The 72,089-nt window shown below is 33.9% G+C and overlaps 2 protein-coding genes across 5 annotated transcripts in view; one reads left to right on the forward strand and one right to left on the reverse strand.

The window, feature by feature from the left end:
• Positions 1-2,674, forward strand: part of LOC141390243 (very long chain fatty acid elongase 7-like) — a 22,269-nt gene extending 19,595 nt beyond the window's left edge. For 2 of the 3 annotated variants that reach the window (XM_073963049.1, XM_073963050.1), the window contains exons 2-6: positions 1,030-1,159; positions 1,225-1,415; positions 1,484-1,558; positions 1,622-1,921; positions 1,983-2,674. In XM_073963049.1, the coding sequence (XP_073819150.1) occupies positions 1,099-1,159; positions 1,225-1,415; positions 1,484-1,558; positions 1,622-1,921; positions 1,983-2,243 (888 nt within the window). In that variant the 5' untranslated portion in view covers positions 1,030-1,098 and the 3' untranslated portion in view covers positions 2,244-2,674. Of the gene's footprint in view, positions 1-1,027; positions 1,160-1,224; positions 1,416-1,483; positions 1,559-1,621; positions 1,922-1,982 lie in introns of all 3 variants that reach the window. The other variant, XM_073963048.1, reaches the window with a different exon arrangement.
• A 19,908-nt stretch (positions 2,675-22,582) lies between these two features.
• LOC141390244 (very long chain fatty acid elongase 7-like) lies at positions 22,583-43,202 on the reverse strand. Of its 2 annotated transcripts, none has more exons than XM_073963051.1 (5): positions 42,983-43,202; positions 24,109-24,173; positions 23,847-24,037; positions 23,542-23,785; positions 22,583-23,476 (listed from the first exon to the last, which is right to left on the reverse strand). In XM_073963051.1, the coding sequence occupies exons 2-5, from the start codon at positions 24,164-24,166 to the stop codon at positions 23,046-23,048; spliced, it is 924 nt and encodes a 307-aa protein (XP_073819152.1). In that variant the 5' UTR covers positions 24,167-24,173; positions 42,983-43,202; the 3' UTR covers positions 22,583-23,045. The 2 variants fall into 2 exon arrangements, with proteins under 2 accessions (XP_073819152.1, XP_073819153.1); XM_073963052.1 differs by having other exon boundaries at positions 42,891-43,102.
• Positions 43,203-72,089: the final 28,887 nt, after the last annotated feature.

The raw sequence follows: 72,089 nt of genomic DNA on the forward strand, positions 1-72,089 counted from the left end.
TATGTGTAATTTGACTCTTAGATCGCAATGTCTTATAAACCATGTCTCATAAACGATTGTTCTAGACAATTTTTTAGTCTACAACTTTTTCTTTAGCTGGTAACCTTATAAAAATCAGAATAAGGAATCCAAAAATGACCTTTGGCCTCGAAAAATTTCTTTCACACATGGGATCGATGGGCATTTTTAGGACATTGCTTCTTATATCAAACCTTAGCACCACAATTCACAAGCTTTGTGGTAATTTTTTCTATTTCCGCCTTCATACACATGCCTATTTTGAACAGATTATAAAACGCCAACTGTGTTTACTCTTGCAAAGTTTAAAGTTTTTCGGACATAGATAATTTTAAGTGAAGCACATCTTGATGGGGTTGCTTAACCTTTGCAAATTGCAATGTTAGCCAGTCTGAACAATTATTTTACCAGACTCATTCGTCAACCTAAATATATGTATGTATGTTGATGTCATATTTTTGTGGCATGGGATGACAGACAATGTGTTGCTTTGTTTTTCTTATATCTTCTCTTTCATGGTCACATTGACAATTATTTTACTTAGATTAGCGGGTGCGACTTACGACCGTCCTCTGTCACATGAATGTACATACATACATATGTGTGTATATGTGTGCAATTCAAATAAATTACGGTTACAATTATGAAAACCAAATTGTCAAATTTAATAGTCGAATGTCTGAACAGCTTCCAATCATGTTGTAATTTCTAAAAAGGTACAAAATTCAAGGCCGTGTTAGCAGCAAATAATTATTAACATGATTTGGGAAATACGGTCAAGCCGACCGGTTTACAAATTTTCGAGCACTACTTAGCACCCAAATACTTCGCTAAATATTTATGTAATTATGGTTGGGATTCTAAGTAATTTTCTTTGATGTCTGTTGAAGGAGAATAACTTCCATTTGTTAGAACTAGTGCATTTTCCATCTTGTTACCAATAAACTGATATTTGCATTCATATACATTGTAACGATAACTCAATCTATAACCAATTTCCTTTGTTTTTAGATTTTATATCGCTTCAAGTAAACTATAATTGTTTAGACACAGAAACCAAAGACACCTTCAACCAGAACAATGGAAACTATGAACGCCACTAAAACAGACTACTGGAACTTTCTGTTTGTGGAGTTAGCAGGTAAGCACACCACTGGACACTAATTGAGATCAAAAATAAAATTTTTTTCACCTCCACGACTGCAGACGAACGAACCAATGACTGGTTTTTGGTAAAATCGCCTGTACCCCTCTTCAGCCTGATTGGATTGTATTTGTACTTTGTTCTGTCTTGGGGTCCCAAATACATGAGAGATCGTAAACCTTTCAAGTTAGAGAAAACATTAATGATTTACAACTTATTCCAAGTGGCTCTAAGTGTATGGATGGTCTATGATGTAAGTTTGGGGGAATTTTTAGTGGACGCAACACGAAACCAAATAACATATCTTGTTGTGCATTCTAGGGTGTTATGGTTTGGAAGGATTACAACTGGAGATGCCAACCTGTGAACCGATCCCGAACTCCGATGGCATATAGGGTATATACCAAGCAACATCGACACTTATCCTTAGAGATTTCTAATTGTTTTGTTTGATTGTAGGAAGCCCGAGGTGTATACGTTTACTTTATTGCCAAAATCACTGAGCTGTTGGACACCATATTCTTTGTTTTGCGTAAGAACGAGCGTCAGGTGACATTCTTGCACGTCTATCACCACTCTGTGATGCCACTTATTTCCTGGGGTGCTACCAAGTACTTCCCTGGTGGCCACGGTACTTTTGTTGGTTGCATTAATTCCTTCGTCCACATCATTATGTACACCTATTACTTCTTATCGGCCTTTGGTCCTCAAATGCAAAAATACTTGTGGTGGAAGAAATACATTACCAACTTGCAAATGGTAAGGAAGATTACGGCTGCCTGTAAATGGTATCAGATCTTATTGTTATTTTTCTTTTTAGATTCAATTCTGCCTTATTTTCATTCACCAAACTCAATTATTGTACACCGAATGCAACTACCCACGCTGGTCCGTTTGTTTTACGTTGCCAAATGCCGTATTCTTCTTCTTCCTCTTCAAAGACTTCTATCAAAAGTCATACCAAAAGAAGCAAGCCGCAGCTGCAGAAAGCAAGCGGAAAGCCGAGGAGCTTGTTGCCGCTAAAAACAACAACAATAATATCAGTGGATACGTCCCAGCAGAACCAAAGAAAGTACTCTAAGTTGGCAACATCAATGGTACGAATACATGGAACGTCGTACTCATTATGTGAGCCAAGAACTGTATGTACCTCGAATATTGCGCATAATATTAGAGAATATTTCTCAATCTCCCTCTTCACTCGCCATCGTTTCGATTTCGGTTATCGTTCGAATAGCAGCTGTCACTGTCTGTCTGTGCGTTCAGAGCATCTTGCTGTGTTAAATATTCCATTGTATCTTTCGGTATTTTAATATTAAGTTGTAGACCTTTCAGAAAGGAACTCTTGTTACCATAGTCTTAAGTCATTGTCTCTGTAAATATTCCCTAGGGTTCTCCAGTAGCATTAAATGTTATTAACCTAAGATTCAAGTACCGGTATTTAGTTGATAAGTTTTAACTTTGTTTTCGAAAATAAAGATATAAAATTATTTTGTAAAAAAAGACAAAAAATATTTTGCAGTTTTAAAAACCTTTTTAATTCTACTACTTATCGCTCATTTACTCATAGAGGGGCATAATTCAAAAATGCGTTTTTTGACTTAGCAGTTTCTATTTTCTTTACGTCAAAATGTCATGCTGATATTACTAAAACTAATCGAGTTACAGCTTATTTACTTCGTATTTGGCATTATTCAACAAACAAGTCCATATTTATATTAGGCAATATTCCATTCGGCAATTGCCAGTTGGAAGGAGAGAGAGGTGAGGCATATTATGCCGCTCAACACCCTCTCTCACCGACAATCTGACAATTGCTGCTAGGAAAATTGCCTAATGTAAATATGGACCAAGTTTCTTTCAAAGTATAGACAGAGAAATTAGGCCTGTTCGATAACACAAAAATTTGTACAGATTTGTACAAACTTTTAAAAATGCTGTTCGATAACAAACTTGTTCAATAAAATAGAAATAAGAAGTAGTTGCAAGCAAAGACATAAATACAACAAGATAAGACATTTTGTTTGCTATCATTCTTCAGTGAATGGCTTTTAAATTTAACATAATGTTATATCACGATATGGTGATATAACATTTTTTTCTTTTATACATTTTTACGTATTTAACCGAATTTACCGATCCAATTGACATAGAATTATTCTTGAATAGATCCTTGAATTCATAAATTTCGTTTCTGATGCCATTACATGAAATGTTCCTCCTTGGTTGCGATTTTGAATTAACTGCAACCTGTTAAGGGTAATGTTTCTATACAAAGTTTCGTAAACATTTTGTTGTTGCATGCATTTTGTCTAGTCTTAGTTGTATTTATGTCTTTGTTGCAAGTACTTAAACAAGAACTTGTAAATACTTTTTACTTGCAAAGTTATCGAACAGACCTATTGTAATGTGCACAGTCTTTTTTCGAATAAAGCATTTTTCGAATAAAATTTTTGGATATAAATTGCAGGATTTTCTTGCATATTTTAATATCAGGATGTACATCCGGCCAATGACTACCTTCATATTGTCTCTAAAATTATGACTACTTGGGATTAGTTTTTGATGGGAACTATATTACTTACTTACTTAGCTGGCCCATTAAAGAACATTTGTTCCATAAACCGAACTAAGAAAAGATCTTAAACTCTCTCGGTACGTTTATCTATACTGATGTCGTTGTATAGCAGATACAGCTCGTGGTTCATACGACGTCGATATTCACCATCAACGCAGATTGGTCCATAGATCTTTCGAAGTATTTTTCTCTCAAACACACCAAGCCCTGCCTTGTCTTTTTGCGCAAGTACCCAGGCTTCTGAACCATATATCAGCACGGGTAGTATCAGTGTTTTGTAAAGCGTTATTTTTGTTTGACGATATGTGGCTTTATGCCTAAACTGCTTACTAAGCCCGAAGTAGCTTCTGCTGGCCAACACTATTCTTCTTCGTATTTCACAACTGATATTGTTGGCTGTGGTTACGGCGGTTCCGAGGTAGACGAAGTCCCTTACTACCTAAAAATTATAGGAACCAACGTAAATAGTTGGCCCGAACTCTTGCGCGACGACACCATTAACTTTGTCTTCTCGCCGTTTACCGCCAGACCCACTTTAGCAGATTCCCGTTCGACTTTTCCAAAGGTATCAGTTACTTCCTTTACCCATCGACCTGTGATGTCAATGTGATCGTTAGTAACATATAGCTGTTTGTATATACACTCCGGTTCATCTGAATAGAACCAACCAATATTTGTCTACAGATACCGTTATATCAGACGAAAGGAGAGGAATTGTAAATTATAATTTTGTGAACATGTAGAGTATATAGTAGCCGATATTTTCAATACCTAACATGTTTCACATATGCGTCATAACGGTACTTTTTACACGCTTTATTAAAAAATGTCAAAATATTAGCATTTTTTAATGGTTCACCAGGATAGAACCACCCTAAGAATTTGCACAAATCCTTTGTTAGATGTGGTAAACTTTAACAAAAAACTATTTATAATTATAAATAAATGCCGTGAGCGTTAATTGCTATCAAATATTGTGCAAAAAGTTGTATAAGGGTCTTGAAATTTGATGAAAATCGATGCATAGAGCACCAAAAAATATTTTTATGAAGAAATCGGTAGAAACAATTTATAAAGACAAAATTTTATACTGAATTATGTTCAACATTTTCTATACTACAATGAAATTACAAAAAAATCACATTTGATAGGTTTAAGAATCCGAAACAGAGTAAATATGGTAAAGATAACTCAAATTTCTACCTTTCCAATCCAAAATTTGATATTTTATCTCTGGAAAGTGAATGCAAATCAATGGGTTCCACCCAGTTGCGTTGGCTGTGGACATCTACAGGTCCAAAAAATAAAGAAAATTTCACCGCCGAACGCTCCATGTCAACATCAAGGGCTTTGATTTAGAAGATATCGCATGACATGGAAAGCACAGAAAGATAGGCGCTCTTTTTTGTATAATAACGGATCAGAAATATTTTTTCGGTACTTATACTATGAGGAAAAGATGTGTGAACATCATAACCATCAAAATTAAACCCTTTCCTTTCAAAAAAATAACGTCTGCCTTCCCCTATCGCTAAGCTGTTTCTTCACATCAAATGTCTTAGAACCTTTTGAAATTCCAAAGGTGACATGGAGCGTTCGGCGGTGGAAGTTTCTTTATTTTTTGGACCTGTAGATGTCCACAGCCAACGAAACTGGGTGGAACCCATCGATTTGCATTCACTGTCTTGAGATAAAATATCAAATTTTGGATTGGAAAGGTAGAAATTTGAGTTATCTTTACCATATTTCCTCTGTTTCGGATTCTTAAACCTATCAAATGTGATTTTTTTGTAATTTCATTGTAGTATAGAAAATTTTGAACATAATTCAGTATAACATTTTGTCTTTATAAATTGTTTCTACCGATTTCTTCATAAAAATATTTTTTGGAGCTCTTTGCATCGATTTTCATCAAATTTCAAGACCCTAATACAAATTTTTGCACAATATTTGATAGCAATTAACACTCACTGCATTTATTTATAATTATAAATAGTTTTTTTGTTAAAGTTTACCACATCTAACAAAGGATTTGTGTAAATTCTTAGGGTGGTTCTATCCTGGTGAACCATTAAAAAATGCTAATATTTTGACATTTTTTCATAAAGCGAGTAAAAAGTGCCGTTATGACGCATATGTGAAACATGTTAGGTATTGAAAATATCGGCCACTATATACTCTACATGTCCACAAAATTATAATTTACAATTCCTCTCCTTTCGTCAGATATAACAGTATTTGTAGACAAATATTGGCTGGTTCTATTCAGATGAACCGGAGTGTATTGTGCCACTTCTTTTCACCTTCGCATCTCGTATAACCTTTTCCAGCAGAATGTTGAGAATATCACACGAGAGGCCATCACCTTGTCTGAAACCTCTTTTGGTACCAAACTCTTCGGAGAGGTTCTTTCCTATTTTAACTGACGATCGAGTATCAGTTAATGTCATTCTACAAGGCCGGATGAGCTTTGCAGGGCTGCTTTCATTGACCATAGACTTTAGTCGTTCGCACATTATCCCTGACACTATATTGTAGGCACTTATGCCCCTATAGTTAGAGCATACCGTCTTATCTCCTTTCTTGTGGAAAGGGCACAGGTTCAGGTTCCAATCGTATAAATTTTGCTACTAATCCCTAAATTGTACGATAATACACATCCCAGCAAAATTTGACGGAAGGGGTTCTTTGCGATGACGTGATTTCATGTCATCTTTTGCATTGGTTCAAAGGATGTCGTGAAAGATCCGATCTTTTCATTAGGATTTGAACCAATGCAAAGGAAGTCGTGTAAGGTCCGATCTTTTCATCAGCATTTGTACCCATTCCATCGATCCAATAGAGATGATGTTTGTGTTTTTATTTACACACCTGTTTATTTTCATTTTGGTATGTTCCAGTACTGCAAAAATCTACTAATTTTTACTATTTTTTCCGATAACATAAAGGAAAAATTGTTATCGTAGTAAAAATAAGTAGATTTTTGCAGTTTCTGGAACAGACCAAAGTTGTTAGAACTGTCGTCGTGATGTTGTCTTACATTTCCTGCATATCAAACAACTAAAACTTCTAAACAATTGGTATTATATGAAGTCCCAACCATCGAGCTAAAAATAGAATCGGACTGCACACATTGCTATTTTAAAAGTTCCCTTGTCTGTTCTAAATCTGACATAGAATGAAATCAATCAAATCTCGCTTCTTGGAATTTGAAAAAATAAATCCGAAACGAAAAGGAACAAGAATCTGAAAATAAAGAAGAAACTACTTTTGGAAACAATTAAAAATAAATTAATTAAGCATAAATGGTATTTTCCATAAAAAGTCTCTCCTCCCCGTTCGTTACATTTTGTTCTTAGAGATCCCTAAAGCAAGCCGGGTTGTAGATCGCTACATATTTCCGTCACTAAACAAAAGAGTATAAATTACCAAAATGTTGTTATAAAATAACAAAATTATAAAATAAAAGTAATTTACGAAATAAAAATACTTAAAGGAGTGCATTTGGACTCCATGTCGAAATCTGAACTGGTGATGGGAAGATAATTGAAAAAACGTTTTGTAAGATGAAAGAATATCAGTTGCGGAGAACGGAGGAAGTAATCTTTTGCGTTGCAGCGGTGGTGATTACATTGCAATTTTGGATGTAAACTTTTGAAAAACTAAACTGATAAATTAATTGTAGTTATTTCATGAATTCGTTTGAATTAATAAAGAGTTTTGTTTTTCATGAAAACCATATTTCAATACAGCATTTCCATTTTCCAAACAATATGAAAATTTCATGACAAGGGGTTGGTGAAAATGACATGCCAAAGCATTGGTTAAAATGACATGCTTAGGATCCAGAAAAGAACGTCATCTTTTGGGGTCCACGCTCATATAAAATTCATCGATGAAGATGCTAAAAAGATGACATGCTAGATCACTTGCACCCATGATTGAATGTCATCTTTGGCATCGAACATTTTGCTGGGATATTTCCTTGGGGTGTATGTAAACTTTTGACCCTATCATTTTTTGGGTTTTGTAAAATTTACCGTTATTCGTATTATGGGATATACTTTTCTTATTTTAAATATTGTTTATTTATGAGAAGAAATAAAACTATATACCTACTTGGAAGTTGCGTCGTTGCTTAGTTAATACCTATTCTCAATATGCGTCGTTCGATTTTCGATGTTGCGTTGTTTTAAATTTGAGTGTCTAATTTGTTATACCCTCTACCATAGTATAGACGGTATATAAAGTTTGTTTTTCCGTTTGAAACACATTGAAATATTCATTTGCAATCATATAAGCTGATTTAGCCATTTTCGTCTTACCGTCCGTCCTTTTGTTGTAATCACGCCTTCTTCCGAATGATTTGAGAAAGATGGCTGAAATTTTGTACACATGTGTATTTGGTCTGAGCTTATATCAAGTTTGAAGATGGGCTACATCGGTACCGCCCGATTTCAGGTATGTTGACCATTTTAGCTATATCTTCAGCCCGAATGAGCTATAATTTGGTATTTAGTGTATGTGATGTAGAAACTTCTCCAACAAAAATGAAGAACGTAGGTAAACGTTTTGTTATATCCCTCATATAACGATACCGCCAGATTTCAATTATTTTGGTATAGCTACATTTTCTGGCCGAATTAGACCAAAATAGCTGTAATTTACCATTTAGGGTTCCTATTTGTTCAGGTAATTTCTATACCTAAAATTGTGGAAGAAGAAGAAAAGAGTGTTTTTCACCCTGGAACCTATCTCCGAACTTTACATGGCTTTCCATAGAAAATCTTAATTCGCTTTGCGTCGTTTCACTTTGAGTCGTGTTTTTTTAACGTATCTACGAAGCAGGTGTACTTACCCTAAAACCCGAGATTTATGCGGTGTATGTACACTTTTATCTCTCACTGTAGAACCCAATACAGTTAAAAAAATAACATGTTACAATAAATTACACTGGTCAACTAGCTGTTTCATCCGAGTTTTTTTGTGTTTCTAACTGAAATTGGTGAGTTATTTTTGAATCCGGAAGCATATTTTTTCCTTCAGCTATTGTTTTTAACATTTAACTCAGTAGTTGGATTCTCTAACGCATTTTTGGTTATCGACACAAAATCGACAAAAAAAAAGAAAAATAGTATGCCACAAATTTTAAGTCGATTGGAGCAAAATTGACTGAAATTTGTGTGTAGAGAGGTGCAACTTAAAACGAGTTTTTCTCGAAATTCCATTTTTGAAGTCGGTGGCAACGACAGATCGAAAACGAATGGACCGATATCTTTATAACTTGAATAACTTGAGTTTTATAAAAATAAATAAAAACTTACAAATCGGGTTTCACTCTAGCTCGAAAGCGAATATGCCGTTTACCATGTATTTTTTAGGTACATCAGAATCTTTTCCTTAAACGATGGATGTTTTTTTTGCCGTTTTATGCGTTGTATGCCCAAAAACGGACTGTTTCAATTTTAACAGTTAATTACACTGTGCTACAAAAGTGGACAAAATTTTTTTTCAGGGGTTCTGATGCATATATTCGGTATTGTGGGAATCCATGGAAAACGAAAATACCTTTGGTTTCTTTGGGCCACTTCGTTTTTTGATTTTATAACGGAAAATGTAGTGAAAAACGGGGTTTCTTGGATTTTCAATTTAAAACGGACGTAACTTCTTTTTTCCACAACGGACGTTTACAGCTTACTTTTTTTAAAAGGTTAGAATCGTGTCTTTCGAACAAGCCATAATTTTTATAAATCGGGTAACGAATGGTTAAGTTATAGTGATTTAAGTGTGACAAAAACGCATGCGTAGAAGACACCAAACTGCGTAATTATTTACTTTTATCAAGAAGGAAATTTAGTTAGCTTTACAAAATGGAGAAAATCAATGAAATTGGTTGAAAAATGCGTGAGTTATGCCATCTTTAGTGTTTTAACTTTTAAATAAAAAATAAGCTGTAAATTTACATTGTGGAAAAAATAAGTTATGTCCGTTTAAAGTTGAAAATCCAAGAAACCACGTTTTTCACTACATTTACAGTTATAAAATCAAAAAACGAAGTGACCCAAAGAAACCAAAGGAATTTTCGTCTTCCAAGGACTCCCACAATACCGAATTTATGCATCAGAACCCCTGCAAATTTTCACTGTAGCACAGTGTTATTTTCTTTAGCTGGATACTTTTTCGAATCCACTGTCTAATGACAAGACAATTACGTATTTAATGAGCTCTTGCAACAAAACTATGGAATATTTTTCAACAACAAAAACCCAAACAGAAAAAAATCATAAAAATTTAGTCCTACAACTGGGGTTAATCCCTTACAGAATCGAACTTTCTGAATAATAGTCCCGGTCCACACTAGAGTGATTTCATTGAAAAAATTGCATGAAATTATGCGTCTCTAGACCGACCTCCATGGTAGAGTAAAATCATAAAATTGCTGTAGTGGGGAATTCGATTTAAGAACGCCTAATTTCATGAATTTTTTTAATGAAATTCACGCTAGTGTGGACCGGGACATATTAAGAATACATCATACAATGAAGCCCGTGGATTCAATGAATCATTTGTTCGTAAAAAAACCTTAAAGCGATTTCAATAAAACAATTTCATGAAATTAGGCGTTCTTAGATCGATTTCCATACTAAAGTAATTTTATGAAATTGCTGTAGTGGAGAACGCGATCTAAAAGCGCCTAATTTCATGAAACTATTTCATTGAAATCGCTCTAGTGTGGACCGGGATTTAGCACATTTTCGCTGGATGGGCTCGGTTTGTAATAATGAAAATTTGTTAAGACAGTCTTCTGAAAATGCAAACAAATTGCACCTTGCGCCTTACCTAACTTTAAATTAAAAATGCTTACACCTGGGAAGTTTCTGTAGGTTCAGAAACTACAATATTTATAGATATGAAAAATAAATAAACAACAAATTGGAGGGGAGACTTTAAAATAAATCGAGGTCAAAAGTCACATTTTTAGGTTTTCAGGATTTTGCTTGAAAACGGCAAGTTCTATCGAAATAGGAATAGAATGTTGTAGCTGTGAAAATTCTCTACAAGATTATAGATAATATTTTGTAATTGAAGTCACACATAATTCATGAAAGAGCATCTCAATCCAATTTTGTTAAAATCGAATTGAAAAATTTTTTTTTGTGCAATTGTTTTTTGACCTTTTTTGGCGGAGAGAAACATATAGTTAGTTGTGTACATGTCCATAGGGATGTAATGTATCACAAAGTCGCTTCCGCCCGACTTTGAAACTTTTTTATTGGTTATAACAATAAAAATGGTCAATATCAACTGTTCGTCAAACACCGTTTTCAACAACCACTGTGATTGTACCTTAGAACATGACATAGATGAATTTTTGTTTCAATATCACCTTGGCCATGACTCCGTTTGAGTTCTAATAACAGACTGGCATCAATAACGGGTAACAATTTACTTTAAAAGCCCAACTTTTGTATAAAACTGACTTCTTCTTGCTCTTCATTCTAGTATCCGGAAGTATAATTGTACAAAGCTGAATGCTGCATCTTAATGGATTTTTCAAAGACGTTTCACAAATCTTCTAAACAGTAACGCAGCCCGCAGTCATATAAATTCTTCAAACGGGTTTTTTCATTTGCGTGTCTCTTTATTATTATTAGCATTGGAAAAAATATGAAACTGTGTATCGATGTATAGAGACGCGAGAGGTGCAGAGATAACTTCCATTCATATAGACTTCTATACAGTTACTGACAACTCACTTCTATGCGTATTAATAACAAATTTCTACACGGTTTTTTTTACATAGTAAAAATAAAAATAGAAGTAAAATGTTTTACAATTTCTGCTTATTTCATTACTGAGATGAGCATCTTACTCAACAAATTATTGTTATAACTTTTAATTAATGCTGTAGCGTATTGAACTCAACACTACCTATATGTAAAATCTTTTGCTTGGTAAGCTCGAGTCTACATCTCGCCACCCTTAAATTTGCGTTATTTCTGGCGTTGAAAATGTTTTGGTTAACAACAAAATTAGTTGTGTGATGTCCAAAATTATGTACATTTAAATACATAAATCAATAATTGGTATTTATAAATGTTGTATAGCGGTAGAACAGACGGAAACACTTGTTTGTAGAGTGAATTCGTTGGGAAGATTATCTACAGTCTTCAATGCTTTATTTTGTAAGCGTAAAATCGATTTAAATTCGACACTTTTTCTAAAGCCATACAATAAAGTCAGATAGGTTGCTGTGAATAAGCGCTTGATAAATCAAAAGTTTCTTTTCAACATTGAACTTATACTTAAATTTGTACAACAGACCTAATGCACTTGATGCCTTTGTCTTTACATGTTGTATATGGCTTTCCCAAGATGGGTTTCTCTGAAGTATCAAACCTAAGTATTTTACAGAGGTAACTTCACTAATCTGAAACCCATTGACGTTAATGCTGAATACATTATCGTCAATATGAGGGTTTAAACGTATTACCGCCGTTTTGTCTGCGTTTAAAAATAGTTTATTTATACGAACATATTCATTATTTAATCCAGCATCACGTTCCATATTAAGCTTGACAATAGATTCATGTTTATAAGGATAAACGAGACAAATGTCATCTGCATACAAAAACATTTTCCCTGCTAAACCCAATTTAGTTATATCATTGATATTTAATTTGAACAGTATCGGCCCAAGGATACTTCCTTGTGGTACCCCATGCACAACACACTCTTCAGAACTCTTCATCCCATTAATTTGTACAAATTGCCTTCGATTCTATAAATAGCTTTCCATTATTTGTAGCGAACTTCCTCTGAAGCCATAAAACTTAAGCTTTTCTAAGAGGATCCTATGATCACGAGATCAAACGCCTTAGAAAAGTCATAAAATATTGCCGCTACACCTTTGGCACCATCATCCAATCCATTACCAATTGTTCCACTCACATTTACACAAGCTTCTTCGGTTCCACAGCCTTTTCTAAACCCGAATTGGTACTCCTTGAGGATATGACATCCCGAACTTCATCGGTAAAAGTTACGATTACAATTTAACCAATTCAGACTCCTTATGTAGTTCCAATCATCGAGATCATTTTGGTCAGTGGACGCTTTCAAGTCATTTACTGATTTCAAAAAATATGTGTTTAAAATGTTAGCCTTTTGACAGTCGTCAGAGATCAGAATTCCGTCTTGATTCATAACATTGATAGGTCTATGTTTGTACTTCACCTTTACACTCATTTCACTTACCAACATCTGAAATTAAAGAACCGTATTTGACTCCCAATGGGGATTATAAAGGAGATTCGGACTTCTTTCATACAACGTAGAGTATTGAGTGCAAAATGATAGCATTAGGATGAATGTCAGAAATGTGCATACCCTAAAAGCAAAATAATAATTCACGTCTATCGGCTTTAACAAAATAAGAAGCTATGGAAAAATGTCATTACAGTTTTTTATATATTTTCAGAAGTAATTCGAATCATTTTAATTGTAATTCGAAAGTTACATTTGTAATTCGAATTATTCCATTAGCAATTCCAATTGTTCCATTTAAATTCGAAAAAAGAAATTACAAAATTGTGGAGTACATTGGCTTTATATTTGATTTTTCGAATTATAAATAAAATGTTTCGAATTACAAATTTAATAATTCGAATTTCAAATTGAACAATTCAAATTACCAATGGAATAATTCGAATTATAAATGGAAGTCTCGAATTACAAGTAAAATGGTACAAATTGACAAAGACGTATAGATATAAAGACTCGAACAAATGCATATTCCAAAAACATGTGATAATAGTTCCATATTTTGGTTACAGATGGCTACACAACTCACTGGAATTGATAACAGCAATGCCAATCGTTTTTGATTCCCATTTCTCGCGGCAGAAAACATTAACGTCGTGTTTTGTGGCTGAAATTTATTTCTTTTCTTTTTTTATTGTTCATTCTATGAAAAAATCAAAAGCTAATGCCGTCAAACTTGAGTTTTAATGTTTTTCTTGTCAATATTCCAATGAGTAACAGTTTTCGTTTTACAGAATGTTGCTATGATATCGTAGCAACAGAGGTTAACTCCCTCTACAGTTAATTTTTCACAATTGACTTTTCCTATCTTATAATATTGACATCTTTGAAATCTATATATATAAAAATGGTGTAAAAAATGTATAGTAATTCATAAAATGAGAACGGCTAGGCCGATTTCTGTAAAATTTTTTGTCAGTTATTCGTATTTTCGAGGAGAAGGTCTTTACGGAAGAAACTTTTGGAAAATCTCTCTGGAAAAGTCGGAAAATTGGAAAAATCGAAAATTGAGTTTTTGTATGAAATTTTATTCCTTAACAGCGAGACGAAGTTCGCCGGGTCCGCTAGTTGAATATAAAATAATTCGAATTTCTTCTGAAAATGGTATAGTTAGTACATAAAATAACACTGTGCAACTTTTTCAAGGCAACCGCAATGAAAGTAGGGACCCAAACGACGGTTTAGTGATGTCAGATCGAGTATAGTTGTGACCTCATCAAATCAATTCGATCTTATTTTAATATCTGAGGAAAGCTTGCAGATAAGAGCATGAAGAAGAAAAAATCAAATCGAAACACTGAATTTATTGCCTTAATATATTTAAAAAGTCCATAGTTTATATGTATATTAGAGTGGTTTTAAAAAATCGATGACGGATTTTTTATGCCGCACCCTTCTAAAATTGCCAAAGTTTGAGATTCAAGTTTGGTCAAATCGAACATACTCACTGAGAGGATTTCTTCGTCTATACTTTAATTAGTCTATGATACAACTCACTACTACTAGTAATAAAGCTGAAAACACATCCAACGTTTGAGTAAAGTTTTGTGTTGGGCGTTGAGAAAAAAACAACAACAACAGGGCGACGCCGACACCAAAGTCCAGCGTTGATCTGTTTGCCGGCATATATTTCAAATGAATTTGAATTTTTCGGCATCATGCCCAACAGTGTAAAAACGGCCAAAACGACACAAAACTTTACCAAAACGTTGGATGTGTTGTCAGCTTAAGCATTACTAGTCTACATAGGGATGCGAAGTTAGTGTTTTTCCCGCTACTTGTGATGATTTTTTACGTACAAAAACCACTTTTTAGGAGTTGTAGCGATTTTTTATTTTAAATCGCTACAGTAGCGATTTTGACTGTAGCTATTTTTACGCAACATTGTTTACTGTCAGCACTTTAAAGCAAACGAAAACGAAAAGGAAAGGATCAGAGTCGGGCGGGGCCGACTATGTAATACCCTACACCACTGTGTATATGTAAAATATAAATCGGAGCTATATCCAGATCTTAACCGATTTTGATATAATTTGGCACATTTATTTCCAGACCGAATTCAGTCACACATTCCAAATTTCATCGAAATCGGACTTATATATCGTGTTTGGAGCTGAAAATACACGAAATCGGCCGAAAATATATATGGGTGCTATATCCAAATCTGAACCGATTTCGATATAATTTGGCACATTTATTTCTAGACTGAATTCGGTCACACATTCCAAATTTCATCGAAATCGGAAATATATAGCGTGTTTGGTACAGAAAATACGTGAAATCGGCCGAAAATATATATGGGAGCTATATTCAAATCGGAACCGATTTCGATATAATTTGCCACACTTATTTCTAGACCGAATTCAGTCAAACATTCCAAATTTCATCAAAATCGGACGTATATAGCGTGTTTGGTGCAGCAAATACGTGAAGTCGGGCGAACATATATATGGGAGCTATATCCAAATCTGAACCGATTTCGATATAATTTCGCTCAATTTAAGTGGCGAAATTTCGTGGCCACTGGGAACCACATATGTAAAATTTCAGCTAGTTCAAGCAAAAAATGTGGCTAAGATCCCTAAAATACCTTAAATCGGGAGGTATCGTTATATGGGGACTATACCGAACCGTGGACCTATCTTGACAATTTTTAGTGGAGCAATTTCGCGGCCATTGAGAACCTCAAATGTAAAATTTCAGCTAGTTTGGGCAAAAAATGTGGCTAAGATCCATAAAATACCTTAAATCGGGAGGTATCGTTATATGGGGACTATACCGAACCGTGGACCTATCTTGACAATTTTTAGTGGAGCAATTTCGCGGCCATTGGGAACCTCAAATGTAAAATTTCAGCTAGTTTGGGCAACAAATGCGGCTAAGATCCTTAAAATACCTTAAATCGGGAGGTACCGTTATATGGGGGCTATACCAAAACTTGGACCGATATAGCCCATCTTCGAACTTGATCTTCCGACGGCTAAAAAAATGGTATTCCCCAATTTTCAGCGAAATCGGTCAACAAATGCGACCTGTATGTTGCGAACGGACGGACATGCATAAATCGACTCAGAAAGTGATTCTATGTATATCCCTAGAAGGAACTATGGGTCTATCTCGCTTCCTTTTGTATGTTACATACAAATGCACTAACACATAATACCCCTTACCACATAGTGGTGTAGGGTATAAATAGTATATTCTGCAGCGAGTGAAATATTCTTACGTTAAGAGGCCAGATAGTATTCAAAAATACAGAAAAGTATGGGAATTGAGATATTTTATTGAAGAAGTGGATAAAAACATGTTTCTGTGCTTTTTGGTCTTAGTCATTAGAGATTTGTGATGTTTTTAACACAACTTTTCTGTAGCGATTTTTGCCTCGGAACAGTTGGCATCCCTTGCTAATATGGCGTTAGCATTTTAAACTCTGTAATGCACAAATCTTCAGAACATGCAATTGTTGGAAAATGTCCCTTTCACGTTGTTTTCTGTATATTTTTCAACGACGATTTAATAAATATGACAATAATGTGGTGAAATCCGAAATGCGAGAAAAAAACTGTTGGTATGAACTGTGTTTGAAATACGAGTTGTAAAAGATATGGTGCAAAATATCGCTGAAACAATATGAAGTAAGCATTTTAGAGTTTCAAAATGTTCCGAAGAATTGCTGAGAACTTTATTTGGAAGGTTTATGCAAAGGGTTACTTGGTTCAACTCCCAATAGTTTAGCTGAAACTGACCAGATTTTCAGCAATTATATAAAATTGTCTATATTTTATCGATTTTGATGCCCTAGATGGAGTGGTTTTTATGTGGTATTTTCAAAAGACAAATTCTGCTAATTTAATTTAATTCTGCTAATTTATTGCCAATGACAACAAGGTCATATTCATATTCGTTTCTAAGACAAAGACCCGATAAATGCAAAACACTGTGGTTTTAGCCCGGTTTAGATGACCCCATAAAATCCCAACTGGATCTGACAGGGCAAAACCCTACTAGTGTTTTTGTAGTCTCAATATTTACTTTCAAATATGCATACTAGATGTTGTTTGCATTTGCAGTGTTGCATAGTGTAAGTATTTTAGAGTTTCAGAATATTCTGCAGAGTTGCTGGGCACATTAATTAGAAGATTTTTGCGAAAGATTGCTTGGTTCACTTCCCAATATTTTTGTTTGATCAAAAACAAAAATGAATCAAATATGTATTTTATATAACGGGTATTAAGCATCAGTGACCAAGCCAACAGTAGCCTTAACTCCAAATTTAAGGATTCCAGCTCTATCAGTTCAAGCAATGCCAAATTGTACCAAATTTAGTACGCTTTAGTACTCCTCGTACACATAAGTACGAATTTGCAAAACTACCTCAACGTACACTCCAACAGTAATATCAATTCCAAATCTCAGGATTCCAGCTCTATCCGTTCACTCAAATACAAATTGTACCAAATTTAGTACCATTTCATACTTATCGTGCGAATTTCCAGCTCCATCCGTTCTCCGAAACAAAATTGCACCAAATTTAGTACCATTTAGTACTTTTCGGACGCATAAGTACGAATTTCAAGAAGTACCTGAATCCTACATTCTAATTTCAAACTTCTATCGTGTTGGCGTCCATGGACAACGAAAATAACTTTGGTTCGGTTGGGTCACTTCGTTTTATTATTTTATAACGGTAAAAGTAGTAAACATCTGGGTTACTTACATTTTCAAATTTAAACGGGCATATCTTCTTTTTTCACCACGGATTTCTATTGATCCGTTTTCCTATTAAAGGGGTGAATAATATCTTCCGAATAAGCTATTATTTGTTCAAATCGGTTAATAAATGACTAAGTTATAGTGGTTGATTCATATCAATACATTTACTTAGTACTTTAACTGTTTTTTGTTTTGTTCAATATTAATTTTGAAAATTATGAGAAACTAGCGGACCCGGCGAACTTCGTCTCGCTATTAAGGAATAAAATTTCATACCAAAACTCAATTTTCGATTTTTCCAATTTCCCTACTTTTCCAGAGAGATTTTCCAAAATTTTCTTCCGTAAAGACCTTCTCCTCGAAAATACGAATAACTGACAAAAAATTTTACAGAAATCGGCCTAGCCGTTCTCATTTTATGAATTACTATACATTTTTTACACCATTTTTATATATATAGATTAGGTTTAAGTACAAAGTAATTGTATTGGTATGAATCAACCACTATAATTTAGCCATTTATTAACCGATTTGAACAAATAATAGCCTATTCGGAAGATATTATTCAACCCTTTAATAGGAAAAGGGACCAATAGAAATCCGTAGTGAAAAAAGAAGATATGCCTGTTTAAATTCGAAAATGTAAGAAACCCAGATTTTCACTACTTTTACCGTTATTTTTTTTTTTATTTACTTAAGTCTATAGATTAATACAATCCTTACAGACTATAATACATTATAAAATAATAAAACGAAGTGACCCAACCGAACCAAAGCTATTTTCGTTGTCCATGGACCCCAACACGATAAAATTTTGTAGCAGAACGCTTGAATATTTTTCTGGTCAACTTTTGTAGCACAATGTAATTTCTCGATATTTGCCGACAAATGTGCACTTTATCAAGACCAAAACTGCCTGAAGGAGCATTCCAATACTTTCGCGATGTACAAGAGAGTTCTTAATTATAGTGTTGGATACAATTTGGGCCTTTGTGTTGTATCGCAAATCTCAATGGCTTGCCTGTTATATGCCAAAATATCCAAAAAACGTCAATAAAAAACTTCAAGTCAAAATCGGGAGGCTCGATTTTCGCGGTAGACATATGGTCCAGAGGACTTTTTTGCTCATTTCAATCCCAGGAATCAGAAACGCGAAGGGCCCATTAAGGTTTTTTCCTTCCAGTCGCTAAGTTCTACCGATAGCAACAGTGATGTCAACTTTTATTTGAACTTTTCATTCAAAATTTTGCGTTTTAATTTGACCGATTTTTGTCGGTAACCAAAAAATGCCCTAGAGAATCCCACTACAGGTGGGCTTAGTGTCCAACTGTATAAACTGTGGTTATTGCCATTTTAAAAATTAAGTACATATTAAACATTAAAATTGAGTACATATCAAACAACTCACTAACTACTAGTACTAAGTATTTCCACTTATTTTGTTGGGATTGCATTGATGAGCAATTAACAGTTGAAATACATATATTATTATGAAACTTGGCATATTTTCAGGCTGAAGTTTTAATGACAGTTACTCATGATACCAATTTCAAACTGGTTATATTGTGAATGTAGCTTTATTTCCAGGGTATATGATAATGGAATGAAGAAGTTTTCATTATTACATATGTTTCCTTTATAAATTGAAGGTGTGGTACGTTATATAACAGAAAGAATTACATTAACGGTTAATTAATTTAGCGGAAAAGACGAGCGATTGATGATGTTTTTACTTAATAAGTCTCGCAACGTCAACATACAGTATCGGTCAAAACTAAAGCACCCCCTTAGTAATTTTTTTAATGATACTTTTTTAAGAAAACGAAGTTATAAATTAATTTTTTATATTTCTTTTTATTTATTATTTATATCTTTATTATTTATATCTTTTCTCAATCAAAAACCAAGGGATTGGCATGTAAGGATACACCAATATTACCCTCCAAAGTTTTTGGCACTTTCAAAAGAAGGCCCGATTGCAGGAAAACTATACGTTTTAGAGAAAAAATTTATTTATTAAAAAACGCTTAAAAAGTCTCAAAAATATATTTTTCATAAACAATTTTAAGTTTTCTCGCAAAAAAAATCTCGGCGCTAAGTGGGTTAAAAAATACACAAACTTTAGGAATTCAGAATTTTATACAAAAAGTTAAAATTCAAATAAAAAATAATTAAAATTAAAAAATTAAATCTAGAAAATAATTTTTCATTATGGAATATCTCAAATAAAACGCTAGCACTGGAAGTAAAAATTGTGACAATGTTTAACGGCAAGTGTTTTTTAGAGATTCTAGTTTTAAATGCATTTATAAATAAAACACTGTAACTTAATTTTTTTAATTATTTTTTATCTTTAACTTTTTAGTAAAAAAAAAAATTTTGAATACTGAGCAAATTACAGTCAATTTAGGCCGAAAATGTAGATAAAACCTGTAAATTACCTGAAATCGAGTCGTACCGTATGTATGGGCTACACCAAAATCTGACCAATGTCAACAATTTTTGGTGGGGGAGTTTCTGTACAATTGGGAACTCCAAATGCCACGTTACAGCCAATTCGGACTAAAAATGAAGACAAAATCCAATCCTCAAAACACCTGAAATCGGGTGGTACCGCAATAAGGGGCTATAGGAAAAAATGGACCTACATTGGTTTTAGTTTCATATTCATGTATTGTCATCCAAATCTGAAAAGTGTGCAAAGTTTTAGTTCGATTGGTCAACTGCAACTGTGTGGAAAATGAGTTACTAGATTTGAACTAAACGGACACCAATGAAACAAATGTACTGAGGATGTGCGTTAGATTTGTCCGACACTGTACCTGTACGGGCTACGTTTAATTATGTGTTCATTATTATGATAATTGTTTTATTGTGATTTATTTCGCATGCTGAAAACACAATGAACGTTTGAGTAAAGTTTTCACTTAAGCCTTGACAAGTGTTTCGCAGCATTAAATACCTAATAACTGAACTTTTCAGCATCAACTGCTAGATGTAAATGAAACTTTATTTCATAACGTAATATATCATGATGTCATATGTACTTTATAGAACACCTGGAGAAATAAGATTTTCGAACTTTATTTGTCAAATCCCAAATTTATTTTGTTTTATCAAAAAAGAAACCACTTTATTGGAACTACAACTGTATAAATCAATTATTTCGTGTTATAAATATATGGTCCAGAAATTTCCCGGACCACAAACTTCTCCAAATCATACTTTTTTGTGGTTGTGGGTTGTGGGCTACTCTATATTTTTTACTCCTTATACCCGAATTGTTCTTGTGGAAGCATTTTCCCCTACGTAGCTTTGTACTATATCAGCCAAAATTGTTTACAATATTCATTGTGTGTATGTTTTTGACTCATATTTTATTAACCACATTTTGACATCGCAGTGTGATAGAAGATCAAAAAATTGAAGACACGTGTCTTGCCGTTTTTTATCAACTTTTGCGGTTTTAGGCCACCAAAGGTTTGTGGCTTTGATGTCAAAAGGAATAATTTTGTCAGGATCATATCTTCTAAACCGTTAAGAAATTTGATTTAATATCAGAGGCAAAGATGTAGCTATACTCAAAAAGAACAAATATTGTGAACACATAAAATCAATCAACCTCCATCTTCAAGGTCAAAATCGTCAAGGTGAAATTTCTTTTACATTTGTCTCTGGTTTTGGTTAAAAGCAGAGGAGGGTTTCTTTGCAAAGAAGTATAGTGAGGGCGCCCACTGAGTTGTTTTGCTTCTCTCACTCACTTACAGTGTACGTGAATAAAAACAAACCATAAACAGCATGTGGTTGTTGTCTTGCGTCTAAACTTTAGACTCTAAAGATATCAAACCGATCAAATTTGAAACAAACAGTCAACTACAAAAATGAACCATAGATCTCAATAAATATCTTTCTAGAACATACGAACTCTGTGTAAACGTATTTTAAAGGTAAAAATATGAAAGTTGGAAGTAAAAAAATGTAGAGTTCTACCAGGGCATATATACAATAAGATGGAATATATAAGATGGAATGTATCCTTAAATCCTATATTTCATAATCTGACCCGATTTCCAAAATTTTTTGTAGAATTACTTGTTTAGCCACTACAAAGAACTGGTAAACTGTTTTCATCGATTGGACAATAAATGTGGTCTGTAGAACTCTTTTGATAGAACTCTTATGACGTGATGATTTTTTTATTATCCTTCTTAATACTTGAGAAAATATCTTTTTATACCGCTGTTTATCTTTATCATACATTTTTTTCCTTCCTTGTCCCTTTCGTCATTTTTTTCTTGAACAAAAAAAGTACTGCAATATGAGATTTTTTACATGCATACATTCTACAGAAATGTTGTAAGATACTGATAATTTTTCAGAATTAAAAAACAAGCATAATTTAGAAAAGCCGTCATTTGCAAAATTCTCTTAAATTCTGTTTCGCTCACCACTTTTCCAAACTCTTAAGCGGGGTACACACGATCAGTTTTGACTGACGATTTTTCGGAATTATCGATAACTGTCCAACCGTCCAGCAACCACAAAATATTTTGTGGTTGCCTGAAGACTGACAAAAATGAACGGCCACACTGGCAAGCAACCGATTATTTGAGCAAAACTGTCAGTCAAAACTGATCGTGTGTACCCCGCTTTACGTTAACATTTAATAACTGTCAATTTAATTCCCTACATGTGCCATGCAAATGGTTTAGAAATTAAGGTAACTAGAAAATTTGGTTGTTTGTATCTTGGTCTCTTGGTCCCAATAAGTAATGAGATAAACGCATTCAAATAAAACACTGTAATTATTATTATTTTTCGTTTCCATTTTATTTGTAAGTATGTCTTGGGGAGTGGAGTGCTTACATTCATACATACATTGTTGTGTGTACAGTTTTCGCATATGAACAAAGATGTTTTCGTATCATGTTTCATAGGATCATATATTCCTCCTACATACATATACATATATGTATATACTTACATATCACATTCACGGAAATCAGTCAACTGACCTATGATTCTTAAGGATAACTATTCCGAACTTATGTAAAAATGTAATTCGTTAAATGCTGAAACGAAAACCGGTCGAATAAATTTTTTTTTACAAATCTGACCTACTTAAGAAATAAACTAAACAACAAATTACTAAAAATACAAACATGGAAATAAAGCAGATTGCAGGGACATGTCTGTCTTTATGATGGCTTAAAACTATTTTAACTTAGGTGTATCAATAAAAAACCCCCCTGGAAACCGCGACTCTATCTACTCAGCTTTGGTCGATTTCATTGTGTTGTTGTTACTGTCGATTAATCGTTTCATTTGATCGCCCTGTGACAAAAATGCTTTGGATGGAACACAACCTAAGCCGTTGGCAGCTCGAAGTGCGGCATTGGTAGCTCCACCGTCCTTTGTCTTGTAGGTACGTTTGTAGAAGTTGCCGAAGAGATATAGGAAAATCATGGTGTTGGCAATGAAGAAGAAAGTCAACGACTTGGGCATGTTGCAGCCCTTGAGGGCAATCGTAACCATGTAGGCCATGATCAGAACAAATTGGATCAACTGAATGCTGGTCATATACTTTTTCCACCACAAGTATTTCTGGTATTGGGGACCCATAGCGGCGACCATGTAATAGAAATACATGACAATATGGACACCAGAGTTTAGGATGCCGATGACAACACCTTGTTCGCCTAAAAAAAAAAACAAAATTATTGTGGAACAATGAATACGAATTAGGGCAACCAATGATACTCACCAGGTGCATACTTCAGATACATCCAAGAGAACAAAGCTGTGATGGTATGGTGATAGACATGCAAGAATGTGACTTGATTCTGTTTTTTGCGCAAAACAAAGAAAACCGTATCCAGTAGATCAATGATTTTCGAGAAGAAATAGAACCACGCTCCAGAATATAAAGCTAAACTCTGTTCACGGGTTCTGTGGATTTCACATTTTTTCGACATGAGTGTTTCAGCGATACGACCCTCGCGGATTGACTAGAGGTAGAAAAATAAATATTTGTCGGCTCCAAAAGCAATGTTTATTTCAGAAACTCACCGTGCGACACATCCATATCGAGTAACAGACCTGGAAAGCATTGTAAACGATCATAATATTTTTAAGTTGAAATGGTTTACGATTTTTCATGAAAGCTGGACCGATTTTCAACACAATTAACAAATACACCGCTACTATGCTAAAGACTGGACCAGGCGAACTCATCAGGAACCAGCCGTCAATGGTATCGTCTGCAAAAATATAAATAAACATTTTCTTGTAGTATTCATTCAATCCTTAGTTGATTTCTATATATACTTACCTACTCCCTTGGAGAGAGTGACATAACGTTCGTTAAAATCCCGCATATATGTGGTCATTGTGTTTCTGAAACGAAATAATATTTTAATTGTATGCATTGGTAAAACGGAATATGTTCATAGGTTTAATCAAAGTTTGATGTTTGTCCATTTTATGTATATGATAGTTATTTTGCGAATAAGTTTTCTACCTTCTGGAAACACAAAATTCCAAATCACAACCAATTCAGTAGGAAAATGTGACTAAAATCCTCAAAAAAGCTTTCATTTTTGCAAGGAATGTTTTGTACTCCTGGCTAAAACTTTCAAAATATCGAAAATCTGTGAGCGCCAATCTATGCGAGCTATAAAAAGACCTATTCCGACAAATTTCAGGTTGAAAATTGTATACCCCCAACGAACACTAAATACTAAATTTCAGCCAGTTCGAGGGGATATTAACCTTAAAAATACCATAAATCGGAAGGTACCGTTCTTTGGACACTATAAGAATACGTGGACCTATACCAACAAATTTCAGATAGAGAGTTTTACACCCTACGAAATTTCAACCACTTCAGTGGGAGGTACCGTTCTATGGGTGGTATATCAAAACGGGGACCGATATAGCCTATTTTCAATACCAAACATCATAGGAGTAACAGAAACATTTATACCTGATCAAGAATATTCGGAACGTGCATTAAATGAACTACTTTTGGAATGAAAAAATTTAAAAAAAAACAAAATTTTTTGAAAAAAAATCATTCTTTTTTGTAAAAAATCTCTTAAATCCATTTTTTGAAAAATATCTCTGAAAAATCCACAATTAATTTTTTGAAAAAAAAAATCTTTAAAAAATCCAGGTTTAAAAAAATATTTTCTTAAAAAATGTTGTTAATATGTTTGCATGTACATAGTTTTTCTTTCTTTTTGGTTTAATTAGGATTATACTTTTTGTGTTTAAAGAATTTATCAAAACACAGGCGTATCTTCCTCTCTTTTTTGTACAATTTTTTTAGAAATAAGTTAATAAATGTACGTTTTTTGTATTGATTTCAAAAATCAGTTTCTTCATTTTCCAATTGGCCATATTTGCAAAGGTTACAAAGACATATATAGATCCATTCAATTCCCAAATAAAAGAAAACTCTCAAAAGTAAAATATGTATTTTACATAAAGGGGCAAATTTAGTTTCCGAAAGTTATGGCCCAAGTTGAACCACCCAAAGAGATAAGCAAAATCAACAACAGAAGGTGTGTATACACGGCTCTTAAGCTGTAAACAGATACAACGTTTGGGTAAAGTTTTGTGTCGTTTTGGCCGTTTTTACACTGTTGGGCATGATGCCGAAAAATTCAAATTCATTTGAAATATATGCCGGCAAACACATAAACGCTGGACTTTGGTATCGTCGTCGCCCTGTTGTTGTTGTTTTTTTCTCGACGCCCAACGCAAAACTTTAATCAAACGTTGTATCTGTTTTCAGCTTTACAATGGAAAAGATGAACTAATCAAGGGAAACATTCTTTTATAGCGGTACCTTGGGCATTATAGTGTTCATTGTAAAATATGCCCCCTTTGCTGCCATGGATACGGATATTGTGGCGCACAAAGAAACATTTATGAGTGTGGCGTTAAAAAAGCCTTGGAGCCAGTGATCTGCCGGCATGAATTTGCCAATTTCCAACTGGAGATAAAGGTGTTGATAATCGATGAAGATGGTTGTGCCTTGAGTACCTTCAATCAACTGTTGGCGTGCCGCCGTTATTGATGGTGGTATTCCCAAATATGATTTGCTAACATCCTAAACAGTGTGTGTACTAAATGGCCAGAAATTTGTTAATCCAACATGTGGGTTGTAAGACAATTTCATAATTTTTTAATAATAATTTAATAATTTAATTAACCATCTCCCCCCATAGCTGGTATAAACCATGGTACATTTTTTTTACTGGTAGAGGCAAGTGTTGTTTTACAACACATGTAACAACAACCACGTAGAAATTTGTTTTTGTAAGTAATAATAGTGTCACTGGTATTTGTAAATAAAAACAAAAAGAGTGTCAATAAATTATTTTAATTTCATAAATAAATATTCTTAGATTTGGTTACATACACTTGAAAATCATGAATGAAAATACGAGTTATGTTCAATTCTAACGTTTAAAACCCATTCATCTAAATGGATAATTGCAAACAGGCTATTTGTTACAAAAATGTTTGGGTCGCTAAAAATTTGTTTTTGAAGTCAATAAAGTTATACTTATTAGGGCTTTATTTTTTTTTTTTTGTAATTTTACAAAACAGCACATATTATGTGCACCAAGGCGAATTTAACAAGGTGATCCAAAAGGCGAATTCGGGCGAATTCAGGCCGTAGTCTTCGTTTTCTGTCAAAATTTTTTGCGCGGAATATCCACAAAAGGTATAATAAGACAATGAAATATTCTTCGCGAAGCATGAATAAAGACGTTGTACAAAAATATTCTTGATAAAGTTGAAATATTTGTTATTTATTTTTGATTCAAAATATGTTTTGACAGCAAATGAAGACATCAGTTTGTATTATTGTATCACCTTCTTTCTTGCACCATGATGTGCACCTTCTCTCCATAGCGGAAAACAAGATTTCGCATCGAAACAATTTAAGTATTGTTCTGAACGGAATCATATATTACAAACATTATCTTAATTTGCCACTAGGTTGATTAATGCATCGTAAATAAACATGGATGTGTTGTCCGTACATACTTGTAGTACTTAATAGCGAAACATACTAAAAATGGCATTTAGAATCAATAACTAACTATTCAAATGTTTATTGCATACTACTATTCAGAGTTGAGTTCAATGACAATTTTTAGCTATAAACCTCAAACTCAAAATACATTTGCGTTGTTTTAAGCCACATAATTATGTATGTATCTGCGAATATGTTTGTCTTTCAGAAGATTGTTAACCAAATCTTTTCGCCATTCATTTTGAACTTTTGTTTGCTAGCTATTCATCTGTAGACTGCTTAGCTGGTTGTTAGTCTGCTGTTATTTCACCATGACTTTAATACTTAATTAAGGCGATGTAACTACACCACCAACGTCTAAAAGTTAGTTGTAGCAGCATTGTAAGAATGCTATGCAGGGGAATATTTAAAAGACGTCCTAGCGAGGAAATATACAAAAAGTTGAGGCTTTATGGAAGACATTACCTCGAAAATAATTACGATTAAATATTTCAGATTGACACATTCCACGCCAATTGGCATATGCCATATGTACATTGGCGAGAGTAGGGTGCACAAGTGTTGAACTTGTGAGAACAAACTGCTTGCACATTTTTATAGGAGGTGAATAGTTTATAACGAGTATTTACACGATAACCGAACAGCGACAACGTAACGACCACCTTGTCCACAAATCAAGATAGATGATAGAAGTCAAGGTAGTCTTCTCGTGCACAAAATCGATGTTGGCATTTTTTGTTTGTTGTAACAAAAATGCAAAAGCATGAGAAGGCACATACGCGCCAGAACATTTCGCTTATTAACTCAAAGAGAGACATATCTCAAAAAATCGATTTTGCCCCATATTTTGTAATTTTCGATTTTGGACTTAAATATGTCATATACATTTAATCATAAATGTTATATCCATATAAATTCAGGGGTTTTAGAATCAGAAACCAAGTGATTGGAATAAATGTAAACTTTAGACCATGAATTTGGGCGAGCAAAATCTTGCAACATGATGTGTGTTGCCGTACTTTTGTAATGGTAAAAGTTGCAAAAGAGCGAAATGTTAAAAATTAGTACCACATACAAAATTTGTTCAATGACAGAAATGTCAAAAAAACTCGAACACATGTCAAAGTCGGTGTACCAGCCAATCGTAAGCCGTCATACATGTTGCAACTTTTTGCTCGCCCAAATCTTACGTGTAAAAAAATACTACAAACCATTCAGCGTCATTTTTTGTTTCAAGAAAAAGTGGGGAATAAGTGCAAAAGTGGTTAAAATTGTAAAAACTTGTTAGTTCTGGACGGGAACACAGCTATTTTTCCTGGTTGGTTTGCTGATTAGAATATTTCTTACACTTTATATACGTTTCTGATTTTTTTCGTTTTTTGATGGCAATTTGTGGCAGTTCGCTCTTTTGCAACACTACCATTGAAAAATGTACATCAACAGTTATGAACAACATACGATGATTTCTTTTCATTTGGGCACAATACGGATAGAAAAATAACTTGTAATATTATAAATGCGAGAAGCGCTTAGAAACAAAACCTATTGTGTTATAGGGTATACCAATATTTCCAATATTTGTGTAACAGTATCTTCAACGAAACCATGATCGAAGCGTATTGTATGCGGAAGCGATAATTTTATATCTAATTAACATATATAAATATGTATACATGCGTATTTATCATAAAGAAATTCAATACTTTGATTTCAAAACCAAAATAATTTAGTTCAGTGAACTCTGATCCAATGTATGATTTCTTTGACGGGTCACATTAGTTTCCACAGTTCTTCGTTTAAACCAAGTGTAAGTGACGACGTAAGTGGCAAATCAGCGTGAATTGTATTTCTTCAAAGGTTTGAGTTGGACTTAGACAAGGTCGCAAACGACATTCAATAATAAATACTGTTCTTAACCGGAAGTGATCAAGCAAAGCAGACAAAGCCAATAAAACATATTTTTGTATTAAAATATGCATACATATATATGTATGCACATATATTTTGAAATACTAAATATCTTTTTATTTACAAATATTATTTTCGTGAGAAAAAAAAAAACGTAGATAGATAAAACGATATAACACAATGCACCCAGAATGTAGTTCTGCATGGAATATGATTTGGACATATAATTCTTAGAAGTCCCATATATTCATATACATATGTGTAGATATATTTTTGCCTGTATTAGTAAATAAGGGATGGGGTGAATAAGATGAATAATCAGCTCATTCAATAATAATTCCACTAACAAATCCATTCTCATGAAAACTATAATCAATACATTTCATAATCTCGTGAGAGTGTCCTGTTAATACATGTACGTAGTACATATCGTCATCATAAATGGCCAAAGTCTTAACTAACAAATAATTTTTTGAATAGGATCGTTATTTTTAAACGTAGAAACTTGCAATTTTCCAAGAGCAAAAAACGAATTTTGGTTTTTTTGGAGATACGTCTTCGAGCATTTATGGTGACAATATGTGTGTATATTAGAGCGACCCAAAAAAGAAAAAAATAAAAACCCTATATATGACATTTTATGGCACTCGGTTAACGTTGACAACCGGTTATACGAATTATACGATTTATACAAAAAATTTACGATGATCGGGCCAGGGCTTCGGAGTCGGAGTCTGGAGTCGGAGTCTAGCAAATTTTGCTGGAGTCGGAGTCGGAGTCTGGAGTCGTGAAAAAAAGCTCGACTCCGACTCCGGGCAAAATGTTTTTTTCTACATTTATCAAAAGAGTTTTTATTTTTTATGATAGAGAGATTAACTTTATTAACATTTTGATAAATCGTTTATTCATTTTATAGGAAATCTATGAGTAAACTTGTAAGCAAAGGATTTATTATATTTAGTAATGTTCCATGACAATAGAATTATAATTGCATCTTTCAATATGAATCGATTTCTTAATATACCATCACATTTATGACAAAACTTATATACACTCTGGAATACTAGTTTTAGATCTCACATATTTATACTTCACAATATAATGTGGAAAAAGTATTATACGTTTATTTTGTCCACAACTAAGGGGTTATGGTTACTTATTGTGCACGAAAAATTAAATTTTTCATGAATTTTTACAAGTAATCTACCAATTTTTTCCAAAAGATATTGTTTTCATCTGATTTATAGAAAAATATTGCACAGTTTTCTGACAAATGGCCACCTACGAAACACTGTTTTTACTAAAGCAGTTTGCGGTGACCACTGAAGCTCGAAAACGAATAAACCGATCAGCATATGTTTTTGTGGGATCATTAAGAACATAATAATCGTGTATTTAAGCGAAACGAATTAAAAAATATGCATTTAAAAAAAAAGGGAACTGTAGAAGTCAAAATTTCGCTTTCGTAAAATCTGTAAGTAACAAATTACTGTTGGCATACCCATCTTCATATTTCGACAAAGTAAAACGAAAAAGATATGTGACCCGTCTTACAGAGGGGAAATTTTTGTTTAAAGTTGATCAAAAGTCCTAGAAAGCTCATTTATACTTCGATTGATATAATATTTTGCACAAAGCATATCTTCTGCACAAGGATTAATCCTATAGAAAATAATGAAAATCGGTCCAGATTTGGATGCAGCTTCCATATATATTCGCATCTGATATGAGATAAAAATTCACCAAAATCACTGAAATTTGACACATGCAACCTGAACTAGCCTTAAAAAACAGTGAGCCAATTTTCAAACAAATCAGTACAGATGTATATATAGTCCCATATACATACATTTCATTCCAAATTTTATTTTTTGAAATTTACTTAAATTAAATTTTTCTCAATTCATATGAGAAAAGCCGTGAATGTTTCTGAATAATGCAAACATATTTGATAGGTGTTGGTTTAGTCTGATAAATTAGAGCCCCGGTTATAACGCGGAGCAAAATTTAGTGTGAGTAAACCTTTCAATTGGATATAAAAATATTTCATATTTTAGTTGAGAAAAATTAGATTTTTTCGGAATGGCGCAAATATGCGCAATTTTTATGATTGAATCTGATATTTGAGGCTCAATCGCATAAAACATTAGAAGAAACTATGGTCGGGAAACGACGGGGAAATATACTTTTTCACTATTGAAATTGTAGTAATCTTAAAAATGATCATAAACAATTTTCATAAAGAGGATATGTATTACCATTATTAAAGAGCAAACATGTAAAATCAATCTGAAAATTTTAAATGCTAATATTGTTCGGAGACTTTATAAAAACAATAAATCTTGAAAAATATAAGTTTTCGCGAAAATAATGTCATTTTAATGTTCTGCTAATTTCTTAGTTTTCGAAAATTTACTTTTTGTTTTCAGTAAGGCTGAGTTCAATCGACTGCTGCATTGGATTGGTTAATCTTACAAAGTCGAGGATGGTTATAGCAAATGTAGAAAAGAGTCTGGTTGCCGTTTATCAACGTTTTTTCATAAAAAAAAAAACGATTTTCATATTTTGAGTTTTGAGCAACTTTATGCCTATGTTTACCCTCTGTGCGTCCGTACAAAAAAAAAAAAAATTAATCAAACTCGTCAGTTCTACTTGTTTTTGTTTTAAATTGATAATCTGAGGGTATACTCGTACATATATTTCGGCAAAATCTACTGAAACTTTCTAAATTCTTTCTGTTGATGTTGTTCTTTTTGATATAAGATACAGCAGATTCAATACGGAACATCAATTTTACATCGCATTGCATTACAAATTGTCTTAGAGAAAAGAACAGATAAGCATATAGGGTCCTAGTATAGGAAAAGTTGAAAAATTTAGCAAATTTTATTAATTTTTAGTGGTATAGGAAATTACCCTCGGAGTCGACTCCGGAGTCGGAGTCGTGACAAAAAACTGGCCTGGAGTCGGAGTCAGAGTCGAAGTAAAAATGGCTCGACTCCGAAACCCTGGATCGGGCCATATTTTAATATAGGTAATTTGGGCCCTATAATATAGGTAATATTAAATTCCGAGAGGATTTTTAACAAATTTTTGTAGGATTCGTTGTTATAGCCACAACAATGAACTGGTAAATTTGTTTTATCGATAGGACAATAAATGCGTCCTATCGTTTGGCATGTGGCGCTATTGGCATGGGACACGGGTAATCGTTAACCGATCATCATAATTTATTGTACAAATCGTTTTTAGCCACAACAATGAACTGGTATACATTTTTCAGCGATTGGACCATACATGCGGCTATTAGATAATTTTCTTGAAAATTCACCTTTGGTTCCATACAAATTACTATGGAAACAAAGATCGCTCAGGTGGCACGGGTTAACGTTAACCGATCGCCATACAATCTCATATATAAGGTTTTTAGATCGAATAGAAAATATTTAAAGGGTTGGCAGTGCAAAATAAATTGTCAGTGGCCACCAATGCAATTTTATATTGTACTAGCTGAACCCGGTGCACTTCGCTACCCCGACTAAGATAAAATATACAGGATTAACTATAATTATATTAACTTTAAATGCTACCATTTTTAATACTTTAATGAACAAATAAAGGAGATAAGAAAGCGTATGGTGCATGAAATCGGCCGAAAATATATGTATATTGGAGTTATATCCAAATCTGAACTAGTGTTGGGCAATCTCGTTCATTGAGCTGATCGATCTTTTTCATTCCGTTCACCAAAAAGATCCGGGTCATTTACCTATGTAAAATAATTATATGTGCAAACTAATATTGTGATATTTATTGTCGAAAACAAAATATATTTCCAATATTCTTTTTACATTGTAGTTAGTGCTTACGATTGCTTCTAAAATATAAAAGAAAATTGCGTTCTTATTAATTTCATATTAAAGAAAAATAATATATAAAAAATTTTTCATAGAAAATATTTATATGTGCAATAACGAAAATTTTTAAAAAAATGCATAATAATGAACAAAATTGTTGTACATTTAACATGATATTGTATTGCCCTTGTGGATTAGGACATGTTGTAGCCTTCGTGTCATAGAACCGACTAGGTTTCCTAAGGTGTTAGTGGTGATATACTCCCAATCCGCCTATAATGCACATTTCAATTCTTTCAGCGTCGTGCACTCCTTTGACTTCGCGAAAACTTTGGCGGATAGTATGCCCCGAAGGTATTCAATGGGTTTGTGACCATGAGTTACAGCTGGCCACTCCAATAACGGTACATTTCGTGCCTTTAAAAACTCCTTTGTAGGTCGAACAGGGTGATTCGGGGCATTATCCTGCTGGAGAGTCCAATTATATCCGTACAGTTCTCCAGCAAAATCTATAAAGTTGTTCTCTAACAACTCAAGATATGTTTCGGCATTTATTTTTGTCGGAACAAAACTTAAAGTAACTTTCGTCGATGTTAAGTGTTCCCTTTATGATGTGACAGACGCGAATGTTTTATAATTCTCATATAATTATTTCTTATTGGTTTGTAAATTAAAATCGAATGTCTCAACTAACGGAATTACAAATTAAATCAAAGGAAGATATTACCACTAAGCAAAAAGTGAGAGAACATAAGCAAAATGTAGAAAAAAATTGACATTTTATACCGTTAGAATTTATTTGAGAATTGGGAATTTTTCGCGGAGGATCTCTTATGGTATGCGCTGCATTCGGAGCTGGACGAAAGCCTAATTTAAGTTTTGTTCCGACAAAAATAAATGCCGAAACATATGTTGAGTTGTTAGAGAACAACTTAATAGATTTTGCTGGAGAACTGTACGGATATAATTGGACTTTCCAGCAGGATAATGCCCCGAATCACCCTGTTCGACCTACAAAGGAGTTTTTAAAGGCACGAAATGTACCGTTATTGGAGTGGTCAGCTGTAACTCATGGTCACAAACCCATTGAAGACCTTCGGGGCATACTATCCGCCAAAGTTTTCGCGAAGTCAAAGGAGTGCACGACGCTGAAAGAATTGAAATGTGCATTATAGGCGGATTGGGAGTATATCACCACTAACACCTTAAGAAACCTAGTCGGTTCTATGACACGAAGGCTACAACATGTCCTAATCCACAAGGGCAATACAATATCATGTTAAATGTACAACAATTTTGTTCATTATTATGCATTTTTTAAAAATTTTCGTTATTGCACATATAAATATTTTCTATGAAAATTTTTTATATATTATTTTTCTTTAATATGAAATTAATAAGAACGCAATATTCTTTTATGTTTTAAAAGCAATCGTAAGCACTAACTACAATGTAAAAAGAATATTGGAAATATATTTTATTTTCGACAAGAAATATCACAATTTTATTTTGCACATATAATTATTTTACATAGGTACTTCGTTCGTTGGCTCTTTTTCGTTCAACAATACAATTGACTGTATTATTTTCTTTTGAAGTCGTTCGTTCTCTGCTGCATACGACTCCGTCGTTCTTTTCACCGAATCGTTCTTTTGATAATGTTCGTTCACGAATGACACAACTGTTGTGTTACTTGCTTGTTTGTGTGCTAATGGGGGTGGTTTTGTTTCTGAACGTAGTGGTGGTGGTTTTGATATGAAAGAACCAGATGAACGAATGATGCAAAAGAAAGAAATGACCGAGATGTGCTACTGAATGAGGTGAGTTACTGAGCGAGAGTAGATCTCTGAATCATTGTTTGTTTTGTGTGGAAATTTGTGCTGCTTGGGCTAACGCAGCGTTTGTTTAGATTTTGACTGCAAAACCAATGCTGCTAATTTTGTAAGCAGCAATGACTCGTCCATCGGGGATCTAAATGAACGATATAAAAGAATGAGCTGGATACGGATCCGTTCGTTCTTTTCACGGAATCGTTCCTTTGAGCCGGTTCGTTCATGAACGACACAACTCTAATCTGAACCGCTTTTACTATAATTTGGCATATTTATTTCTAGACCAAATTCCGCCACACATTCCAAATTTCATTGAAATAGAACATACGTAGCGTGTTTGCTGCATAAAATGCATGAAACCGGCCGAAAATATATATGGGAGCTATATCCATTAGATCGTTCCAAATAGTTCCGAGAGTGAAGTAGTTTAATGAATCTTTCTTTTTCTTTGTGTTTTCATCTTTTGGTGGATGAATTGACATAAAAATAAATAATTTGCAGCGATGTAACGATGATATGATTTACTTTTATTTAACAATGTGGCCGCATCCGAATGATGAAGGAACCGAACGTGAAAGATCGAAGTGAGTGTGGAATTAAATAAAGAAAAAGAATAATTAATTAAATGAAAGAGTCGGATATAGTTCCAATAGTTCCTTGTCCGGAATAGTTCCTTGGAACTAGTTCGTTCAGGAACTACACAACTCTAATATCCATATCTGAACCGATTTCAATGTAACTTGGCATACTTATTCCTAGACCAAATTCCGTCACACATTCCAAATTTCCTTAAAATTGGACATACATAGCGTGTTTGGTGCATAAAATACACGAAATCGGACGAAAATATATATGGGAGCTATATCCAAATCTGAACCGATTTCATTATAGTTTGGCAAATTTATTTCTAGACCAAATATCGTTACTTATTCCAAATTTGGAGACTGTATCAGTAACCGTTCGTTAGATATCAGCATACAAAATGTACATATTTTGGAGGTAACTCCGATTCTGAGGCTGTAACTTCAGATCGACGAGGAATTTCAAAAATTCAAATAGCCTTTTTTACTTTCAGACGATGTTCCAATATACCTCAAATTTTCAGGAAGATCGGTTCAGCGGTTTTCTGGTCTATAAATTACAAAAAAACAAACAAACGTACTAACATTTTTCTATTTTACATTTATAGATTATTTCCAAATTATTGTAATTGTATTGATCCTAGCATTGGCTCGAGGTCATCAAGAAATAAAATTTCTTAAAGTTCAGTAGCATTTATAACAGCTTGTTAAATTTTACTTTAATAAAACAATTAAACGACATATTCCAAACACATAAATATCGTTCTAAACCAGTAGCAGTACCTAGAATATTTTAATAAAAATTAATAATTGAAAGCGACCTGTTTCTGAAAGGTAACCAGACAATTGAACGTCATTAAAAATTGAAATCGAAGGACAATTTTGTCTCAAGCACTGAAATGATGTATTGCCATTCATTAAAGTCGTTGTTTGTTCTGAAAAATTAAATTCATATAAAATACATACAACTGGTCCAATATCATCAATATATTCGTAGATTGCAATTGGTCATCAATGTAATTTGCTATTATATTGTTTCCAAATTATTGGATTTGTATCATATAACAAATCGTACTGATAATTGTATAGGCTCGACGTCATCTGAAGATATTTAATAATTCTTACAGTTTTGTAGCAATAATAACAGTTTGTTAAATTTTACTTTAATAAAATAATAAACTGACATACATTTCCAAAACACATACATACATATCGTACCAAACAAGTCACATATACAATTACTAAAATTGTTATATAAAAACTAAATATTGAAAGCAATCAAAGGCATAGTTATGTCAATTTAAAGCATAAAACGAAAAATTTATTTTCTTGTTCAAATAATTCGTATGACCTAACTGTTTCTCTAAGACGAGTTTCAAGTTACTATGAAACTCCTGTTTTTGTAGAAAATTCTTAGTGAAATATGCCATTAAGAAAAGTATTAACAAACATTGTATGAACATCCGTACACATGTATGTTTATAAGTATGGGTCGTCCATTCATATTGTACGATATTATACACATCATTTAGAACTAAAATATTTCTCATCATTGTCACATACTCGTATTATATACTTGTGTACACATAAGCAACGTCGTATAACTAAATCATTAACATGGCGAGACAGTAGCTCAGTACCAGTTAAATAGTATATAATAAATATTAACCATTTTAATTCATTGATCTTTCAGAAATATATACACACATACAAATGTATCTATGTATATATTTTATTATGGTCCCATGGCATTAGTATTGCATATTAATATGTATATGTACATATGTAGGTAATTATGCGGAAGATAGTTCGAATAGTTCCATTCATAGCAATAATTTTGCATTAACAACAATGTGTAACGTATCGACGGACCACGAACTATTCCTTAATAAATTCAGCACACGTCGGGCAGCACATGCGGAGCGAACAGACTTTGTTTGCGTACACCATACCACGTCCACATCCATATTCAGATGACGCGCTACCGTCGACACCGCACAACTATGTGCGGCTTGGAGCGGGCCACAACGTATTATCAATTCCAAAGCATTTTGTCTCTACTAAGGGAACAACAAGAACGAAAAGCCGCCAGGATCGATAATTAGATATGCCAACGCATATTTAAATATGCAAATTTAACCAGGTTCAACGTCATTCAAAATGGAAATCATAAAACAATTCTGTCTCATCCACTGAAATGATGTATTTATTGGCATTCATTAAAATCGTTGTTTTTGTTCCGAAAAAAATTGAATTAATATAACGTATAAGAAACTGGTCCACTAATCTCATTTCTAATTTACGGCTGTAAAAAAACGATGATGCATCTCGACTGAAACCGATCGTAATACATACTCTATTTAAATTCCAGTATGTACTATTGCTATTATGTTTTGTATTGTTGTTGTTATTTTGTTAACATCTTAAATAATGTCAACTACTCTCTTCTTTCTATTCGAAAGTCACTAATCACGTAGATTTCGTTACAATAAAACATTTGTGAAGGTACGTGGAACATACGTCTACAGAGCCGGTTACATACGGGATAACACAATCATTACCATTGCCTTTTGCCGTTAAATCAATTAAAACATGATAAAAAGCAAATTAAAGCAGACGCACATTTGGACGTGAGTATGTATGTATGTATGCTCAAGATTACTTTTACCATTTATATTACAAATTAAAACAACAATAATTAGTCACTAAATTTCTTCGTAAATGCATTTGACCATTATGTACATACTTCAACATATACTTACAGCCGTGCGTGCGATGTTCAATTTCCGATCTACACACAATATGTGTGAGCTCGTAAACACACGTATGTATGCATGTATGTATGTACTTTTGCACATATATACCTCTGTATATTTTGGTATAGATAGTAGGTATCTACTAATGACATCGATTCTTCCTGTCGCTTCGAGATGGCAAATGTTTATCTATTTTAGTTCGATGTGACGACGTGTTCAGAATAGTTAATTGTATCGTCTATCAGCGTACTTGTTTGAGCTATTCTAACCAATATATATTTTTAGAATTAAATATAGACGCTTTTGTGTGACAACAAGGTAAATGCATGCTAATATACATATGTACATATAGACGATTTCAACTGTATAGGCGAGGAACGTTTGTATATTCATATGTACATACTTATTCACATAATGAAAAAGTTCTACATTAAGGATGGATAATCTCCCAGTCCCTACTTCGAAATTACATACATTTGACAATATTGTCTGTAGATATGAGAGTTTGTTGAGACGTGAAGATTTCCCCCTAGTCTCAACTCTCTCTCCAAGAAACTGAGAATCGCCATAAGTCAATTGTCTAAAATAATTTGAGACTTAGAAAAATCAAGCAAAAGAAGACTAAGAAAGAAAACACCAAATTACAGTATTCTGTTGAAATAACTTAAGATGAAACGCTCTGTGATACTAGATTATTTTTTTACAATTATTTATCTTTATTTGATTATTTATTTATACAAAAAGTGTTTTCTTGAAGTGCAGTTGTTTTTATAAATATAACTAAAGAATATTGAATTAATGGTAAGTTAAATAACGTAGTCATACAAAATATGAAAGCAGTAGTAAATTCTTACATTAGTAACTTTGCAGAAATGAAAATTCAATAAAGATTAACGTTGGGAGAAAACTCAGTTTTAATTAATTATAAAAAAAGTTGACCAATTAGCCAAAAAACAAATAAATTATAAACAACAAGTAAGCCAAGGCTATAGTCGGCCGGGGCCGACCATGTAATGCACTACACCTTCACCATTGGGAATTAGCTTTACACAAATCAAAATTTCTTTATGGAAAAAATAAACTTATTGTAAGAAATAACTTTGTGGATTCTGGTACCGTATCACACCAAGCTTAAATAAGAATATAATAATTGTTTCACAAACATCTCAGAAGGGACAAGGTAGACTTATCTCATATCAATGAGTGATGCATACCCCGATGCATATTCGCTCAATGATATGGAACCCACAGCTTATCTCCGAGTCCGAACTGCGTGCCCTAAGACACCACATGAATAGAAGTTTTATATGGCTGAAATACTCAGAAAATGTCGGAAACCTTGCTGAAGGATATTTTGTCACCGTTGAAAATTTGGTTTTGCCTGGCTTGGGAATCGTTTTGAAAAAAAGGTGGCAAAGCGACCCATGCTGCAATGTATGTATAAAAATCGAATTGGACAATTAAAACGTTAGGGCACCATGTAATTTGCAATAATGCAAAAACCGGGAATAGGAAAATGTGGTTCTGTGTGACCCGTTATCTAGCAGACACGTGATTGCAATTTGTATCAAGGGGAAGGTCAGTAGTTCTATTTCCATTGTAGTCTACTTTGCCGGCCAATAGACCAAAAATATTTTTTTTTTTTGTATTTTTCATACAAAGTAATGGTTCATTTCACCCGCTAAATATTATCAGATCATCATCCAAAATTGTAAGCATCTTCTTCTACCTAAACTTTAACCTCGTGCAAAATTTCGTGATTATTGAGCTGTAATTGCGAACTCTAGCGTGATTATGATTATGACTACAAATAAATAACTGGGTATATTAGACTGTAACTCTGTTATCTTATCATGTACACCAACACAATTGAAATCAATAGAAGCGTTCCTCTTCCAAGTATAGCTTACTTGTCCGGAATGTCTCTTCCAGGAAAAAAGATATAAGCTGTATGTTAAAAATTTTCAAATTTTTCACACAAAAAATGTGGTCCATTTAACCCTCTAAATATTATCTGATAGCGATCTCAAATAGCAAGCTTTTCCTTTGTCACATACTCTTACCTAATTAAAAATTTCGAGGCGATCGGACTGTTATTGCGACCTACAGAGCATCTACAAAATCGGATAAAAATTATGTTTTTGGTCCATTTCAACCGCTAAATATTTCACGATCAGTACCAATTAAAATAGCGATCTATTCTGATGTGAAACCGGCCTCCATACCAAATTTCGTGACGATTGGTCCATAATTGCGGCCTGGAGTTTGATTACAATTTATAATGGACAGACGGACTCACGGACAGACATCTCAAAATCGCTTTATCTCGGCGAGATATGAGTATTGGTATACCACATTGGGGGTCTCATGATGTTACATGAATTTTTACCAAAACAAACTGGAAAGGGTATTCCACATAGTGGTGTAGGGTATAACAATGTAAATTCATCGAACATATTCGGTTTAGTCTGCGCGCAAACTTAGCATTTGGCTAAATTCAGCTGCAACTAACAACATAACCACCGTTCTCTCGCAAATAAATTTACAAACCAATGCGTTCATAACTTTTGTAAATGTAGTAACCATAAGGCCTCTCTAAATTCATCAATAACTATATAGCCAATTTTCAAAACGGCCACTCCGGAAAATTTTCTGAAAATTTCATGAAATTAGCTTTAATATGGTCTGTTCCAGAACTGCAAGAATCTACTAGTTTTCACTATTTTTTCCGATAACATAAAGGAAAAATTGTTATCGTAGTAAAAATTAGTAAATTCTTGCAGGTTCTGGAACAGAGCAATAGTTTTGAAAGTAAAATGTACTGAAAAAAGTGACCGTGATTATTAGTTTTCGGGATATGACTAATATTTCTAAAAAAGTTAGTTGGTGGAAAATATATTTGAATATCCCTCAACGAGTTTTCATTGCTTGTCTATTCTCTAAAAATAGATTTTCGATTCATTAAAGAAAATATGTATAATCTGAAAGATTGGGGTCTCCTATGTTCGCAAAGCCATAGAACATCTGCGTAAATGTGCGATCTTCGGAGGTATTCAAGTTTTTAAAAATGACTTTGGATATTTCATTTAATAGCATTTTCTAAAAGTAAATACGTAAAAATTTGTAAAACAAAATCATAAAGGGTATGCATTATAAAAACGTACTATATGTACCAAAAATCATTCATGTAGCATCAATGGAAATGGAAAAAAAAAAATTAGAAATTGTTAATATTAATTGAAAAGAAATATTGAATTACCACACATAAATCTTTTTCAATATTTAAATAGAATAAAAGTTTCTGTTTAATATTTTTGACCAATGCAATTTTTTATTTTCTTTATTATGTATTTTGTTGGGCTTTTCGTGGTCAGATTCCTTTATGACAATAAAAACAAGTTTTATTTCATTTTCTGCTCATTACACCCTATGGCACCATATGTAGTGACTGGAGGGCTCGAACCGAATACTGCGTTCGTCCACACTTTGTATATCGAATATTAGATGAATTTCGAAGGTGGAAGGAGAGGACCTTCCGATACCTACCCCACAAAAGTTCGAACATATTCGCTAAGATGGTACTCTAAATTTTGTCGAAACTCAGTTTAAAAAAGGCCTATCTATCTATCTATATCCCCGCAAAATGTTTGCACTTTAATCATATCCATATTGTTTTGTAAACCCCCTTAAATACGTAAGTTTCTTTGGAAAAAAAGTATTTCAATCCACACAGGCTGTGGGTATATCTCTGTCGGCAATGTCGACGGATACTTTTTTACTTGTTAACAGTAAAATCCAATTAATTGGAAATTGTACATATCCAATTGATTTAAGCTGTAACTTCGTCAAAGAGATTTTTCTTTTGTTCTTCTTTTCAAAAGACATAGTTTGCTCATTACCACTGTCATGTCTTTGCTTAATGCTTGTGTCAACCAGCCGAAACATGAACGCTTTGATTCGCTGCTTAAGAAATATTCACTTCTAGACAATTGAAATATGTGTTCTCGCGTTCACACCAGCTGTTGTTCAGGTGTTTTGAAATTACATGTTAACCATAATTGCGCTTGTTATTAGTCATGAAAAATGGCCAATTTTGCATTTATCTACAGATGGTAGGTAGATAGTTAGTTGTCCAGGGCCGATGTCTCTTGCTTACATCACACTTATCGGTTGAGCTCATCTTTTTCTCTTCCCCCACCCCCGGAACCAAACAAAAACAATTATTTGTTCGGATAATACTTGAACTGTGAATACGGCATAGGTGCTTTGGTCGATTTTTGGTTGCCTTTTATGTTTTTGTCGCACTGGCTGGTACTTGTGCTGGTTTCGTTTTCACTGCTAGAATAGAGTGAGAAATTTACACACCAACGTATCTCTGAACACGACAAATTTGTTTAAATTACCTAAATGTGTTTACTCTGAATGATATGGTAAATATTTGTTTGTAAAATTGAAGTAACCTTTAACCACTGGACGACAAACTAAAAATAAGCTTAAAAAATTGAAGATATATATTTTTTTGTGCTGCAGTCTAATTAGTTATTATTTTCCTAATTTGGAAGGGCGCACAGAAACTGATTCGGATCATATTTGTATATATGTATATTTATTAACTGGTTTGGCTTTGTTTATAAATTGCAACATAAGAACCGAATTGCATAGTGAGATAGAAACCAAGAGCAATATAAAGTAAGCTACATTTTAACAGGCGTCGTCACATACGAAATGTTATAAACAATTCTACAAGATTTGATATTTATCTTAAAAAACCCAATAGAACACCTTGCAACGTAACAGCATTCTATTCTCTTGAATGTAACCGATGAGAAAAAAAAAAACATTCTTGGGTACAGATATTGGTAATTGCTTTGGGTTAAGGTCAACAAGAAAATTAATGTTTGGTTGAAAACAAACCAAAAAATGTATAAAATCGAAAAACGCTTTTGCACTTGCTGATTCTAATTGATATGATATACAGATTAACGAACACACACACACAACTACGCACACAGACACTAAAAACGCGTATTGATTAATAATGAGTGTTTTACATTATTTTAGGCAAAAGTCTTTAAAATTAAAGAATTTGTTTCGACACACTCGTTCATTCGCACTTTGACCACTCACAGTCAGCAATTGATGCCAAGCTTCCATTAATTTGTTACCACTACTGATTTATTTATTTATTTAGGTATTTCAATATCAAATAATCGACTCACTTCGTTTATTCGTTTCAGATGTTAATATCCGTTTCCGTTTTATTATTATTTTGTTTCTCAAATTTCCAACCGCGATTCCTTTTGGTTCTTAACCGTCAATGCTGCCAAGAAGACATCAACTGAACGTTCGATCGCTTTCGACGGTTCTATAAATAAAAGTTGTGAGCTCTTATTTCGTGAACGCACAAACTCAATACCAGTCTCGATTTTCAATTCTCTGCCACTGCTAGCTCGTTGAATTTACCTAGCCGAACGACGAATTCGGAGATGTTCAAACGAGCTAGCATGGTTAAAACAAATAAACAAAATGCGGCGTCTGACCCCTGAAATTGTGGATGTGTGTGTGTGTGCGAAATATATTTCTAAATAATGTTCCATATGCACACATCGTTAAACAAATTCTAAATTAGAGATGACACAAGGAAAGAATTTGTTATATTAAAAAATTGGGTTCATTATTCTGTTTTTGTTTTTTTTCTCTTTTACGTACGCATCTTACGTTTATATATTGGATAATTACACTGTACAACAATTTTCTGGTCACAGTGTAGGAGATAGGAAATTCCAAGAGAAGGTGATAGTATTCGGTTAGTAGATCAAAACCCCAAGAAGGGTTGTGGGCTCTCAGGCAAAACTTGTTTCCCCTTTATTTTCAGTTATACTTCGCAAGTTTTAAGAAAAAGATTTGAAACATGATAGAGACATTTGGATACCTATTACAATCATTTTCCTACCCAACATGATGTTATATGTAACAGAGTTGAATCTTTCAGACTTTATTTACCATTCTATGTGATAGGAATATCACTGGAAGAGATCCTGGAACCAATAAATTAAATTACTAAGGTGGCACGGGTTAACGTTAACAAACAGTATAATGCAGATCACTGCAATGTGCTACGTACAATCTTTTACAATTTTCAACAAGTAACCAAAGGCAATAGTCCGGATGGGCCGACTTTGCAAAGCCTTACGTGCCCTTTCGTCGTTGTCTCCGAGCTTGTTGTCTCAAACGTGACCTTATTTACATCTTGGACCAAAGAGGTGAGGGATGAACTTGATATAGAAGTAGGTGCTAGAACAAGCTGTTCAAAATCCTTGGAGTTGTTTTGACAATCTTCTGACAAGCTCCACAGAAATACAACATGTCATATTCGTGACTCGATAGTTGCAGCGCAAAAACAGTTGCATACTGAGGTAGTGATTTACACTGTACAACAACATTTTAAGTTTGTGCAAATAATTTCCATTGAGAATTCTTTGAGAGTTCAGACCAAACGATAAAAAACCCTAGTTGGGTTTTGTTGCGTCAGATCCGGCTTGGACTTTATGGGGGTATATCTCTGAAACCAATGCGAACCTTCTTCTGAACTCTGAAGCAAATTTTTTTCGCAGGGGCAAGAATAAAAGTATCTGGAGAAATAATGAACTCGAAAACCTACATTTATTGCCTTAAATTTTATACGAGGGTCACTAAAAAACCTTCTGGCTTAGACAACAAGCAGTGTCGCCAGGCGACATTTGAAAATTTTTTTGAAAGGTTTGACAGCTTTTAGCCTAGGCGTACTCTGGATAGTTTCACATACGACCAAGTGTTGTGTTGTTTACACCCAACAAAAAAGTCCTCCCAAAATCATGGGTTTCGTAAGGGGTTTTTGGCAGCCGTAACTACTCTCAAACCCCCTTTCTTCCCCATTATTTTTACAAGGGCATGTCGCACTTAGTTTGTAGTTATTTTATGACCACTAGAATAACTAGTTATTCTGTGGCCACTAGAAGTTGAAAACTAAGGTGAAAAAAATTCTATTTTTAGAACAGTTGATGTAGAGAATTTGTTTTTAATTTCATCACACTTCTTACTTTTATTTTACTTTATTTTATTTCGCTGTCTGCGCGAATTGAACCCACGAACCCTCTGATTTCTCGCCAAAGACACTACACACTATGCCACGCACACGAATATTACGGGTTGCTTAAGAACTTAAATGTGCAGTACACATGTGCACCACGAACTGTTATTTTTTAATTAAAAAAAACTCGCGTGCCGACGATGAGCGTTGAACACACAATCGTAGGATTTATAGTCGGACACACACTCACTGTGCCATCGTCGTCATTACTTAGGCCGTCATCAGACCATCTGCTTTTTCACATGCATGAATCAGCTGTTCTATATATTAGTATACCCAAAGTGACAACATACATATGAAAAAGCAGATGGTTTGATGGCCGCCTTAGTGAGGAGTAAAGTAAGTAAGTAACCCATTACTTTTCAGATTTCTTGTAATGCGAAAAGAAGCTTGTTTACATTACTTTGTAAAGGGTTACGTAATGACTTGGAAAAATCACTTTGCATAAAAAAGTGAATTTACCGGTGAACATTTTCGTCCGATATTTTTTCACAACTTTCGACGTGGATAATCACGGCAAGAGTGGATCGATCAAAATTAATCTTTGTATGTCGATAAAGGACCATCATATAGCACTATGAAAAACTGGTTTAATGAATTCAATCGTGGCCGACACTCGCCAAGAAACGAGGTTGGTGAGGGTCGTCCAAAAACGGCCGTTGTGCCAGTAAAAATTAACCCGTGTTTTAACGGATAATGCAAGATCGCCATTTTATATACCGTGAGATAGAGTCATCTTTGAGCATTTATTCCACCAACTAACATTTGATATTGCGTGAACACTTGACGGCAAAAATTGGGGTTTTCTCGTCGGATCCCGTGTTGGTCGGTGCAAGAAATTTCGAAAAAAATGAACCCGAAAAATCGCGCAATCGCCAGTAGATGCTGTAAAAGCGTTCAAAACCCATGTTTTGGAGGTGTCTCAATCAAGCCACTGTAAACAACCCAACACATGGTCGTATGTCAAACTGTACTGAGAACACTTAGGCTAAAAACTGTTAAACTTTCCAAAAAATGTCAAATGACGCCTGGCGACTCTGCGTGTTGTCTAGGCCAGAAGATTTTTTTAGTGACCCTCGTAATATACCTAAAAAATTCCATAATTTGTGTATAGCAGCGTACACGCTATTGTTGTGAAATGCATCTATCACGTTGTTTTAGTATATTTTTCAACGATGTCAATAATGTGGTCGAATCCCAAAAGCGTGAATAAACTGATCGTGTAAACAGTGTTTGAAATACGTCTTGGAAAATATATGATACAAATTCCCCCGGAAACAACATGAAATAAGCTTTTTAGAGATTTTGACGATTTTTGCAAAGGTTACTTGGTTCAACTTCCAATGGTTTAACTGATACTGAGCGGAATTCCAGAAATTATGTGAAATTTTCTATATTTGATCGATTTTGATGCCCTAGATGGAGTTTTTCTTACGTGGTCTGTTCAACAGATAAATTCTACTAGTTTAGGGCTACAATATTGCTAAAGACTGCAAAGGCAAATTCCTATTCCCCTTCTAAGATAAAGGCCCGATAAATGCAAAAAATTAGTTTTATATGCTGTTTATATTAGAGCTTTTTGCAGGGTTAACCTTCTTTATGAAGATTTATTTGAAATATAAGCAATGGAATTGACATTTAAAACCCAGTCGGTTTGTTAAATCCGGTTATATATAAACGGGGTATTAGCCCGGTTTAGATGTGGCCATTAAATCCAAAATGGATCTGACAGGACAAACCCCAACTAAGGTTTTTGTAGTCTCAATATGTACTTTCAAAAAAGTCATATTAGAAGTTGTTTGCATTTCCGATGTTGAATAGTGTTATACTCACAGTAACTATAAGTACAACAGTGTCTTCAATGATCAGCCTACTGATACATCCGTCAATGAGAAACTCTTTCCGAGGCATACGAGAACTATTTTGGGACAATTATTTTCTAGCTCTTTCTTGTTTTTCTTCGATTTCATTAAATGAAATTCGATGTTGTTGGAATGCCGCTTTTTATATATGTATGTATGTAAGTTGGTTTTGGCCCAAAAGTTTGTAACACATCCAAATAATGGTGGTAGACCCATACTTATACATACATATATATTAAAATGAATGCAAAAACATATGTATATAGAGAAAACTCAACGCTTCTAGTAGGGTTATTCCAAAAGCAAAGTCTGTCAATGGAAGAAAAAAATCGCATTTCCAGTGATGCAGTAGGTTATCGTAGGTTTTCAAAAATGGAGATATCGCATATCGGTAATACATCAGTGAAGTGTAATGATAAATATACCAGCTTTAGTTGGACGCATTTCAGCAAAATGAACGAACATTCTGAGCTTCCAATCGTTCAACAAAAGTGGTCAAAGATATAGAAAATGATGGTCAGTTATGCCAATTTCCAATTTGTGGAATTGTATTATCAGTATATATCCACATTTTCATATACGAGGGCAGTTCGGAAACTTCTTAGAAATTTGGTATTTTGTCTTCTTTAGGACTACTCAACATTCAGTTTTTGAAAATTCGAACTAAAAGTGTACGAAAAGTACTAAAAATTACTAAATTTGGTACCAATTGAGATATGGAGGTAGTTTTGGAAATTCGTACTTATGTGTACTAAATGGTACCAAATTTAGTACAATTTGAAACCCTGTACAAGTTTCCGGTTTTGTTGCAAAGTTCCTACGGGAAATAGATACAAAAGTCTCTTGAAACAAAGGAGCAACTTTCGAGTTTTCAGACATATTCATGAGGAACTCAGAAAGAAATTAAAAAGATAGAAAGAAAAATTAAAAAGATTAATACAGTTCTCGAAGAAAATTAAGGAAATGATTGTTAAAATTGCGGTTAAACCCAATACTGATTGAATAAGAAATATGCTGAAATATTCAGGAATGTTGAATGATGATACTTGGCATAAAACACATTGAACGAAATGGATGTGCAACAAACGAGAACGAGGTACCCAACTACACCCCTAAATTAGTTTTGACGCACATACATACATGACTTTGATTTTTTTCGTATAATCGCACATTGCTCACGACTTTCAATGCCTAATTTCGGGTCATTTAATATTGATGGTTCTCAACATCAAATGACTCGAAATTATGCAGTGGAATGCGTGAGCGTTGTTCGATTATACTAAAAAATCAAAGGGGAGGAACTTCTCATACCAAGAATTCTAATGATATGAACCGATGTTTTATTCGAATTCGAGTTCCAATTGCCTATGTCAATCAATAAACTGTAATGCCACTGACGATCATGTTGATATTTTCCCAGTTGATAATAATAATTCGCTTAATATATTCATATGAGCTGTTTCAATTAGGGAAAGGTGCACTGCACTTAATTGCAATTCTATTTAATGAATATTTAAATTAAAATCTTTAATTTCATTGTACACCAGACTGAGATACAAAGTTCGCCGGGTCCACTAGATTTCAATATTAAAAAAAAAAACAAAAACATTAATTGTTCCCATATAACATGAAGTGTTTTAGCTCGATTCACCGAGGTATTTTTAAAAATAACTATTTAAGCAGAAGCTGTGTTCGTATTAATGTAAAAAATCAGAAAAAATGGTTGAAGTAAACGAAAAAAGCTCGACTCCGGGCAAAATTCTTTTTTTCTAAATATATCAAACTAATTTTTATTTTTATATGATAGAGAGATGAACTTTAATAAATTTTGTGAATCTTGTGTAAATTTTATAAGAAAAATGGTCCAAATGATCAACATAATTTTTGCAACAAAATGTAAAGTTACATGAAAATATAATTATAATTGCATCTTTTGCGTAAGTGTTCAAGCTGAATTGATTTCTTAACATACCGCCATGTATGGCAAAACTTATATACACTTTGAAACACTGTTTTTAGATCCCACTTATTTACAAATTCACTATAATATGGGATGTGAATTACAAATTTGTTTTGGCCAAAATCCATGTAGCACTGCGAAATAGTCCTCCTAGACCCCCTTTTAGTATACCAATATTAATTTATTTTTATTTTAATCAAAAGCCAGACAAAATTAAAGATCGTTCGTCACGAATTTTTTTTATGTAGGCCGTATTCCGAAATGAATACAAACACATACAGTAACTCGCACTGAAACTGAACCATCTTCATTACCAAAAATGTTTTGCATTTAAATACCAATTTTTAAAAATAATGTAAAAAAATCAGTTTGATCGATAAGGACTAAACTTCGATCCAAATATGTTACCCACATCATACCATTGTTATATGGGAAAATATATTGAAAACTATTAAAGAAGACATTTCACAGAGGTTACAATCGAAGTGAACCAGTTTAATGAAACCTCAATTTTGTTGCTATTGAAAATTCCATAGGATGACTTTTGGTTAAAAAACTTGAGTATTATTCATTTCACATCGATTTTAAGAGATAAGTTTCATATTAGAAGTGGCAGGGTTTTAATGTTATGTTATGCTATAGGCTTTTATTGAAAGAAGAAAACACTATCGGCCTATTTTTTGGATCTTTATTGAAGTTAGGATCCAGCCTAGGATGTTTTTGTTAATTTATTAGGTGTTGTAATTCATACAATATACATTTGCCTTGTGAGTGGGCTTATGTTAAATACATACTACAAACGTTTGGATTGGATCCCGTTTAAGGCCTGGGGCTGGATTCTTGTTCTATGAAAAATATTTTCTTTATAATATTTTTTATTTGACATTTTTCTACTTTATACAATTTTTAATTTCACATTTTCATAGAAACAGAATTGAGCCCCTGTGGTGCGATTCTCTAACTCGACGAAAATCGGTAAAATTAAAACGCAAAATTATGAATGAAAAGTTCAGATAAATGTTGACTACACTCTTGCTATCGGTAGAACTTTACGATTGAATTTTATTCGTCGCTAACTTATCGAAGAACATCGGTAATTACTGAAATTATAAGCATTTTAATTTTACCGACAATAGTCGACAACTCAAAAAATTAGTTAGGGAATCGCACTACTGGTCTTGAATTTTTTACAATTTACAAGTTTTGTTATTTGCATTAAACAATCCAAAGAAGATTTTGATCTCATATCCCACATTCTTGAACAATGTTTTTCTACTTAAGAACCTCTTATACAATCGTTAAAATTTTGATGAAATACGTATGCAGAGAAATGATATTACATCATGGCGATCTTCTCTTTACATAATAAATTATCTCTATTGCCTTCATTCACCGTCCACCATCTATATGTGAAATCTGTATAGAGGTTTAAGGTAGGTTATTCAAATTTAACCGCAATTTTTAAATGATGATCTGAGCTTTCTAAATTGTTTCTGTTGCTACTTTTCGAAGTAAGATACAGCAGAATCAATATGGAACATACATTACAAAAAACCCTCGCGAAAACAACATATTAGCATATGTGGTGTGTTTTTATTAATTTTCAGTGGTATATGAAATTACCTCCGGAGTCGAATCGTGAAAAAAACTGGCCTGGAGTCGGAGTCGAAGGAAAAATTGCTGGACTCCGAAGCCCTGATCCATCGGATTTTAGCATATTTTTTATTTCTTATCCTATTGGACTCAAATTTTGGATCTAGGCGTTTTGAGGGTAAAATTTTCAATATTTGCAAAACATGCAAAAAATATGCAAAATATATGCAAAAATATGCTAAAATGCAAGTGTTGTTTTACTATAATCGTCAATTAAATTTGGAAAATCATCAAAAAGCGTTCTAAATTAAGTTGTTTGTCGTTTAACGTAGATTATTATGTTATTGAGACTCTCCAGATATTCCGACACAGCAATAAATTTGGACTAATAAGACTTAAATCAGTTTTCACGAGGTGAGAAAATGTCAAATAACGCAGCATTCCTATTACAACATAAGTTGCTTTCCTATACAAATGTAGGTAATGGAAAATTTTTAAAATTTCAAAAATTCAACCAAAATTTTCAAAATCAGCGTGTTCAAATATGGTGATAGTTTCTGCTCGGCCAAAATTGTCTAGCAGAAAAACAAAGGAGCTAGAGTTAATCATCGCAATTTTTCTTTAGATAAAAGCGCAATTTTTTCTACACACAGAAAAAATGGCCTCTCTCTATGTCCCAAACATATTTTTAAAAATGTTCACTTTTTAAAATTATTTTCCGTGCGGAAAATTCCGAGGGAAATATTCATGTTAGTCCTGTATATGTTTTTTATATGTTATATGTTTTTAATAAAATATGAAAGATTTTATGTAATTGTTTGTTTTGTTTATTGTTGAAGATTCAATCTCATTTGATTGCTTGAGTGTAGTATTCCCCCATTGGCTCAACATCATTTATTACCCTCTATTACAGAGAGTAATGTTTTTCAAAACGAACTGACAGTGTTGCAAAATTTTACTGATCGCTACCAATATCATGATTTCATCCCGGCGAAGGGAATTATCAATTGGCTTCTCAGTTTTTGAAATGATGCCTTTTTAGCGAAAAACCGAACTCTTTAAGTGTCTAGTATTCTCATATGAATGAGAATCACACTCACTTTTCGGCTTTTCCAAAGAAACACCAAAATCAACATATTTTGCAACATGTCAGCAACGTATCAACTAAGAATTCATCGAATTCTGTGAGTTGAAAAAAAACATCACCAAAGTTGCCTGTGAGGTTGTTTTTGGAATTTTGTTTTTAACAAATTTCCCTTTGCGCGTGCCTTCGCTGTTTTTTGTTTGTTTTGTTTATTGTTGAAGATTCAATCTCATTTGATTGCTTGAGTGGAGTATTCCCCCATTGGCTCAACTTCATCTATTACCCTCTATTACAGAGAGTAATGTTGATACGTGCTGACATGTTGCAGAATATTTTGATTTTGGTGTTTCTTTGGAAAAGCCGAAAACTGAGTGTGATTCTCATTCATATGACAATAAATAAATATAATAAATATAAACCTAATCGGTGGAACATTTTTGAAGAAAATTTCATTTTGTTTTACTTTTTGAGATCAAGAACAAAAAGGACATGGAAGAAACTGTGCAGCATATTCGACAGTAATATTCCTCATTCTATTTAACTGAAAACATGTCATCTAAAATTGATGAAACTATATCTCCAAACAGAGATATAAAGCTACATTCTCAATTATTGATGGGGGTCAATCAAAACTTCATTATGTCATAACTCAGAAATTGCAGCCATGGGATCCTTTGGTGTTCTCAATTGGGGCTTTCATTCCGAAAAGGGATTTTTCCACCCCCAGATCTTGATTTCCATTTTGTGTCACAGGGTGTATTCAGTAAGATTTCCCATGGAGACCACAATGCCTTTAACAGAAGACAATTATGACTTATCATAAAACACAATATGAGAATACCAATAGACCTTTGTGAGAAGACCAGTAAGACTTCTAACGAAAGAGGTTAAAGGTCCAATCTTAATTCGATTGTCATAGAACTTTACTTTTGTTTGCAAAAATGTAAAGAATCAATTGGATCAACAAAATAGGGATGAATAGACTACACTTCAGAGTATAGTAAATATCCTGTGAATTGTCCTTCAACTTTGTATAATATACCGTTTGCATATATGTTTTCTTATACCTTTCTTTTAAAATTAATAATGATTTAAAAAAATGCTCTTGTTCCAATTTTAATGTTATATTTCTATAACGTGGAAAAAATGTTGCCAGGAGTCGGAGTCGAGTTATTTTTTTCGGCTCCGACTCCAGCAAAATTGATCGACTCCGACTCGTAGACTCCGTCTCCGACTCCGAAACCCTGGTTTTATTAGACTTTTCTTAGTCCATATTTACATTAGGCAATTTTCCTTGCGGCAATTGTCAGTTTGATTGAGAGAGAGGTGAGGTATATGGTAACCCTTTTCCTCTCAACACCCTCTCTCACCCACAAACTGACAATTGCCGCAAGGAAAATTGCTTAATGTAAATATGGACTTACAAACTATTATTTTTTCTTCTTAAATTGTTTTCAATTCAATAAACGTAATTTTTCAATTAATAATAATATGTACATTTAGTAATATCTAAAAATTTGTGTGTTTTTACATACATACATAAAGTTTTATAGCATGGTTTAAATTAAAACCGTCTTTTTTCTTCTTAAGACAGGAGGTTCTCTTCGGTTGTTTTTGAATAAAACTTGATTCTTTGGCTTCTGATTCGCTGTAGTTCGGTCCAAAATTTGGCCTTAGTAATATTTTGTCCAAACATATTTTAAGTTCGAAAATAAGCCATATCGGTCCACTCCTTTAGGTACCTCCCCCACAAAAGTTCAAAAATGTTCGGAAAAATTGTTCGTACGGTAACTCTTGAAGGGAGTGGCCGAATAGGTCCATACTTTACACATCCTAATATATCTGGCATATATAGATCAGGTTCAATATGGACTGTATTTGTCCACTCCATCCGGTACCTCTCACACAAAATTTCGGATAAGTTCATTTTAAGACCTGATATGGAATCACTTTGATTTTTGTTGAAGCAACTTGCATTCGCTGCCTCAATTACGATGGTAAAAGTTTTTTCAGGGGCAAGTCCATTTTTCTTGAACAAACAGCCCGAAGGGCGTAAAAACCCCCTATGGCACCATACGAGTATGTAGTGACTGGAGATCCATTCTTTTTAGTATCTCCCCCGCAAAACTTTTCATCTTCATAAACATTTATGTCGGTTCAAACGACCAACATTTTTGAAACGGCCTGAATACATAGGTTTTTTGGGAAAAAATTGTTTCAATATACACAGCTGAGGGTATATCTCTGTCGACAATGCCGACTGATACTTTTTACTTGTTATTTCTTCTTTTTCTTTTATTCCGCTCCCTGCTGGTGTCGAACACATAAACTTCTGGTTTCTAGCCAAACACACTACACACTAGGCCACTCGTACAAATAGTAAGGGCTGTTTAAAACAAGTAAAAGAGTATCAGTCAGCTTTGCTGACAGACATATACCCTCAGCCTGTGTATATTGAAACATTTTTTCCCAAAAAACGTATGTATTTAGGGGGTTTTAAACATTTTGGATGTATGATCCGACAAAAATATTGATTAGGATTAAATATCAAAAGTTTTGCGGAGGAAATACTTAATGGAATGGATTGACATTGATCATTAGGGAATTGGATCTCCAGCCATTACAGATGGTGTCATAGGGGGCTTTTACACCCTTCGGGCAGTTTGCTCAAGACGGCAGCGAATGCAAGCTGCTTCAACAAAAATCAAAGTGATTCGAGAGCAGGTCTTAAAGTGAACTTATCCGCAATTTTGTGTGGGAGGTACCGGATGGAGTGGACAAATGTAGTTCATATTTGAACCTGACCAATTCGGCCACTCCCTTCAAGAGTTACCGTACGAACAATTTTTCCGAACATTTTTGAACTTTTGTGGGGGAGGTACCTGAAGGATATGGCTTATCTTCGAACTTAAACTATGTTTGGACAAAGTATTACTAAGGCCAAATCCGCCAGATCCGTTCGAGGGTTATCTTGCGCTCCAACCACCTCACACGGTGTCATAGGGTTTTTTGCAACTTTCAGGCTATTTTCTTAGGAAGTGTGGACTTGCACCTGATGACACTTGTACCGTCGTATGGGGGGACGGTGAGCTTTGTGAAAGTGAAAACAAATGCTTAAAATAACATGCAAAATTTTTGTCTTTTTAAATGGTTTTATTTAGCTCACCCCGTTTGTTTTATTATTTATTCTTGGGTCAAATTTAGTAATTCAAATTTCACTCTCTTCCTGTCAACCGATTAATCTGAAATTTTGTATACACTTTGGATTTTGGTGACAATACAATTATGTTTATTCATTATCATTATAAATTCAAGATGGCCGCCGCTACAAAATGGCGGATAACGTAGGTTTTATCAATCCCATCAATATGTGTATCAAATGGAAGGGCTCAACAAGCAGAATACAATACACTATAAAAAATTGAAATCCAAGATGGCGGCCGCTACAAAATGGCGGATAACGTAGTTTTTATCAATCCCATCAATATGGGTATCAAATGAAAGTGCTCAACCAGTAGAATACAATGTACTATATAAAATTAAAAACCAAGATGGCGGCCTCTACAAAATTGCGGATAACTTAGGTTTTATCAATCCCATCAACATGGGTATCAAATGAAAGGTCTCTACAAGTAGAATACAATTTACTATGCAAAATTGAAATCTAAGATGGCCGCCGCTACCAAATGGCTGATAACATTTTTTATCAATCCCACCAATATAGGTATCAAATAAAAGGGCTTGACAAGAAGAATACAGTGCACTATACAACCTCAAAATTTAAGATTGGCGCAGCGACTAAATGGCGTATAATTAAGATTTAAATTTAGAAATTGAATCTGTAATTTAGGTATCTGATTAATCCAGCCTGAATCCACCACCCAGTCAAGTCAAGATTTTTTATCGTGTTGAGGACTGTGTGGCGTTAGGGTGGCTAAAAATGATACGTCGTTAGCGGTACACCACCCAAGTTAAGGTGAAAGGTTAAAACGCGCCGAGAACTGTATGACATTAGGGTGGATAAAAATGATATGTCGTTAGCGTTTTCCCCTCAAGACTCAGGCTCATCTTGTTGTACATAGCCTTGCCCCTTTATTGGACCTCTGGGGGGTCGACCGTTTAAATGTCCATTACTCGTGGGAACAAAATGGTAAAAAAAAATATAAAAAATACAAACACAAATAAAACAGAAACTGCAACACAACGTAAACGAAGGCTTCAAAAAGCGAAAGACAAGTATAAAGCAAAACGAGCTAAAGAAAGTGAAGGTGATAGAAATAGTCGGTTACAGAAACGACGGGAACAATTAGCGTCAAAAACACCTGAGCAATATGAGGCCAGGTTAAAAAAGCAACGTCAGCGATATACACAAATGACAGCGTCAGAAACGCCTGAGGAATATGAAGCCAGGTTAACAAAGCAACATGAGCGATACACACAGATGATAGCGTCAGAAACGCCTGAAGAATATGAAGCCAGGTTAACAAAACAACGGGAGCGATACACACAGATGTGTGTTGCCTTTAATACTATCATGGGCTTCTACAATACATAAAATGCAGGCCAGCACTGTGGATCACGCAGTCGTATACATAGGTGCGAAACTGTTTGAGGAAGGTCAAGCCTACGTGGCTCTTAGTAGAGTAAGATCTTTGCAGGGACTACGTATAGAGGAGTTGGACTGCAATAAACTAACGGGCAAGAAACCTTGCAATAATGAAGCACTAAATGAATTAAACAGAATGCGAAATAAAAACTAAAAACTAGAAAATAAAAATGGGTAAAAAAAACTTTTTAAGTTAAACGGTTTTATGTTAAACATACATTGCAATGTTTAAGATAAAGGTACTAAAAACCAAAAAATAATAAAATATATACAGTCGTGGGAATTATAAACATATGCATAGACTAGACTAAAATAAAACCGTGGGGCACGTCAATTGTCTACAATCGTTGATTAAAATGTTTGTTTTGTAATGTTACACTATAATTAGGCAGTTGTTCAACCGACAACGATGGACGTGTGATAAGTAGGGCTAGAATGTGGAAACAAGCTAGCAAGCTCGATTATAAGCGAGTTTTAGGGTTTCATAGTGGTGAGCGATTAAAGACAAACTACGAGCAGTGAAACGATTCCTCGCCAGCTAGCAGTGTGAATGTCCAACGATAAACTAGTTGAAACATCTCTTTTATTTACATGGAGTGTATAACTATTGGAATTTCCATGAGCAAGAAAATAGTATGTAATTTCCTCACCGTCTGCGGGCCAACTGCCTAACGACGAATAAAAACGATTCTTCCCCACGGTTTTATTTTAGTCTAGTCTATGCATATGTTTATAATTCCCACGACTGTATCTATTTTATTATTTTTTGGTTTTTAGTACATTTATCTTAAACATTGCAATGTATGTTTAACATAAAACCGTTTAACTTAAAAAGTTTTTTTACCTATTTTTTTAATTTTGAATTAAGTCAAGTTAGTTAATAAACATTTGTGTTGTGAAATTCTTATTTTGCTGATATAAAATTGTGTGCGCGTGTATGTGTTATTGCATAAGTGTGTATGTGCGATTGTGTGTAAGCAAATGACGCAAAAAACAGATGTTGTATGCTGATGATTTAAAAATATTCCTTAGGACTAACTCATTTATGGACTCGTTTAAAATCCAAGATGACTTAAATAATTTGCAATTGTGGTGCTCGAAAAACAGTTTAAATTTGAATTTAAAGAAATGTTTCCATCTGTCCTTTAATCGATCACGAATTCCTTTGCAACTGTCATTTTATTTCGATAACACTATCCTTGAAAAGGTTAATGAAAAAGAAGATCTAGGGATTACATTTGATGATAAACTTACATTCACCCAGCACATAGATAATATTATCCCGAAAGCTTATTCTACCTTGGCATTTATAAAACGCAACTCCTCAGACTTTAATGACCCATATACGTTAAAGCTTTTATTCACCTCATATGTGCGATCTAAATTAGAATATGGATCCATAATCTGGAGTCCTTTTTCGGCCATTCACATGAACCGAATTGAACGAATCCAGAAAAAATTTATAAGGTATGCATTACTTCCCTTGAATTTTAGTCACCCGATGCCGAGCTATGAATATAGATGTTTATTAATTAATTTAGAAACCTTAGAGTTCAGAAGAAAAATGCAGTGTATGCTATTTGTGTATGATTTAATCAACTCAAATATTGATTGTCCCTTTTTGTTAGAAAAGGTTTCATTTAATGTTCCAAGTCGCAATTTGCGTAATTTTGAAATTTTTCATGTAGATATTAACAGGCGTAATTATGTAAACAATAGGCCCATTATCAGGGCGCTAATAAACTTTAATCTTCTTAACAGATTTACTATGGTAGAATTCAGTGCAACTAAAGATTATTTGAGGGATTGTATAAAAAAATATCTTTAATGTTATTTTCTCACTAATATACACATATTGTTACGTAGCATTTAAGTCTTTTTCCCAGTCTGCAAAGAATTTTGTTCTATAGACTGTAATATATGAAAATAAAATAAAAATAAAAAAAAAATACATTTCATTTGTTTCTAGGATTTAGTAAAACGAAATCATTTAATGTGCATATGTAAATTGGACTTAATACTTCATTTAAATTTGTACATTGAAATTCAATTGAATTGGTTTTACATTCGTAAAGCACTTATGCTTAGGTCATGTTTATATTAAGGCTTCGACACATAAGAAGCATGGTATTCTTGCATAATACTTCATTCAAATTTTTAGATTGAAATTCAATTAAATTGGTTTCACATTCGTAAAGTACTTATGCTTAGGTCATGTTTATATTATAGCTTTTTGCAGGGTTAAGGCCTCGACACATAAGAAGCATGGCATTCTTGCTTAAGTCATATCTGGTAAATGACTAAAAACAAAGTCCCGGTCCACACTAGAGTGATTTCATTGAAAAAATTGCATGAAATTATGCCTCTCTAGATCGACCCCCATAGTAATGTAAAATCATAAAATTGTTGTAGTGGGGAATTCGATTTAAGAACACTTAATTTCGTGAAATTTTTTAATGAAATTCACGCCAGTGTGGACCGGGACAAAGTTCGTGCTAATTCAAATGTGATTCTGAAATCGTTCAATTGAACGAGATTGCCCAACTCTAGTCGAGGCCTTTAACCTTTTGTGTGGGAGGTTCTTTGTCGAATCACTTATGGCTATATCACATCATATGCTTTTTATACCCTCAGTCTTTAGGCTAAGGAGGGTATATACACTTTGATACGATGAAAATGTGCCTCATCGAAATAATGGTTTTAGACCCCAAGTATGTTTGGACGAAATGTGTTTCAGACAATTTGGAGTTGATTTAGCAATGTCCGTCCGTCTGTCTGTCTGGCTGGCTGGTGCGCACGATAACTCTCGAATGGATCAACCGATTGGGTCCAAAATTTGGACCGAACTTAGTTTAAGTTCGAACATGGGTTATATCGGTCCACACCTTCCGGTACCTCCACCACAAAAGTTCGAAAATGTTCGGAAAGTTTGTGCGCACGATAACTCTTGAAGGGAGTTACCGATTTGGTCCATACTTTGTCTAGCGTAAACTTTCTATTAGAGTAATATGAGGTTCCAATATGGTCTCAATAGGTCCACTCCTTCGGGTACCTCCCACACAAAATTTCGGAAAAGTTCAGTTTAGGGCCATCTCGCGAATCGCTTTGATTTTTGTTTTAGCTACTTGTATTCACTGTCCTCCATACGACGGTACAAGTTTCATCAGGGGCAAGTCCATACTTCCTGAGAAAATAGCATGAAAGTTGCAAAAAAAAACCATATGACACCGTGAGAGGTGGTTGGAGCGCAAGATAACTCTCGAACAGATCTGCCGATTCGGTCCAAAATAGGGCCTTAGTAATATTTTGTTCAAACATAGTTTAAGTTTGAAGATAAGCCATATCGGTCCACTCCTTCAGGTACCTCCCCCACAACAGTTCAAAAATGTTCGGAAAAATTGTTCGTACGGTAACTCTCGAAGGGAGTGGTCGAATTGGTCTATACTTTAAACATCCGAATATATCTACCAGATATAAATCAGGTTCAAATATGGACTATACTTGTCCACTCCATCCGGTACCTCCCACACTAAATTTCGGATAAGTTCACTTTAAGACCTAATATCGAATCACTTTGATTTTTGTTGGAGCAACTTGCATTCGCTGCCTCAATTACGATTTTAAAAGTTTTGTAGGTTCACTCAGATTGGTTGTAATCAGATGAATCGGAGTACATGTCCAATTTTGAAGAAATTTGGAATGTGTGAAGTTAGCCAAATCATATTGAAATCGGTTATGATTGGATATAGCTCCCATATATGTTCGTCCGATTTCATGTATTTAATGGACCGTGGTGCAATGGTATGCACACCCGCCTTGCACGCACAAGGTCTGCGGTTCGATTCCCAGGCCAAACAACAACAAATTTTCAACCCTGGCAAAATACCCCTCAGTAATGTTGGCGACATTTCCTGAGTATTTCCATGTAAAACTTTTTTACAAGTGGTGTCGTAAGACACGCCGCTCGGTTTCGGCGATAAGTAATATGTCCCATATCATTGAGCTAATATGAATCGGGATGCACTCATTGATATGTGAGAAGCCTCCCTTTTCCTTCTGGGATATTTGTGGAACAATTATTATAATGGACCAAACACGCAAAATTTTGTTCAAACCAACCTTGTTAGTGAAAGGCCTAACTGCACCCAAAATATGGAATACGTATCACTAAAACTGCGACCTCTAGAGTAAGTACAAACTTTATATGGACACCAGACGAACGGACAGACCGGTCTAAATCGACTCAGGATGCGGAGAAAAGTCATCAGCATAATAAAAGATGGGCCCATTATTACGATATGTTACAAACTTCTGGGCCAAAACTAACTTCTTATACTCTCCCAACATAGTGGTGTAAGCTACAAAAGGTCAACGATTTGGCTACATACTATTAAACGATGCCAACCTGAATTTAATCGAGCTGACTATTTATAGATGCTGATGATAGGTACGAATGTTTATTAGTTGAGCAGAAGCGGCATTTTTATTACTTTACACAAATTGAGTTGTAACTGCGTGTGTATTTGGATATGTAAAGAAATTATAATCTCATTTAAATTGAGGTTATGAAATTCAAAATGTCAATGATCTTCGAAAATTTAATTTAAAGAATGTAAATCACCGTTATATAATTTTGTCGCTTACTGTTGTAAATAGTTGATTTTTGTTGAAAACATCGAAATAGTCGAAGTAACTAAGCCATTCAGAATAGAATAGGGCCAATTAAAAAAAAAAAACATTAGTAGTCACGAGGAAAATGCTAATACTAGTATAGTTATGATAAAAGTGGTTATGTTATGGCTATAACAAAAAATCCAAGAAAGTGAACATTGGCGCCTTTTTCAATATGTTTTATATTTGACTACAATCGTCAACAGACTTGGTACTGGTTTTCAGCTCCGCTGGTCGTCTTTTGAATACACCGAACTGAAGCTGAGATATTTGCCATTATCATAAATGTTTAAAAAATATTAAAATTGGAACGACATAGCAACTTATGCAATAACTGTGGTGTTTGCCCTTTGCCACCTTCCGTAACATAATTAGTACATACCAATTTCATGCTCAGACGGATATACAGTTAGGCAAGAAATGTATTGCAAAAACCAAAATTGTAGAAAATTTCATATTAATTCTTCGTTTATGGCAACAAATTATGTAAAAACTATACGGTTTTTTCTGCAAATCTCTTGCTATAGGTCCTTACAATAATATTCCGTCAAAATATGCAAAGGTTATTTGCGATTTATAACAAATACGGTCAAAAATAAGAATTAACTACTAGTTAGGGGTGACAATAAAAGTATTGCAACGGGAAAATCAGTACTATAAAACTATAAAATTGTTGCATATCTTTGAGGTCATTATGCATTTTTATGACTTTTGCGGCTAATAATACACTAACAGTATTGAATGTAATAAAGTTCAGTGATAAAAAAATCCCGTCATGGAGGGTCTTCAGACAGGTAAAAAACGCATGGGACCATATTAACAATAAACAATGACGAATAGGCCACAGGCAAGTAGGCAAAGAATGAATATTTTACTCAATATGTATTGTAGGGTAATGCAACAATGCAAAACAGTCCGATTTCGGCTTTGAGAGCATCGAAATACCTCTGGAAAGTATATGGAAAAAATTGACACCAGCGTAGTATTTTGGAACGACCTACGACAGAGCACTATTTCGTCTCTCAATGGTATTGATATGATATATTTTTTACTAACTGGATAGATATTACCCTCTGCTATCATAATAAATCCAAAAAATTGCGCCAAATCCAATAAAACCCATCAAATATGCAAATTAAACCGCTACTGGAGAAGCTGGAATACCGAATATTTGGGTACTATATTCTTTACTATGGAAAATAGTATGCGAAATTGGGTTCACGGATATAATAATGATTGGGAAGACATCCCCACTGACATCATTAAGAAATATTTAATAGTCATTAGTCTAAAAGTCAGAAAAATCGATCCCGAAAGCTCAAACAAAGTCAACTACCACCATTCCAAAGACCAGATAATGACATGTTCATCTTATCTGTGTAAATTGCAGATGAATATAACAACACAAAACTCCTAAATACATCGGGCCTACATCCTGATATCAACCCTCATAAAATGTTTGGGTCTAATTTAACAAAAAACTCAAAAAACATCCTCCAACGTTGGATCAAGATTTACTAAAAATTGGGGAACCAGTATCCTTAGAGTGGAACATACCGAGCATATATTTTTGGTTCAACTAAGCTCATTAATGCTCCAATGAATGTCCAAAGTGGATAGACAAATCATTAAGGAACACACCTTTGGTAATTCTCGAAGAAACCATCGATTTGGTAATTTTTGCAATACTTTTATTGTCACCCCCAAATAGTAGTTAATTCTTATTTTTGACCGTATTTCTTATAAATCGCAAACAACCTTTGCATATTTGGACGGAATATTGTTGTAAGGACCTATAGCAATAGATTTGCACAAAAAACCGTATAGTTTTTACATAATTTGTTGCTAAAAACGAACAATTAATATGAAATTTTCTACAATTTTAGTTTTTGCAATACTTTTCTTGCCTAACTGTATGTAGATATATATAGCTATTAATTTAATTTTTGCAATGGAAGAAAACATTATTGATTATCTCACATACCATTGTTAATGCTTCGAACGATACATTGCAATTGATGTCCTATAACACTGTTAAATTTTCTACGTTTTACCCATATGTTCTAAGTAGTTTCGCCAAATTTTGGTATTTTGAGTTCTTAGTAAATATAAACCATCTATGCAAAAAATCATCAATATAGGTTCACGTTATACGAACGCCATTTATTTTGGTAAAAATCGGTTCAGATTTGGATATAGTCCCCATATATATCTTCGCCCGATTTAAGACATTTGGTGCAAGAAAAACGATATATATGTCCGCGAGTCATTCTTGGCTGCTCTATGGATATGTAAGAAAAAAACAAAACAAAAACATCGACATGTAGCAAATATCACAAAAAATATTGTTTTCGCTCTCCTGAAAATTTTGATTTTTAGACTTATGTCGTTTTCCATGAAAACCACAGAAATATGCCTGTGTGCGTCTACAAACCGCCTTTGGTGAAGCAACAGAAGCTGAATTATTTTTGCTAACCACACATTCGTATATTTGAAGTATTACTGGCAAAAAATATTTAACTTGTAGATTAGAGTTGTGTAGTTCCTGAACGAACTAGTTCCAAGGAACTATTCCGGACAACGAACTGTTGGGACTATATCCGACTCTTTCATTTATATAGTTCCTTTAGTTCATATAGTTCTCGGAACTATTTGGAACGAAGGAAATAGAAAGAACGATGAAAGAGAAATATTCATTGAACTATATCGCTCTCGGAACTATTTGGAACTATGGAACTATATTAAGGAACTAGTTTCTTTTCCCAAAAGGAACTAGAAAGATCGATCGACTCCAGGAACTAGATTGCCCAACTCTAATGTAGATGTATGTAAGTAAGGATCATTGGTCACTTCCTATTGTAGTGACTTGTATTTTATACATGCATGATTTAAAAATTATAAATTTGGTAAAATCTTTCCTATATGTATGTAAAGCGCTATTTTACTTTTTTCACTACGTTTGTAACTACTCGAAATAATCGCAGACTATATATATTCTTGATCAGCGTGCAATTCTACATCGATATAGCCATGTCCGTCCGTCTGTCCGTCTGTGGAAATCACTCTAGCGTGGATGAAATTTTGGGAAAATCTATTATTTGTACGTAGGACTTTTGGCATTGAAAGCGGGCTATGTAGGTCCACGCTATCGTATAGCCTCCATACAAAATGACGCGTGACGCGTCGTCGTTTTAAGGAATGTTTAAGATATTTGTCCCATTTTACCACCGAATTGGTTGTAACTTTGTATTTTGTGTCTCCAGAGGCCAAAAAACATTCCTACCAAAGTTGGTTTATATAGGTCCACGTTTTGGTATAGCCCCCATATAACGCCCCATATAAAGTACTTACTTGGCCCATTACAGAACATTTGTTCCATAGACCGAACTAAGAAAAGATCTCCATTCCTCTCTGTTTTTCGCTTGACTTTTTGGAATACCGCGCCTTTTCATTTCTTCATCCACTTGTATGCTCCATCGAAGCTTAGGCCTGCCGATTCTGCGTGCACCGCCATGTGGCATGTATTCATACGCCTTTTTAGCGGGTTCATCATCGCTCATTCTCATGATATGGCCTAGCCAGCGCAATCGTTGCATCTCGATACGTTTAACTATATGGATGTCTTTGTATAGCTTATATAGCTCGTGGTTCATCCGACGTCGATATTCACAGTCAACGCAAATCGGCCTGTAGATCTTTCGAAGAATTTTCCTCTCAAACACACCAAGCACTGCCTTATCTGCTTGCGCAAGTACCCATGCTTCGGAGCCATACATTAGCACGGGTAGTATCAGCGTTTTGTATAGTGTTATTTTTGTTTGACGATATGTGGCTTTGTTTTTAAATTGCTTACTTAGACCATAGTAGCATCTGTTGGTCAATACAATTCTTCTTCTTATTTCACAACTGATGTTGTTTGTTTGTTTATGGCAGTGCCGAGGTAGACGAAGTCTTTAACTACCTCAAAATTGTAGGTACCAACTTCCACAGTTGGTCCGAGCTCTATGGACGCTTTGCGCGTCGACACCATCAATTTGGTATTTTCGCCGTTTACCGCCAGACCCACTTTCGCAGAATCTGCATCGACCTTCCTAAAGGTATCAGTTGCTTCCTTTACTGATCGTCCCATGATGTCTATGTCATCAGCATAGGCAAATAACATGTGGCTATTGGTGTAAATTGTGCCATTTCTTTTGACATTTGCATCTCGTATTACCTTTTCCAGCTAAATGTTGAATAGGTCACACGAAAGGCTGTCTCCTTGTCTGAAACCTCTTTTGGTACAAAATTCTTCGGAGAGGTTCTTTCCAATTTTAACTGAGGACCTAGTATCAGTCATATCAAGTCATCTTACAAAGCCGGATGAGCTTTGTACGCGTCATTTTAATATATTTTGAATGTATTAGTCCCATTTGACAACAGAATCGGTTGTAACTTTGTATTTTGTGTTTCCAGAGGCTAAGAAATATTTCTACCATAAAATGTTTATATAGGTCCCCGTTTCGATATAGCCCCCATAGGACGATATCTCCCGATTTTCGGTATTTTGAAGGGTTTGGCCTCATTATCACACCGAGATGGCTGAAATTTGGCATTTAGTCCTCGTTGGGGGTATAGAACTTCCCACAGAAATTTGTAGGTATAGGTCCACGTCATCATATAGCCCCCATAGAACGGTACCTTCCGATTTTCGGTATTTTGAAGGTTGTGGCCACATTAATCCACCGAAATGGTTGAAATTTTTGGTGGAGGGTATAAAAAGTTCGGCCCGACCGAACTTAACGCTTTTCCTACTTGTTAATTTTTAAGTAGAATTTATCTACATGTAATTTGAAAAAAATCATTTTATATACAATAGTCACTTGAATAATTTGATTAGAAATTTAAATTATGTTAACTTTGAATGCGCTATATTTCGTTTAAAGAGTGATTTTTTAAATTTCTCCTAAAAATAACAAGAAACGTTTAAAAATTAGAATAATTTATATACTTCTTATAAGGTTTTCATTTTGAAATGACGTGTATCTTCTTTAAAATTCCGTCATTCTACCGATATTCGTCGTTAAAATTTTTGTATCGATAACATTGAGTTACAGAATAGCACTTTCGGTATTTCATATTTCGTTATTATATTTTCGTTAATTAACGATATCGGTTCGGTAGAAAAAAACTTACAGAATCCCACAACAGGGATGAAACAATTAAAAAATCCTTTACTTTATCATTAAAAAGTGGCCTGAGAATTCAAAACCCTTTTGGGGTTTTAATCTTCTGGCCTAATACCATCACCTCCATTTGAAATTGAACACACCACATACCAAATCGGTTCGGAACATGGACTTGGGAGGTACCTGTTGTATGAGGGCTAAATTGTATACCTATTTTGAAAATTTCTGCAGGAAGGTTTTCTACTGCCAAAGAAACCAAAATACAAATGTTCAGCCAAATCGTTTGCGAAATGTGGCCAGGACCCTCGAAATAGGTATTTTTATATGGGTGCTACCTGAAACTCGGACGTACATTGACATTTTTCTTCGAAAACCTCTGCAGCTGACACCTTAATACATTTTAAGTACCGCGTAATCTCGATAATCCGGACACCACATGTTTCGGCGGTGTCCGGATTATCGAATTGTGCGAATTACCTAGTATTAACAAAAACGCCTAATTTTGTAAGTTTAACCCTTTGAACCCCGATTTATTCCGTAGAGATAAAAATATTTGTCATATTTATTATGGTTAGTAGACGCAAAAATAAGTGATCTGCGAAAAAAAATATTATCAATTCCTCGCGGTTAGGGAGTTAGCAATCAAATTTTGTTTCTTAAGTCTTTGTGTTATCGTTATATTTGTATACCCTCCACTGTAGTATGGAGGGTATATTAAGTTTGTTTTCTGTTTGTAAAGCATTGAAATACTCATTTGCGACCCTATGAAGTATATATATCCTTGATCAGGGTAAAATTCTGAGTCGATCTATGCACATCCGTCCGTCTGTGACAATCACTCTAGCATCCACAAAATTGAGATAGGACGATGAAATTTTGGGAAAATGCTGTTACGATTCTTTAAAATTGGAACGAATAAAAGCCATTTCAAGCTTAAAACGCTAAAATTGGTCAAACGTTGTCTTTAATACTGAGGAAATAAGAGGTTTTGAAGGCTTTGGCCTTTAATTGTCTATAATACGTTAAAAAAAATTGCCATAAGTTGACAGTTTCTTGTTAGATTTATAAAGAACTAATAAAAAACTAATGATAGAGGAGAGATGTTGCAAAATAAGCTTGAAATTCTACTAATGTTGGTATTTATATGAGTCGATCGTTAAAAACTCAGGTGATTTTTATTGCTCTGAGTCTGAGCCAACATGCTATAAAGAAAAAACTACATCCTTCCTTTAAACAATGAAGACATTCTGAGCTTTAAAATGCTCGCAACTGCGTTACCGAAATTGGTGAAATGATTGTGATGTTGGAAAAGACGCTGGAATATCCAAATTTCCAATTTATGAAATTTTATTTCCATTTCAGATATTTATGTTTCTGTTGGACATATTCCAAGGAAAGAGCTTGATAATGAAACTAAACCAGCTTTAAATTAATACAAAATGTGGCATTTATGGTAAAATATCAGAGGCGCCAAGCTATACAATTTTAATATTTTGAAGTTTTTACTTTAGTAACAAGTACCTCTGCTTCTATTTGGTGTATGAAAGACATGTAAAATGCTAATCAAGAATACCAGCAAAGCTTTCAATAAGTACTTAAGTCATATAAAAGCCAGATTGGTGAAAGCTTTAGTATCTCCCTAAAAGAAATGTTTACGAGTTTTCGATTTTTTCCCCTTTGAGCTAAAACCAGCCTAATGCAACAAATTATGACAAAGAAAATATTGAATTTTACATAAAATATTTGACAATGTAACAAATTTTATATTTTTTCATAATTTAATAATAAAAGAAATGGTATTACAATATATGTACACATAACCATATTTTTATACCCAACACCGCACTGCACAGTGTCCGATTTTCCAAAAAACCTGGCCAAAAATCAAAAAAAAAATTATCAATTTACACTAAAAAGGGTCAGATATTGTTCATAGGATCCCAGTGCGTGTAGTTATGAAAACAATATATACATTTCTTGTTTAATAAGTGGGTATAAAAGCAGGTCGAAGTGACCCTATTTGGAATTTTTTTCTTTTCAATATTTAAGTTGTTTATAAATCTATGATAATATGCAAAATAAACAACGGTTATAAAATATTTTCTTTTTGTAATTGTAATGAAAGGTATGTGAAACGTATTTAAGATGTTCAGTGTCGCCAATGAATTGTGCGTTCTTTAATAATTGATGTCCGTACTTGTTAATTTTTTTCAAGATCAATTTTCACAATAAATTATGAAAATAGTTGTGAGTAAGATCGAGTTGGGCCGTGTAGTTTATCATTTCATAAAAAAGGAAGGGGTTTTTACCAATTTCCATCGAAACATCCTGCACATATTTGCACTTTTTGTTTTTATGTGATATTTTGTCTTACAGGTATGTACAGATTTTCTTTCATTCAGAATGTCAGCATATAGTATAGGGTCACTTTCTGGCGTTTGGGTATAATTTGGAGTTTTGGTATATTCTAAGACATATAGTAAAATGGTCTGATCCGATCACATTTTATAGGAGATTTTAAAGATTTGTGGAAAAGGGACCAAAAGGGCCCCTTTTATGACTCGGATTGGGGTTAATTTTTTTTAAGAAAAATATTCCTCGCATTCTTGTCAGTATAGTTACCAAAGACATTATACACCTAAAGTGCAAGGAATCCAAGTGATCTTAACTCAAATATTTCCAAAACTGTAGAAATGGTGGAAGCTTGCAACCCTATTTTAGTTTCTTGGGTTTTTTTTTGGCAAAATTGATACCGATATTTTCTTAGTATGTAATGCAAATAGAGATTTTTTTTTTTTTTGGTAACTTATAGTGAAATTTAGCAGAGAACATGTTTGTCTTTGACGGCATTCTTCTAAAATGATGCTTTGTATGACAATTTTGCCAAAACTCACATGAAGTACGCCCTTAACCCTAAAACGTGTTTATAATTTAGCATATTTCTGGAGTTTAGGTAAGGTATAGAGTTTTGGTGTATTCTAGGACCCATAGTAAAAATTGATGGCGAACAAATTTGTAGAATAGTTTGATCAGATAAGATCACATTTTATAGGACGAGGGACCAAAAAGACCCCTTAACTGACCGCCTGAGGGTTAAATAATATCAAAAATGTAATCAGCGGACGGAAAAACATAAGAACCAAAGGTTAGGCCAAAATCTATTCATTTTTAGAGTTTTGGCCAGGTTTTTCGGAAAATCGGACACTGTGCACTGTGGTAAGGGGTCTCAATAATATCGACATTAAACGGCAAACAATCTTAATTTAGAACACTTTCAAGATGTTTGATGACTTTTCCAAATTTAATTGACAATTTTACGACTTTTATGACGATTTTCGGTTGCATATTTTGAATATTTTTGGTATATTCTGAATATTTTTGTATTTATTTCATATGCACAAAATATGCAATATGTTATTGAATTAAGTTTTCTTTGGAACGAATTTTGGTCCAATCAGAATCTTCGTATCTTTATTACTAAAAAATATGCAAATATCCAAAATCCGATGTCTAATTGCTACAAATTACACTGTGAACCGAACTCCGCCGTGAGTTGAACTTCTGAGCTATGACGTGATGAATATTTTAAAAGTCGTAAAATTGTCAATTAAAGTTGAAAAACTCTTCAAAGTGTTCTAAATGAAAATTTTTTGCCGTTTAACGTCGTTTTTTTAGCAGATTATTATGTTATTGAAAATATGGTTATATGTATATTGTAATACCATTTTCTTTAATGATTAAACTATGCAAAAATATTAAATTTGTTAAATTGTCAAATATTTTATGTAAAATTCAATATTTTCTTTGTCTTAATTTGATTTTTTTAGGCGGAGTGTGTCGCCTAAACTGTTTACTTAGATTAGATTTTAAACAGATTTTAAGATTAAGATTGCCAATTGAGCACAATTGGAATAAGTTAAGACGTGCTACTGGGGTCTCGATGTTTTGAACATCTCGATTTGTTGGCTATTTGCGACTTCGGCAGCCCATATCTCTGGAGTGGTTAAAGCTATTTTCCCGCATTATGTAGTAAATTAAAGGCCATTATGTTCGTAACATCGTTTTGGGAATTAAAACAAATTGATTATGTTTACCCAATCTGTCTTATATTATATCTATATGTATAAACATTATCACTCTCATTTATAACACTCAGTTGTTGTCGTGTGGGAAACTAAATAAATAAATAAAATAAAAAACGTTCTGGCGTTAAACCAGGCTCGGAAAATCAAAACACAAAATGCTTCTACGGCCTCTTGTTCTTGGAAGTAGTTGGAAGTGGCATTTTTTTATAATTTGACATTTGGGAAGCAAGCAAAGCAAGCGACTATTGATTCTGTTCTGGCCTTTAGTCGTGAACTTGTTGGCCTGGCATTCACTATTTGATCCGACAGTGCTAAACAAAAATCTTAACAAAGCAAAGATGGAAACTTCTCCAGAAATATTCGACCCAAACAAAGAGTAACTGCCGTAATTCCAAGAAAAATGTCTACCTGGCGTACTTAAAAGTGAGACTTCTTGTTGTTCAAGAGATTAAACATTAACTCCGAATTTCCAGGAGGCGCAAAGGATGATAAACAACATGAAAGTTGTGAACGACATAGCAGAGCGAGGAATCGAGCTCATCAGAGATTACAACCAATTAATTACAAAGGACGAACAACTAAAACAATGCGTTCTTCAAGTAGTCAGCTGTACCCAGATAGCTCCAAAATCACATGATGTCAGAAACATGAATAAATTTAATTAAATAAGAATAAAATGTAAAAGACATTTGTTTTCATTCCAAAAATTGATAAAAAGGGAACGAAATGTTTTTTTTTTACAATACGTGGGCTGCACGAAAACTATCTGGGCTAGGTATCACCGAGTGTTGCCAGGCGCCATTTGAAATTTTTTTGGACAGTTTGACAGTTTTTTGCCTATACGTACTCAGGACAGTTTATCATACGACCTTGTGTTGTGTTGTTTACAGTGACTCGAAAAAATCACTTTGCAAAAAAATGGAATTTACTTGTGAAAATTTTTATTCCGACAATTTTTCACAACTTTCGACGTGGATAATCACAGCAAGAGTGCATCGATTAAATTAAATCGTTGTATGTTGATAAAGTGCCATCCTATAGCACTATGAAAAACTGATTTAATGAATTCAACCGTCACTCTTAAATCGGCCGTTGTGCCAGATAAAACTTAAGCCGTGCGTGAACGGATAAATCAAGATCGCCATGTTATATACCGTGAGATAGAGGCATCGTTAGACATTTCTTCCACCAACTAACATTTGATATTGCATGAACACCTGCTCGCAAAAATTGATTTTTCTTGTTAGAGCCAGAAAATTAGGTCTTCAAAAGCGAGCCAAATCCAACGAAAGTTGTTCATGTAAGAAGCACTTCAAAGCAAATGGTCGTCTATTTCTTCGGCGAAACTGACCGTTTGGTTAATTCTGAGTGGTACACTACAATTTCATTACCAGAAGTCTCCTGAGAAATTCAAACAGCGCCTGTTCAGATCAGACAGAACGTGAAATTGATGGGTCATCCGTGGTCCATCGTGGACTGGGAATCCAATGACTTTATTTGATTCCAGCATTTCATGGTAAACGATTCTCGTAGTCAGAAGATGCTGTAAAAGCTTTCAATATCCATGTTTTGTTCCCTATAAGTTAAAACCAGCCTAATGCTACAAATTAAGACAAAGAAATTACTGAATTTTACACAAAAAGTTTGATATTTTATCAAATTTTGTATTTTTGCATAGTTTAATAATAAAACAATGGAATTACAATACCATTTTTTTATACCCTACACCACACTGTCGTAAGAGGTCTCAATAACATAATAATCTGCTAAAAAAATGAGGTTAAATGGCCAACAATCTTAATTTAGAACACTTTGACGATTTTTGATGATTTTTTCAACTTTTATTAACAATTTTACGATTTTTATGACGATTTTCGACCAAAAACTGTTTGCATATTTTGCATATTTTTTTGCTTATATTTTGCATATATTTTGCTTGTTTTTGATATGACCCAAAATATTGAAAAATGGGCCCTTAAAACGCCTAGATCCCAAATTTGAGTCAAATCGGATAAGAAAGAAGGTTTACCCGGCAAAAAGCTCTAATGCAATCGCCGTTTTAAACTTCTTTATGAGGATTTATTTGACGTATACACAATGGAATTGACATTTGATTGACATTTTGGATATAAGAGCATATGAAATTTGTAAAAGGAATATTTATAGTC

The sequence above is a fragment of the Musca autumnalis genome, unplaced genomic scaffold (assembly GCF_047663935.1).
Source record: "Musca autumnalis isolate F117 unplaced genomic scaffold, ASM4766393v1 scaffold_1, whole genome shotgun sequence".
Classification (NCBI taxonomy): Eukaryota; Metazoa; Arthropoda; class Insecta; order Diptera; family Muscidae; genus Musca; species Musca autumnalis.

Bases quoted from the DNA above. Each gene is read 5' to 3' on its own strand.
- LOC141390244 (XM_073963051.1), bottom strand. From the start codon at position 24,166: ATGACCACATATATGCGGGATTTTAACGAACGTTATGTCACTCTCTCC. The intron at 24,038-24,108 runs GTAAGTATATAT...ATATTTTTGCAG, and splicing joins CACTCTCTCCAAGGGAGTAG to ACGATACCATTGACGGCTGG. The intron at 23,477-23,541 runs GTGAGTATCATT...TTTTTTTTTTAG, and splicing joins GTATCTGAAGTATGCACCTG to GCGAACAAGGTGTTGTCATC.